Here is a 72,089-nt window from a genome sequence, read left to right as displayed (position 1 = left end):
TTTACCCCATTCCGCGACCTTCTCGAGAGAGGACTCGATAGAAGACACCAGTTTCTCCCGGAACTGGTCGACGTTTTCCCGAGAGAGACTTGCATGGCCCGTGCATACGGCATCACCAGTGCTGTCGTCTGCATAGCAATGTATGTTGGAGGTGTCCAACATATCATTGATATGCAGAAGAAACAGCGTGGGAGATAGCACACAGCCTTGGGGCACTCCAGCGTTCACGGGCTTGGGATTCGATCAAAAACCGTCGACAACGACTTGTATGCTGCGCCCAGTGAGAAAGCTGGAGGTCCACATGCATAAGCTCTCGGGAAGCCCAATTGATGGAAGTTTTGCCTTCGCTATATCCAGGCTAACTGCCAGGCCTTCCCTCTTGCTTTCAATAGCCGCCGCCCATCTATGTGTTAGGTATACCAGAAGATCACCCGCCGACCGACCATGGCGAAAGCCGTATTGTCGGTCATTGATCAACTGGTGACCCTCTAGGTATACCAAAAGTTGGCGGTTGGTCTCCTTTTTTTGGATCGGATGGACAATCTGACTTGGATGGGCTGACCATGAGTCAGGGACTACGCCTTTGGAATAAGAGTGCCGGAATAAACGCGTTAGCACTGGCGTCAACTCAGGGGCACACGTTCTAAGCACGATTGGAGAAATGCCATCCGGCCCGCTCGACTTCCTGACGTCAAACGAAAACAGAGCTTAAAAGTTAAAAGAGCCTAACAGTTTTCTGTCTGAACTGTACTTCAGGCATAGAGCTCTGACACCACGGGATAGTCGGCGGTGTTTTTCCGTTGTCGTCAAGAGTCGAGTTGGAGGCGAAAAGAGCGCACAGGAGATCGGCTTTCTCTTTTGCCGTATGGGCCAGGCTGTCATTCCTCATGTGCAACGGCGGTATGGACGGCTGGTTGAAGTTACCAAGAGCAGCTTTCGATAACGACCAGAACTTGCGGGTTCCGGTCGGGTAACTGGAAAGCTGCTCGCCGATTTTGACGATGTGCTTTGACTTCGCACGGGCGATTTGCCGCTTAAAAAATCTGGAGGCACGGTTATATTCCCTCTAAAGAACTTTGCAGTTCGGATCCTTTGTGCCCAGCGCCGCAACCCAGGTTCGATACGCCTGTTTTTTGCAATCAAATGCTGCTTTAACTTACGCATCGAACCAGAGCTGTGATCTGCCACCGATTGGTACTACAGAGATTGGTATAAAAATATCCATGGCCTGCTGTATCACATCGGCTTCTGCAACGGCGCAGGCACTAGGATCATCCGAAGGGAAACAAACCTTGCCCCAAGGGTAGGATGCAAAAAAGGAACGCATCCTATCCCAATCTGCTGACTTGTATTGTCAAACGCGGCGGGTCGCTGGTGGTCTGCGACGTTGGCGTCGGATGGGCACTACACTCCTGACCAGGCAATGGTCAGATGTTCCGAGAGCCCGCTTCTGCTCCGCTGTCAGTTCATGAGAGTTCCAACGACAACAAAGTTTCCGAACTTTCAATTCTTCGTGTAATTTTTTTTGAATTTGGCTCGTACCAATCCCCAATAGTCCTCGAATTGTCTCATAGGTAATCTGCGGGTTTTCTTAAATTAGCCGCTTAACAGTAGCCACATTATTCTCGTTGATGGCAGTTGAATGCCGCCGTTCACGAAATTCGTTATGTTAAGAAACCCGACCTGTCTCAAATATAGCAAATCATCGCCTCACGGTGCTCAAGCAAGGTGCTTCTCTCCCCTTTTCTTGTGGTGTCGTCGATGACACCTTCTGTTGTAGGTAAAAGGTAAATAAAATAAATAAATAAATAATAATAAGTAAATAAAATAATAATAGTAAATACACCTGATCTATAAAGAGACCACATTCATTTATGCTATTTTCTTGAGATGCTAGCTGCTGCAACACAAATTTTTCATTTTTTATTCCGTGCGGCACTGACGCAACTGAAGATATGTTTTTTTTTGTATAATATCGTATTTATCAATGCTCCAAATCTCTTCTTGCGTTTTATGATGGCGCCGAAATTAGAGGCTGTTATAAGCAGCCTCCTAATTTGGAGCCACTCATGGCTTTTGCGTTGCTTAATGGTCCTCTCCTGTACCCCTTCGCGATCGCTCACTAAGCTTTTCAGGTTGGACATGAAATTAGCAAAAGCTGCCTTGTACATATGGTCAGACATATCCGGTGCTGCAACTTTTGGGCCTTAATCAAATTGCTAACCTAATTATGGAACCCTATTTTTTTTCGTTTTACAGTCTTTGACCTTATTCTCTTTAGCTGTCTCCTTTCCTCAAAGGTTTTCAAACTGCCTCTAGGGCCTTTTCCAAATAATTTCTTGTGTAAAGTATATAACGGTCTGTTAGTGTTATGCTGAGCATCTGTATTAATATGACCTCTGCGTAAAATTCTCTTTTCTCCTACAAATTTGGCAATTATACTGTTGAATCTTTCAATTGAATTTGTATCGTATATATAACGTCTTCTAACATGCTGCGTGATTTGGGTATCACCGAATTTAAAATTACTTTGAGACGAAATCAAAAAGGGGTGTGCTCAAGTTGGGTAGCGGTAGAAGTTCAATACAATTCTTCTTTATTGGAATATAAATTTTAGCACCGCCTGTGATTTTACCTACACCTTTGTATTTAGATGTTTTCATGACAATTCGTGAGTCACTTGTAATATAGATAACCGCGTTACCAAAAGGCATTCTCAACGCTTATCAAGTAAACATATTAGCCCAAACACATGTCCGGATTTGATACGGCCGAACCATCGGACACGATCCGGTATTAGACCGTATTCTTTAGTATGTCGCATAGGCTATCGCATAAAATTATTATTATTACCGTCCAGACCGTACCGAGTACGACGCCGGACCAATTGGTGTGAGGCGCCCACCAGACTGTACGATGGTCCAGCCGTACCAAATCCGACCATGTGTTTATGCTATAAGGCAATTTTAGTAAAAAGTATCAATATTTTATAATGTTAGCTAACCCGATAAAACTAGACCCTGCAGTTTGAATTTCAGAATTACCAGGCTCGCTTGTTCTGTAAAAAACATTAAAGGAAATAAATAATAGTACCTACGTACCTATTCCTACAGGTACCTACTATCCATATGTATAGTACTGTTGCGTAGCAACGCTTCGAAGTATATGACGAGATTTGTCAAACTTCAAGACATTGTTAATTTCAACAGCTCCGTCAGTAATATTCGTAGCTCAGCGGAAAAGTGTTTACTTTAGACGCTGTAGACACGGGTTCGATACACCTACCAGTGTATGGATTTTTTTGGGTTTTGTAAAGTTAAAGGAAATTTCTAGTAAGTTCAGGATCAAATCGAACAGAAAAAAAAGGGATGGTAAATGCTTAAGCAGGATAAAAATAGTTAAATGAATTTTCTAGTACAATTTAAATTTAAAGATGGAATGGGGGAATCATTTTGAAAATGGAACAGATCCGGGGGTATATAAGCCGTATTAAACGTCTGCTCACGGAAGTTCTAGTTCTGACTCGAAAGTGTAAAGAAGAAGAAGAAAAAAAGAAGAAGTAGTGAAAAGTGGAAGTGTTCCAAGAAGAAGAAGATAGAAGAGACCTAGTGTTCGGTGCAGTGTGACGCGTTGAAGGTACTGCCGCCCACAAAAAGAACAGCGGCAGACCGGCAAGTACAAGTTCAGAAAAAGTGAACGCAAATAAAGACTCGTTCCTATAAGCGGAGAATTATTTCCAATCCCTGACCCACTCCCGTGTCAATTGGTGTCAGAAGTGGGATTGGAAAGATCCCATTAGTGCCCAGGAACGAGAAGGGAGTGACCACGCGAGCGGGAGCAGCTGCAGCGGCAGAGGATGAGTCACAAGAAGCATCCAGCTCTGGACTCAGTGCGACCGTGTCAGCACCGCAGACACCTGCCGTAGACATCAGCGCGCTCATGCAGCAGATGACCGCCATAATGCAAGAGCAAGCGCGCCGACAGGAGGAGCAAGCGCGCCGACAGGAGGAGCAAGCGCGCCGACAGGAGGAGCAAGCACGCCGACAGGAGGAGCAGCTGCGGGGCTTGCATGAGGAACAAGCGCGCCCACAGGAGGAGCAAGTGCGCCGACAGGAAGAGCAAGCACGTCGACAGGAGGAGCAGCTGCAAGGTCTGCATGAAGGCCTCTCGAAGGAAAATTTATCCGTGGTGCAGAAAAACTCCGCCCGGATTGACGCTGTGGAAAAGGAGATCGCCCGTATTGACACTGTAGAAAAGGAGATCGTCCGGATTGACACTGTGGAAAGGAAGATGGGGAGATGGAAGCAACCATTCATCAGCTCAATAGGAAGGTCGTGTGTGGGGGTCCTTCAGCCTGCGGAATCACATCGACCAGAAGTTGAAAGTACCCCCTTACGACGGCAAGTCTTCCTGGGCCGCCTTCAGGCTAGAATTAGAGACGGTCAGAAGTGCAAGTGGTTGGAGTGACCAAGAAGCACATTCTGCCCTCATACTAGCACTCCGTGACGAAGCACTTTCCGTATTGGAAGCACTCGGCACTGGGAAGGAGGAAGTAACCTACACGGACCTTCTTGACGCGTTGGAGGCACGTTATGGCGATAAACACCTTGAGCATGTGTATCGGGCGCAGCTTAAGGACCGCAGTCAAAGGGCCAACGAAGGCCAACTCTGCAGCAGTGGTACGTGGAAGCTGAGAAGCTAGTGCGTAAAGCATATCAGTCGTCGCCAGCTGCAATAGAAGAAATGTTGCTCCAAGTGTTCATCGATGGAATACGGGACGCCGAAGTAAGAGCAGCCGTACAACTGAGTCATCATACTAGCTTGAAGGAAGCGGTGGCACATGCGTTGGAAGTGGAAGCGGTTCGCCACGATTCTCGGGCGTTGAGACTCCGCAAAATTGTACCAGCAGATTCCAGCCGAAGGCAAGCATATAACCCAGTATGCTATGGGTGTGGGGAGCGAGGACACATTCGGAGCACTTGCCCCAGGCGTAAGAGCATAACGCAAGGATGCGGCGTTCTCAACGTCACCGCTGGAGCAGCAGGAAAACTAGAAAAGGCCAGGGCAGTGGGGTGGGCGCTGGCTGGTAGAAGCAAAGCCCCGAGGATCTTTGCCCTCACCGATATAGGGCGAAAGTATAAAAACATTCGCGATGCCTAATTACGTAAGCGGACGGGTTAAACCACATACGCTCCGTATAGCGTATTTTAACGCCCAAGGCATTAAGCCTCAACTAGACTTGGTGAAGGAGTTCGCTCAGGAACATCAATCAGACCTATTCTTAGTGCAAGAGACATTTCTAAAGCCACGTATACGCGATCCGCGTATCGCTAATTATAACTTAGTCAGGAATGATCGCACCGTATGGGCGGCACCCTCATTTATTTTAAAAGGTCTCTACACTGTATACCTATAGATCCTCCGGTCCTCACTAACATCGAGGCCTCTGCCATCCGGGTCAGTATGGAGAATCACCAGCCGATCACTGTTATTTCAGCTTATCTTCCGCCCAACAAAAAAGTATTATACACAGATATAGAAGCATTACTCGGCCACGGGGCTGCAGTCATAGTGGGCGGCGATCTTAACGCCAAACACTCCAGCTGGAACAGTAGAGCCACAAATAGAAACGGAATCTTATTAGATTCGCTGACAGACACGCTGAACTTTTCAGTAATAGCACCCGACGAACCAACACATTATCCGGATAACGTCGCGCACCGACCCGACATTCTAGACGTTGCGTTACTTAAGAACGTGACGCTCAATGTAAATTCAATCGAGGTTTTTCACAAATTAGAGTCAGACCACCGGCCCGTCGTCCTAAATCTAGGCCCACCGGTTAACTTTCAACCACCGACGAAAACAGTGATCGACTGGCAACGGCTGGAAAAGGATCTCGAGTCTATCAAGTCCGACGACCTTGACCTTATACCGGACGTCATCGACTCGGTCGACACGGCTCACAGTGCTATCTCTCATGTGACGTCACATATACAGAATAGGATCAAGGCCTGCTCCAGGCAGGTTCCGACGATGCAACCGCATCGCCTAAACCTGCCTCCAGAGGTCAGGAACTTACTCACACAGAAGCACAGAGCCACTAGACTTTACGACAGGTATCCGTCGGTCGAGAATAGGCGCCACCTCCGCTACCTACAGCGGGTGGTACGGGAACGTATCGCGGAACTCCGCGGCGAACGTTGGGACCGCTTGCTCGGCAACCTTAAGCCATCACATGTGGCTTTCTGGAAGCTGCCTCGCGCGTTCAAACAGGAGCCGCCCACTGTCATGCCTCCTTTGGACAGACCGGGACTGCAGCCGGCGCTCGATGACGATGAGAAGGCTGAATGCCTCTCCGATAGTCTCGAGAGTCAGTGCTCTCCAAATGCAGCAGCCGACCCGACACACGTTGACGAAGTTGATCGTGAAGTTGAACGTCGCTCCGCTCTGAGCCCTTCAGGCGATGTAATAAAACCCACCTCTTACGAAGAGGTGAAGCTAATCATTAAGGAGCTTCACTCCAAGAAGGCCCCGGGGCCTGACACTATAAACAATAGGGTTCTTTAAATCCTACCCTCGACTCTTATTACTTTATTTGTAACCATTTTTAATATTATATTGTCTAACAGCGCGTTCCCCGAACAATGTAAGGATTCCATTGTTATCGGTATCCCAAAACCCAATAAACCTAAAGCTAATCCGAGTAGCTATAGGCCTATTAGCTTAATTAACTCGATCGGGAAACTTTACGAAAGATTAATTCTCGCGCGTCTTAATCATTACATCGCGGAGCTCAACCTGATACCCGACATACAGTTCGGATTCAGAACCGCTCACTCGTGTCCCCAGCAGGCTCACCGACTCACCGATTACATTCTCGTACGGCGTCAACTTCACGCTACCACGGCAGCCGTGTTTTTCGATGTCGCGAAGGCATTCGACAAGGTATGGCACAACGGCTTAGTATTCAAGCTGTATCAACTGGGAGTGCCAGACAGGCTCGTGCGCATCATACGAGCCTACTTTACTGATCGCTCCTTCCGATATCGAGTAGAGGGCACCCTATCCTCACCCAGACCCATCAGGTCTGGCGTGCCACAGGATTCAGTCCTCTCTCCCACTCTTTTCTCGCTCTTCACGAGCGATATTCCAAAGTTTCCGAGTGTCCGCTGACGATACGGCACTCTACTTTGGCTTCGCTCTATTGAACCGATCAACCTTGAGCAGGAACATTAAAGTACTTCAAGCCGCCGTCGATGAACTAGGCAACTGGTTCAGAAAATGGCGGATTGAAGTGAACCCCACCAAGAGTGCAGCGGTACTCTTCAGTAACGCGAATAGCATCCGCGCTAAAAAACGACCGACCGACGTCATTAAATTGTATGAAACACCCATACCGTGGGTGAAGGATTACAAATACTTAGGAGTCACGTTCAACAGCAATATGAACTTCAAGAAACATATTGATACGGTATGCAATAGAGCCCGATTTGTCCTCAGTCGCCTTTATCCACTTGTGTGTGGGCGAAGCAAACTTCCGCTCAAACACAAAGTGACGCTGTACAAAACCATCGTACGGCCCATACAGTCATACGCAAGCGTCGTTTTCGCGCACACCCGACCGAGCTACTTACGTCGTTTGCAAGTAGTTCAAAATAAATCCACGCGCATGGCAACCGGAGCCCCGTGGTTCATCCGAAACGTTGACCTTCACCGCGACCTAGAGCTTCCGACGATAGCTCAACACTTTAAAGAGATCTCGCGACGCTTCTTTGACAAGGCGCCTAACCATCCCAACATCTTGGTTAGGAAGGCATGCGGGTACACCCCCCTTCACCATAGTCTCAACCCAATAAGACGTCCCAGACACGTAACGGTAGACCCGGATGACGACATCACCATCGCGAACGCGACACCCACACAAACACCGACACAGACACGCACACACCGCCTTCGCAAGCGTAGGCGCGGTCAACCACCGCAAACCACTGGCACTCGTCACTCTGACGATGGCCAGCGGCCCGCACCTTAGATACACCACACATTGTTTTGATACCCGACGAGACGTTAGTCCTCGTCCTGTTATCGTTTCACTACACTCACTCACACACGGACTGACTGACGGACTGACATACACCACTTACACAACCCCAAACACACTCCACAAACAGACACAAACACAAACATACATGCACACTAACATTTACACAACTTACACACATACAAACATACATACATACAATCATAAATATATACACACACACTTACATACATTACACTAAACATCACCACACTCGCCGGCGAGTGTGTTCTTCTCATATTTTCATCTTCATTTTCATTTTCATTCTCTCTCCTTCCCACAAGCACACAGCCGGTCTGAGGTTCGAGTCTCCTTAGGAGACGCCTCGCGACTGTTGTTGCGTAGTCTTTGCGGCCTCACCGGCCCATGTCCTACTTCGCTGTGAAAGCCAGGGCTGCTAACAGCACAGAGGAGGTTTTAGTCGGTATGGGGTGTCCGCTTACGCGGACACTCGGGTCCGACATATTACGCCCCGTTCCGGGGTGTTACGTAATATGAGTAACAGTATTTCCTCCTCTCAAAACAAAAAACAAAAAAAAACCTGAGGATCTTCGTTAAGCAGACATGTGACGGAAACACTTTAGTTATAGATGGAATGATAAATGGAAAATCTTGCCGTTTCACTTTGGATACAGGAGCCTCCCGTACAGTCGTTAGCCAAAGAAGACTAGAGAGCATCGGAAGACGACATATGCGAGAAAATGTAAACTTAACACTCACAACAGCTACCGGCCAGAGCATACCAGTCCAGGGAGAGAAGATCGTGGCCATGAATACGTTGTACTGGCAAAAAGTGGTAATCGCGGATATCACAGATGACTGCATCATTGGGTTGGATTTTCTTCGAAATCATCAGTGTACGATTAACATGCAACATGGTGTATTGAAGCATGGAGGTGAAGAAATTCCAATAAAAGGCGGAACTTTTGGAAAAGTGTTGTGCTTAAGAGACACTACTTTAAATCCGAGATCGCAGACCCTTGTCTCGGTAGTCCTGCCAAGGGATGACAGAGGAAGACCTTGTAAATGCGCTATAATAGAAAGAGAGACATCGGAGACGACATGGATCCCAGCCCAGGACTGTTGTGGGAAACTCCCAAATTGCGATGGTTCCCGTGTTTAATCCTCATGAGGACAAGCAAATCATTAGGAATGGAACAGTGATAGGAGCTTGTGAGGAGATAGCTTGGTTAAGAAAGTGTGAAGAAGGGAGGAAAACCGTAGCTGCAAGCCAGGATGTGAACATACAGAAACTTCTGGATGGCTGTAAGGATAATTTTACCAAGCTACAGTTAATAAAAGCGAGAAATTTCCTGCTACGCTACGCCGGGATGTTCTTGAAGAACGACGGGGGACATCGGAAGAACTGGTTTGGTTAAACACAAGATCGACACAGGAGACACTGTTCCGATACGGCAAAGACCAAGACGTATTCCGTTTGCACGTGAGCAAGAAGTGGAAGACATGATTCGGGATATGAAAGAAAATGGTGTGATAGAACCGTCATCGAGTCCATGGTGTTCTCCAGTGGTTCTGGTGAAGAAGAAGGATGGATCAACTAGATTTTGTGTAGACTATCGGCGTTTGAACGATGCAACTAAGAAAGACAGTTATCCATTGCCAAGAATCGATGACACATAAGATTCACTTTGTGGCATGACGTGGTTCTCTACTCTTGATTTGAAAAGTGGCTACTGGCAAGTCGATCTGGACCCTAAAGACAAGGAGAAGACGGCTTTTTCAACCGGAAAAGGGTTATGGCAGTTCAAAACAATGCCCTTCGGATTATGCAACGCCCCAGCTACTTTCGAAAGGTTGATGGAGCATGTGCTGGCAGGTATGATGGGAGAAACCTGCCTTGTCTACTTGGATAACATAATCATTATGGGACGAAGTTTTGAAGATCATTTTAAGAAGCTCGAAAACGTCTTCGCAAAACTGCAGGGTGCTAACTTGAAGTTAAGTCCAAAGAAATGTTCTTTCTTTCAACGTCAGGTGAATTACTTGGGGCTCGTTATCTCGGAGCAAGGCATTGCGAAGGATCCTGCCAAGATAAGTGCTGTCAAGGACTGGCCGACGCCGACAGAAAAGACACATGTGAGAGCATTTCTAGGACTATGCTCTTATTATCGACGCTTTGTGAAATGGTTTTCCGATGTTGCTAAGCCCTTACATCGCCTAACGGAGGAGAAAAGAGCCTTTTTCTGGGATGAAGAATGCGAACAAGCTTTCTTAGAGTTGAAGAAAAGACTATGTGAATCACCTATCCTCGGATATCCTGACACAGAGGGAAGATGCATAGTGGATGCTGATGCTAGCAACACCGGAATTGGTGGAGTACTATCTCAGAAGAGAGGAGATCAAGAAGTTGTAATTGCATACTTTAGCAAATCTTTATCGAAGCCGGAGAGAAACTACTGTGTAACTCGTAGGGAGTTACTGGCCGTGGTGAAGACATTACAACATTTCAAAAAGTAGTTGTTGGGTCGCAAATTCCTCGTAAGGACTGATCATGCCGCCTTGAAGTGGTTACTAGAATTCAAGAATCCGGAAGGACAAGTGGCCAGATGGATTGAGCAACTTCAAGAATATGACTTTGAAATCGAGCATCGAGGAGGAAAAAGTCATGGAAATGCAGATGCGTTATCTAGAAGACCTTGTCCGATGGAATGCAAACATTGCATTCGTCAGGAGGAAAAATAGAATTTAATGATCCGGCTGATCAGAACAGATTCGATCGTCGAGAACTGGAGCAACGATGCAATGAGGAGAGCTCAGGAAAATAATAAGGATCTTCAACCACTTTTACATTGGCTAGCAAGTGGATCACTTAAACCAAATGGATGCATGACGGGTTGCTCTGCCGAAAATGGGAAACCCCGCAAGGAAAGGATTGCCATCTGCAACTGGTCGTTCCCAGGGAGAAGGTGAACGAGATCCTGAGAGCTTATCACGATGGTTCTACTGGTGGACATTTGGGAATAAGAAGAACTCTCACAAAAATTAAAGAACGATTTTACTGGTTGCATTGCCGTGATGATGTGGAAGACTGGTGCCGTAAATGCAAGAGTTGTCCAGCTGTCAAAGGACCTCAGACCCGGAGCAGAGGAGCTATGAAATTGTATAATGTTGGGGCTCCGTGGGAGAGAGTAGCTCTGGACATAGCCGGACCGTTTCCAGTCACCAAAGCTGGAAACCGTTACATAATGGTGGTGATGGATTATTTCACGAAGTGGCCGGAAGCATTTGCTCTACCGAATCAAAAAGCAGTTACCGTTGTGACGAAGCTGGTGAATGAAGTTTTCTGCAGATTCGGTGTGCCTTTGGAGATGCACAGTGACCAAGGGCGGAACTTCGAGTCACAAGTATTTCAAGAAGTTTGCAAGATCTTGGGAATCCATAAGACCAGAACTACGCAATATCATCCACAATCGGACGGGATGGTGGAGAGGTTTAACCAAACATTGGAGCGACATCTGGCAAAAGTAGTGGACAGTCATCAGGATAACTGGGATGAGTACATTCCACTGTTTCTTATGTCGTATAGAAGCGCAATACACGAGACGACAACGGTGACTCCTGCGTACGCCAATTTTGGAAGGGAATTGAAATTGCCAGCTGATTTACTCTCAGGCTGTCCACCGGATATTCCGTAAAGTATAACAGAATATGTGGATGAGTTACGGAAAAAGATGGTTGACATCTATGGGGAAATTAGAACAACTGGGCTTAAGGCAAGTGAACGGATGAAGACCCGCTACGATCGAAGAGCTAATATTCCTAGTTTTGAAGAGGGAACCCTGATTTGGTTACACAATCCTGTAAGGCGAAAGGGGAAGTCTCCGAAGCTCCAACCAAGTTGGGAGGGACCATACAAAGTAATCACAAGGATAAATGATGTGACTCTCAGGATCCAGCGTACCCCTCGAAGTCCCCCGAAAATCGTACATGTCGATCGGGTGGCTAAGTACTACGGAAGCAACGATGATCGGGACGATCATGTCTTGGGAGGGGGCAGTGTTGCGTAGCAACGCTTCGAAGTATATGACGAGAGCTGTCAAACTTCAAGACATTGATAATTTCAACAGCTCCGTCAGTAATATTCGTAGCTCAGCGGAAAAGTGTTTACTTCAGACGCTGTAGACCCGGGTTCGATACACCTACCAGTGTATGGATTTTTTTGGGTTTTGTAAAGTTAAAGGAAATTTCTAGTAAGTTCAGGATCAAATCGAACAGAAAAAAAAGGGATGGAAAATGTGTAAGCAGGATAAAAATAGTTAAAAGAATTTTCTAGTACAATTTAAATTTAAAGATGGAATGGGGGAATCATTTTGAAAATGGAACAGATCCGGGGGTATGTAAGCCGTATTAAGCGTCTGCTCACGGTGGTCATTCTTGTCTCGGCCCCCGCGCCGAGCAGACTACTACACGCGCCTGTGCTCACGCCCCGCTACGCCGCCACGCTACGCCCAGTGCTACGCTACGCAGCTCCGCTACGTGTGGTACGAGGTATACTACGCCAAGTTCGACTGGTTACGTCGAATTCGTTCCGGCCCGCAGCTTGTTTACAGCAATTTTTATTATAGTAAGTGAGTTGCGTGTCATCGCAGTTGAGCTGAAGGATACCTAACGGTGACAACTAACTCGGCTAGCGTTGACCCGGTGCGTTTCTCAGGCCTCCTGACCTGAGAGAAACCGGACGACCCGATCCCATTGCACTTGGGCTTTCCCAAGGGTGACGGTTCGCGGCTATAACCATTAGGGATAGCCGCGCCACTTCCAACCCCCGTTGCTCCCTGCCCTCGGCGGGGAGGCTTCATCAGTATGGCTCCATCAGCGGACCCTCGCAACGCCCTTATAGTCCAGATTGCGGCTTTGCTTAAAGCCGCAAATATCCAATTCGACCAGTCTCTAGTCGATAGCGTCTCCTCCGTGGTCAACACTCCAAGTCGGCCCCTTGCTGACTCTCCCGCGTCCCCCGATGAGCCCTCCGCTCACAAATCTACTTCCGAGGACATGGAGTTCTCCGACTCCGTCTCCTGCGGCCGAAAGCGGCAAGTCCAGTCCTCCTCTGAGGACTCTGACAACGGAACTGTCACTGGCTCCGTTGTCAACACCTCCCGATGTCCCTCTGGAGAACCTTTCCAACTGGTTCAATCCAGGAAGAAGCGCCAGTCCAAGCGCTCAGCCACCACCTCGGATAACGTACTCTCCGCTGCAAATAAGCCCCCACCGCCTATCTTCATCCGAGACAAGGCAAAGTGGACTTATATTGCACAGCTCTGCGCCGACAAAAAGGTGCAATACACCCGTGCTACCAACACGGGTGAAGCCATCCGCGTAGTCGTCCCGACTACGGAGGACTTCCGAGTCCTCACTCGCCTCCTCACTCATAAGAGTGTTGCTTACCACACTTATGCGCTCCCGGAAGAGCGTAAAGTGAAAGCCATTCTACGTGGCGTCCCTTATGAGCTCCCCAGTGAGGTCATCCTGGAGGACCTGACCAAGCAAGGGTTCAAGGCCGAGGCTGTACACAAAATGTACAGCCGATCCGGCAGGAAATACCCACTGGCTCTGGTTATCCTCACCAATGTCCCCGAGTCGAGGGAAATCTTCAAGAGAGAGCTCATCGTATGTGGGCTCTCAAACATCCGAGTAGAAGCTCCACACAGACGGGGCTTCCCAGGGCAGTGCCATCGCTGCCAGCTTTATGGCCACGCAGCTGCAAACTGCTCAGCCCCGCCTAGGTGCGTCAAGTGCCTAGAGCCTCACACAACCAAGGAGTGCAAACGCACCCGCGATGCGGAGACTCCTCCCGCTTGCGTTCTTTGTGGGCAGGAAGGAAATCCCGCGAACTACCGCGGATGTCCCCGCGCCCCTCAACAACGAAGTCTGCTAAGAAGCAGTCTTCAAAACCAGGGCCACCTCACGGCCACTGGCGCGAACTTCCGTCAACTGAGGAACAGGACAACCGGGCCTTTACTCTCCACTTCCTGGAGACAAGCAGCCCCGGTCTCCCAGACATCTAATGTCAATGCCCCGTGAAAGTCACCCCGAGTGGCCGCAGATGGGCAACACCTACTCAACCAGACTCAGGAGTGCATAACCCCCTGAGTTTCTTGAAGAATGGAGAATTCGACATAAAAGAATTCAACATTCTCGCCAACAAATTCAAATCAGCTAGGTCTCCACATGAGCGCCTTATGGCGATGATAGAGCACCAGGACCTGGTGAATTCTATGTACTAATGTCCCAATCGCGTAACGCTTCATCACAGAACATGGGGCGAGTGAAGCCTCAGGGCGTATCACTTGTCTCATTCAATACGCGCGGCCTGCGCACCAACCTCCCAGAGATTAAGGAATTTGTTCGCAATAAGGACATCGACCTATTGCTTATCCAAGAAACATTCCTTAAACCCGACGCTACAAAGGGATTATCGATCCCTTCCTACTCTCTTGTACACAATGGCAGAGCCGACGACCGTCGTGGCGGAGGCACAGCCATATACTACAAGAGATCCCTTCATTGCTCGCAAATCGCTACTCCAGTGCTTACCAACATGGAAGCAACCGTCTGTCAGTTGGGCATGTCAGGTCATCCGTCTCTGATCATAGCCTCAATCTACCTACTTGAGAGTAGCTCAAGATCCCTCTCCAGAGCGACCTTGAGACTCTTCTCTCACTAGGTGACTCAGTCATCTTGTTTGGAGATTTCAACTCCAAACACACTGACTGGAAGTGCCTATCCACAAACGGGAATGGCATCAAGCTCCGCCGTCTAATTAGGTCTATGGACTTAGACGTCCTAAGTCCCACCTCTCCAACACACTACCCGGATAACGTAGCACACTCTCCCGATATTTTAGACATCGCCTTGGTCACGGGTGTCGCTCTTAATTTAAGGGCGATTGAACCACTCGATGACCTGGGCTCCGACCATCGTCCAGTCTCCCTCAAGCTCGGGCCCCATGCCCCCCACCCCTACCACCACTCACCCTAAAACCCTCACCAACTGGGAGGGTTATAGGGAGTCTCTTGCATCAACTTTTGATGCCTGCAATTCACCATATGCAATCTCGTCCAACTATTTCGATAGTACGGATAAGATTGACATCACGGTAAAAGCACTTACTCAAACAGTGCAGTCCGCTCTCCATGATAACGAGCGGGTGGTTAAGGTTAACAACCATAAGCTCCCACTCGATGTTATGAACCTCATTAGAGCCAAGAATGCAGCTCTCAGAAGAGCCGCCAAGTACCCAACGCCCAACTATAGGTCACGCGCTAACTTCCTCCAGAGCCAAGTTAGGTTACGTCTCTCCGAATTGAGGAATTCCAACTGGGATTCACTCATGGAGAACATTTCCCCTTCACACCAGGCGTATTACAAAGTGGCGAAAGCCCTTCGTACTGACGCAATATTCCACACTCCGCCTTTGATACGCCCCGACGGCAGTACAGCTTTCGAGGACAGGGATAAAGCGGAGTGTTTTGCTGAAAGCATTGCTTCACAATGCTCACCGAGCGCTTCTTCTTTTGAACCCCTCCACGTAGCGTCGGTGGAGAATGAGGTCAGCCGCCTGAACTCAATGCCTCTCACCGACGATCCCGTTCCAGCTACTGTAGAAGAGGTTAAATCCATCATCCGTGGATTAAAACCTCGCAAAGCTCCAGGAGCCGACGGTATTTCCAACCTGGCGCTCAAACATTTCCCCGAGCAGGTGATCTTTTTTCTTGTCCTCCTCTTCAACGCCTGCCTCGACCACTGCTTCTTTCCAACCGCTTGGAAAGAGGCCATAGTTAAAGGGATTCCTAAACCAGGGAAACCCCTCAATATCCCCTCCAACCATCGCCCCATCAGCCTCCTCAAGGCTATGGGGAAAGTCTTTGAACGGGTTATTCTGTTCCGTATGAGCAAGCATCTCTTTCCATCGGACGGCCCTCCCTTAATAATACATCAAAAATTCGGCTTTCGTGCTAAACACTCTTGTCCTCAGCAAGTCCACCGCATTGTAGAGTACATCTACAGCGGGTTCTATCCCAAACGTAAGAAGACAATCGCTGTCTTCTTCGACGTCGCCAAGGCTTTTGACAAAGTCTGGCACGAAGGCCTAATATATAAACTCCACGCTCTAGGCCTCCCATCCCGATTAGTCCGCATAGTGGCTTCTTATCTTCACAAACGTACCTTTCGTTTCAGACACGAAGGTGTTCTCTCCTCCCCTCGCCTGCTCACGGCTGGGGTACCACAGGGCTCAGTGCTCTCACCACTTCTATACATATCGTATACCAACGATATTCCCATCCCTAGAAATGGAGTCCAACTCTCTCTCTTCGCTGACGATACCGCTCTCTACGTCCAGTCCCAACAGATATCTTCAGTCCTCTCCAGGCTCCAACGCTCAGTTAATGAGCTAGGTGACTGGTTTAGGAAATGGCGTATTGAGGTCAACCCGGAATAAAGCTCTGCAGTCCGTTTTGATTTTAAGCGCAGACGCTTCTGCCTGGACCGACCCATTCATCTATTAGGCTCCCCTATCCCCTTCAGGTCCACAGCCAAGTACTTGGGTGTGACCCTCGACTCCCAACTCACCTTCAGGCCCCACGTCAAGAAGGTGACCGGAACCGCCCGCTTCTATCTGTACCGCCTAAACAGTATGTTAGGTAGGCACAGTAAAATGTCTTTTAGGAACAAGCGAACACTCTTCAAGGTTTGCATTGGACCGGTTATGACCTACGCCGCTCCAGTTTTCGCTCATGCGAAACCCAATATTATAGATAAACTCCAAACAGTCCAATCCATTTTCTGCCGTAAGGCTGTCAATGCCCGCTGGTGCGTTAGAAACGCAGACCTTCACCGGGACTTAGAGCTCCCCACCATCCAACAACACCTAAAGTGCTTGTCCGAAACTTTCTTTAAGTCCTCAGACAATCACCCAAATCCCCTGATTAAGGAGGCAGCGGATTATACCGCCCCCCCTCCTTCACGTTATCAAGTCAGGAGGCCCAGACACGCCCTCTCCGATCCCCCTAACAAACTCTCGTCTGACCTGGAACGCCTCTTGGCATCCGGGGACAATCAGACGCATTTAGATTCACCTCTATTTTCTGATCATCCTTCTGATGTCACTAGTCCCAATTAGATAGCACCTTCTGTGCAATATCCCAGCGGAAACTCCATAGGGAGTGCCGTTTGCGCCTCTCTCTCCCCAAGACAAGGTCACCTTCGATGTAGGCTTAGAGGGCACCTGCCCAAAGCCAACTGCAGGTGGTGTTTAGTGGGTAGGCACCTAGGTTTTCACGTGAGTCCCACATAACCAACGCAGATTTAGGCTGCGTTGGTATGCATGAGCATTCACCACCTCCCTCCCGTCGTTATCCCGGAGGGTAGCCCATTCCCTTGCTTGGGCGCAAAAAAAAAAAATCTGCTCACGGCAGTTCTAGTTCTGACTCGAAAGTGTAAAGAAGAAGAAGAAGAAAAAAAAAGAAGTAGTGAAAAGTGGAAGTGTTCCAAAAAGAAGAAGATAGAAGAGACCTAGTGTTCGGTGTAGTGTGACGCGTTGAAGGTACTGCCGCCCACAAAAGGAACAGCGGCAGACCGGCAAGTGCAAGTTCAGAAAAAGTGAACGCAAAAATGTGAAAAATAAAGACTCGTTCCTATAAGCGGAGTATTATTTCCAATCCCGACCCACTCCCGTGTCAGTACCAATTTATTTTTTATTTATCGACAATAAGTAACGAGACGAGCAGGACGTTCAGCTGATGGTCATTGTTACGCCCTGGCCAATACAATGCAGTGCTTCTTAGAATTCTTGAATATCCCAATAATTCTGAGCGGCATCACTTACTTATTTAATATATATGTGATGTTGCATCCATATATTATTATTCCATATATCGAGGGTATTCTGGCAGAACCGAATAAGTGCAAAATTTTATAAAAATTAGTTATATACATAGGCATACTTCTTTTTCTCTGCTTTTTTTATCTAGCAAAACCGTATAACCGCAGAAGCTTGTATCACGGTTTTTTTTTTCTGTGCAAAGCTATTATCTACGATATTTTCTTTTAAACCTAAATGCAAACCACTTATTACACAACATGAATATTTAAATACAGTGATAATAAAATAAAAGAATTTATTCTCTTTACTCACAAAAACGACTATGAAACATTTACTTTTTAACTACCGACCAATCAGTATATCGGGTTTTATATGTATGTTCTCACTGTATGTAATAACTAAATCACTCCTTGGTTATATCAACAGGTAGAACGGAATAAGTGAGTTTGCTGTGTTTTTCGTGTTACGAGTAATGAAATTTGTTGCTTTACTTTAATATCAAAAGCATATAAGTCTCATTTAAACGATTTTGCTTGCTAAGGTTTTTAGTCTCATTTCAACATCGTCGCGTGCGCACGTGCTTCATTTAATAGAAAATTTTATTAAATATCCTATTATAGACTTTGTGCGTGTGTACCTACAACAAGATCGTATACTTATGTGATAATTTCGTCCAGGACAAACAATATTTTGGCTATGCTAGCAATAAAACTGCGCAACACAAGGTATTTATATTCTTTACTACAGAGTTTTGAGTTTATAATTTTGCTTAATTCATAACAAAAGTCATAAGTATAGTTGAGTAGTATATTTCACTTTAGCTTCCAGGACATCACTATTCTACTGAAAGTGATACTGAACCCATTCAGCATCGTACTGTCATCGTTGCAGACGTGCACGAAACTAAGAAAACTTCTCTAAGCGTCGAACAACTGGTCGTGTTCCGCCCTTTGCCAAATATAGGTCTCTCCAAGCAACCGTCATATAAAATCCTCTACTCTGTGATATTATACCTATATAATCAAGAAAAATCTAGGCATTGTGGGTGATATTTGTTACAGATCGACTACCAGTGCCAAGAGCCTCGCTATATGAATGTGTTAGTGGTGAAATCGAGACAGATGGAGAGCTTGTTTGGCGACATATCCGATTAGGAAGATCCCCTACTCTACAAGATTTACATGAAGAAGATACATCTTCTTTGATAATTCTTCTTTAGAGGCTTGAAAATAAACGGTCATATTATTTTCAAGCCTCTGTATAAGAGGAAATTTATAAGAAAATGTAGAATAAAGTCAAGCCGATGAAGAGGTGGAGAAAATCAAATGCATATCCGTATTTAACCTAACTATTTACGAAGCAGAATTAACCAATAATGCATACTGTTTTCTATGGTCTGAATATAAATGGATAAAGGGTACTATCTAAGGTCAAAATAGAAACCAATGTGTGGCTGTTATGCTTCTTTGGGCTATTCACAATATTGAAAATCTGCAGATAATTGAACAAAAGATTCTATGCACAGTGCTATAGAATTACAAAAGAAAGAAACTTCAGTGTATTCTGCAAAGCGTAGAAAAGTATCTGTTATTCAAAAAAAGAAGATAGTTGAGGAGCCATATAAATTACAGGAATTGAAATATCATGAATATTGCGACTAAGATCTGGCTTCTAAAATAATTCATAACAAAGATAAGGACAATGTAGGAAATAGAGTGCAGTGGCTTAAAATTAATGGATTTTATTTTACGACATGAGTGAGAATTTTAGTTCCATACATATACTATATAATTACCGGCAAATATAGAAATACTAGAGCTACACGAACAAAAAAGAAGGAAAGTGAAGCGTTTCCAAATTAATTGAAAAATATGTATGATGAATTACCTATATCTGAGGCCAAAAAAGGATTTACTTATTGTATTTGATTAAAAAGATATAGTACCGGATGAATTGAACTCTTGGTATAAAAATTTAAAGATATTCCTTAATATATTGAAGAGGAAAACAGGTTGCCTGGCGAGATTTTATATATTTTTCTGTGTTCTTGATTTCTTTTGATATTTTTTCTTTTTATTACCATTATATACATGCGATAAAGCTGTTCTTACTAATCAAAGCTGTTCTTAAAATCAAATTCCTTGTTACTATGACAGGTTTTAATATTTGATGTTCTTAAAGATTTATAGCCAAATAACGAATTTCAGGTAAAACAATATAACTACACCACCTTTACGCAGATTTTACCTCTTTTCTTCACTTTTAATGATATTTTTCATAAAATTAATGTATAACATACTTGGATAACATTTCTAACTAATACGATATTTATATTATGCTTCTACGTTTGACTATGATCACTCAAAACTTTAAGTGCGTTTTTCTCATTATTGCATAATGTGCACTTATACCGTTCTGCCAGAATACCCTCGATATATATAAATTATCTAATAATATAGAGGTGTATGCAATACGAGTTAGTAAGCAGATACACATAAATTATGACAAAAATGTATACTGTACTATGTATGATACACCCATGTGGTGTCAGTAGTAAGATGATCAATAAAAAAACGATCTCTTCAGGTTCATCAATTTTATTCTCTTTACCTTCAATCGCGAATAATTTTTTTTTGTTGCACTTATTCACCATTTTTGTAGCAAATCAAAGAATATGTAATAGTACAAGTCAAAATTATATCTCTTATGATTAAAATAGAATTTATTCGATAAGTGGTATGATTTATAAAGTCATTGATGCTATATCTCTTATTAAATATAGTTTTCGTTGGCGGCAGCGCAACAAAGTTGCACACGGTTGCTCTAGACGAGGCGCTGCGGCCGACTGAGGGAAGGCGAGAGCCGTGTAATGGCCGGCCCGCGCGCAATTCACGTTTTTCATAAATGTAATTTTTGTTACAAAATAAATACTCTTACGCAAAAAAAAAACATTATCATTTGGAGTATTTATTAATGAACATATAGACGAAATTTCATTGAAAAATGTTAAATATCAAGGGAATGAAATTGTTTTTTCCATAGAAATATTACTTCAACGATATGTTTGTCAAACCTTAGGCTTTCATCGAACCCAATGCAAAGATTCCGAGCATCATTCACGCGTTCCAGCGATGTTCCCTTAATCTGTATCAATGGATTAGCTCTTTCAAGTATTTTATAAGTGAAGGTGTACCAAGAATCATATATCTGCATCATCTGATCTGCATTTAAAGGCAAAAGCACTTCGTACCGAGCACTCAGCACTACGTTTTAGTCAGCGTTCAACTGATGTGAGTCTGCGCTGTAGGAAACGAAATGTAGAGCTGTAGGTCATCCGCAATGTGATACTTGCAATGTTGTATGTTATTTATGATATCAGCAGTGTAAAGGATATGTGATTCTTTACTGTTCTGAATAAAAATACTTGAATTTGTTGTCAAGCAACTTTTGTAACACTCAATTGTCTTCGTAGTTCCATAGAAAAAGAAAAATATACAAATAGGTACTGTAACAATGAGTTGTTATCTGTATATAAGAAGTCATCCTTATAAGGCTGGCCGTAAACATTAACAATAATAAATATAAGACAAGATATACAATGTAGTAATGAAGATCGGTCACCCAATATTTAATACAAAGTGAGAGAGTGTATAAATAACAATATATATTTAAAACAAGAATATTGTTTTATTGTGCAACGATCCCGCGTGTGAGACAGGACTCTAAATAAAAAACATTTTAGAGGATTAAGAAGCTTCTAATTTAAGCTGTGCTTTTACATTAGAATTACGAATTATCTATATGTCCCCCTGAGAACGTTAGCCTGCAAAGGTCACGATATGTTGGGTTAAATATATAATAATAATAATGTAATTTTTATGCAGAAATCTAATGTAAAAATACAGTTACAATAACACGGGTTTAAAATCTTTACAAAGTATTTTATTCATATACGTTGTAGAATAGTAAAACAATTAATTTTTTGATTCATTCATTTAATTTTACATTTAAACAATATTTTGTCAATCATCATTGTTTTTTCATAGTATAATTATTAAAAAAATATTCTAATTTTAAGACAATTTTACGTAGCAGTATTAATCTCGTTATATAATCCAACTTTAACACAAATTACAAAATTAAATAAAATACTCTAATTTTTTAATCTTGGTAAAGATCCCGTTTTGTTGCTTCAAAATCTAAAACTCACATATGTCTTCGTGTTCACCATATATGTTCGGGATAAACTCCGAAAATACTGAACCAATTTAAATGAAAATTTATACACTGAGTACAGCTGTTGAGAGATAAGATTACTTATTATTTATCACACAAGCTGACTTTTTATGACTGCACTTCTACAATTTTAATAAACAAATAAAGATTCAAAAAAGTATTTTGCTTTAAGAAAATTATTACATATCATTATTTCAAATTATTAAAACATATATAATATAATTTATTTTCTTTTTTAAATTAATATGAAAATCTGTATTGGACCTGATACTAACTTTTGTATCGTTGTAAAGTGTAAGTGTAGGTACTTATTTTTTTTTTATGACAGGAGAACAAACGAGCGGGTCACCTGGTGTTTTGTGATCACCGCCGCCCACATTCTCTTGCAACACCAGAGGAATCAAAAGAGCGTTGCCGGCCTGTAAGGAAGGTGTAAGCGCTTTTTTTGAAGGTACCCATGTCGTATTGTCCCGGAAACACCGCACAAGGAATCTCATTCCACAGCTTTGTAGTACGAGGGAGAAAGCTCCTTGAAAACCGCACTGTGGAGGACCGCCACACATCCAGATGGTGGGGATGAAATCCTAACTTGTGGCGTGTCGTGCGAAGGTGGAATTCGGCGGCAGGAATCAGGTTAAACAGCTCTTCGGAACACTCCCCGTGATAAATGCGGTAGAAGACACACAATGAAGCGACGTCTCTACGCAACGCCAAGAGATCCAGCCGTTCACAGAGCACTGAGTCCCCGACTTAATTATTCTTATTATTAAAAAGTTTTTTTTCACCTATAAGCATGAAACTGGAAAGTGGCGCACAAGATAAGCCATTTTTAACAAGGATTAAGACATATCACTAATTTCTTATAACAGAAAATAATACACATCAGAATTATCTCTTATCCGTGACATGTATTATTATTGCTAAACCTGAACACAAAATAGACACTCATGGTCCGAAGTATTACCCAACCTCAATTTGACGACCAAGCAAACACCCATTTCCCCCTTTTTATTTATTAAAACAAGAAAGAAAGAGGCTTTAATTTGGTTGGAGTTATTGAGGTTTGTAACAAACATTTTTCATGTCATTAAAAAGCTTTTATTTTAAATAAAAGAAACAAATTAGTAAAATGTTGTTTCAGACATTTTTCATTTGTTCTTTCAGTCAAAATGAGTAAAGTAAAATAATGCAACGCAAGCCGAAAATAAAAATAACGGGTTGTACTTCGGGAGTGCCGGCAGAAGTGAAAACTTTAATATTAACGATGTACATTTCTGAATATTTTGAGATGGTAAGGAAATAATTTCACACGAATTGCTTTTTTTATAAGTATAAAAGTACTAGCATTTATGTGGTTATATACAACATTCATTTCGTGCGCTATCGTACACTAAAATAGGAATTTATATTACATTAAAAATTTAACACTTCAGAACTATTACTATTAAAAATTATCTCTCAGAAAAATCAACTACCATCCATAATTTCACCGACTGTTTTACGAATTTTCGATCAAGTCACGTATCCTGACGCGAGTTTAACATTTTATACCCATCCCAAGAAAAGTGCTCAACGCCGCTAAAGAAGTTTTCTCTTCAAAAATTGTGTTTTTATGGACCGGACCTAATACAGTGTCCGTAAGAGTAACACAAAGCTGGTTTATGTGTTTTCAATCCGGGAATATGGATGTCAAAGATGTACCTCGATATGATAAACTAGACGGCTTTTTTGTAGAAATGGAGTAAGATGGTCATATCACTAATTACGATATAGCTGAAGAATTGCGAATTGACCTCAAAGTAATTTTAATTTTTTAGAAACATTTGAAAAAGTTAGGTACACAAAAGTCACCGAAATAACTCAGATGGCTGTGAACCTGAAGTAGCAGTGGGCAGGGCACATACCTCGACGGACAGGAGTAGGTTGGATGAGGGCAGCGCGGGACCGGTCGTCAGTTATAAGTGTAAACGAATTTAAGGTATATAAAGAGATATCTTATATTACACGAATTATATTATATTATATGAAACAAGAAGCACAATTGTTAGATTTGCACGGGACATCATCATTCAGATTAACAAGTAACAACCACGTTACAGTTTCCTTAGATCATGGATAAAGTGACAACTCTAACCATAGATTAAATAAAAAGACAAAATATCATAGAGTATATAGTTTAGTCTGTTTTTAGCATACAGATTTAAAACTAATTTAAATTGATAACGAACACCTTAGATCATAAAAAATTAATCTCTATTCTATAAGACACTTGCGAGTTACCTATGTTCATTCATACAATACTTATCTAGATACATCTTTATATCAGTTGGACCCATTCTTTCCACGATCATTTTCAGCGATATGGAGAATACAGCTTTGGCGATTTCCTCATCGCGGGCCAGAGCAGAGTCTTCACAGTAGAAACAGTTGTTGAAGTACAAGCCGGTGACACCTTCTAGTTCTGCTGCGGTGGCGACGTACACAGTGGTGGCCGCTGCTTGTTGCTGTAATGTATGCGAAACACTATTTCACAGGTTCTCTAAGGATACCAAAAGTATATAATTACTGTGAAGATAAACAATTTGTTATGTTTATACAGTGATAACTCTCACTTCTGGGATAAATACACAAATAAAATTTGAAAACAAAATTTTATGAACGATGCGGGACTCGAACCCGCATTCCGTTCGCGTTCCGTGCGAGTTTTCTCCCAACTGAGCTAACCGTTCGAGTGACTTATCGTCATAAAATCTTGTAGTCAATTTCCTAATATGCAAATATTGCGTTTTTTTTATGGAATGGGAGGACAAACGAGCGTACTGTTATATATGCACATATGTATGCTTTAATGCAGACATAAAATTAGCGTCAGCACTTTAAGACCAAGGCGTCACTTAATAAAATATAAAGGCAGTCAGTCTCCTTCCGAATCCTGAGCCACTCATACATTTCAATTATATTTTCTAGTTCTAAATAAATTTCTTTTTTAAAAGTTCGTTTTTAATATTCCGTCTAACAAATGGTGGCAGCGCAAAGGATTTAAAATTTTATAAATCCGCGGTAAACGCCTCAAGTGAAAAGTTATAGTGATACCAAAAAGTGCAAGTGAAAATAATATCTGTGTTGGTTGGTTTTAATAAGTGTTTAACAAAATAGTAGTAATCCAGAGTACTATACAAATCTTAGTGACCGCCTGAATCCAATGGTTGTGAACTGCTAACAAGCTTCGACCTGCTATACCGGAAAGAAATAACTATCTACGTGGTGCTTTCCAACATCGCTGAATCTTCTTCTCTTCGTCAACGCCGAGTCATGGTAAATCGTTAGGTACCAGATACCTAACGATTTACCATAAATTGAGCCATTTATAACTCGATTTGAATTCGCCGTGAATATCGCCGTGGTCCTGTAAGTCTTCAAATTTTAAATATTTCAAGTGTGAAAGTGCAAAACCCATAATAACTGAGATATTAAATAGACATATTTCTAAAACTACAGTGAAAGTGCAAGATGTGAGGTCTAACAATACTTTATCCAAAGTTTATTGCATAAATATTATACTAAAGAGCGTTATTGTCATCTGCATTCTAATTTAATTACATCATCTTAGGTTCCGAGAACATTTTCTCGAGTAGCTTATCGCATCGAATTTATAAACAATCTGGGTGGCCGTCTATCACACCGTAGTACATTTTAAATTTTATAAGTGAATATTTTATTTAATTAAACATGTCGGTTAAAGAATCTCAAATTAAACATGAATTATTCAAATTCATTAGTCCTTTTCATGGGACACACGAAAAATTAAATTCTTTTATTAATAATTGCAATAATGCTATTGGACTAGCACCGGATTCTCAAAAATCGATTTTATTTAAATTCATACTTTCTCAACTTGAGGGAAGCGGAATTAGCTTGCTCTATTAAGGAATTCGACAATTGGGATCAACTTAGCGATTTTCTCAAAACACAATTTGGAGAAAGAAAGCATTATGCACACCTTTTACTTGAATTGCAGGAATGTCAACAAAATAATACAGAATCAGTGTCACAATTTTCTTTACGCGTAGAGACATGTCTTTCAAAACTTTTAACAGAAGTAACTATATCGAATAAGAAGAAATCAGAGTTAACCGGTCGAATGGCAGCCATGGAAGACCTAGCTCTCCATACCTTTTTATTGGGTCTTAAACCCGAAATTTCAAATTTAGTTCGTTGTAAAGATCCACTAAATCTCATTGAAGCAATTAGCCTAGCAGTCTCAGAAGAGAAAATTTTAAATTTATTTCATAAAAGAAGTTCTCACCAATTATCATTACACCGATCAACTCCTAAACCCCAACAGCCATTTAAGGGTCCTACACATAATAATACCCAAAAATTTCAAACCACAAGGCAGTTTGAGAACAGAATCCCATTCTGTCGCTACTGTAAAAAACAAGGTCATTCAATAGAAAATTGTTTTAGACGACAATTTAATAACAACAGACTACAACTAACCAGACCCAGAGCAGATAATGTTAATTTTGTCATAAATGAAAACTTAAATAATGATAACTCAGAGCCACGACAACTATGCTCTAATGATAATAATGACCAACAGCTTACCCATTTAAACGCGTCGTGGGCTCGCGAAGGTGTCACGCGAAGCCCTGCAATAAAAATCTGAAATCAAAAAATTATTTCGACACCATTCCCACTTTCAAGGCTACACGACAGGGTAACCAGCCCCAAATCGGAAGCCTAACTCTCAAGGCTACACAACAGGGTAACCAGCCCCAAAACGGAAGCCTAACTCTCAAGGCTACACAACAGGGTAACCAGCCCCAAAACGGAAGCCTGAAGTCAAATCCTCAGCATCCAATACCTAAAAAAGAAGAAAAAGTATTAAAATCTTACAACGTTAACACAAATCCATTAAAAAATTACTTACCTTATATTGAAATCCAAACATCTCTCTCCTCAAAACCCTTTCGACTCCTTGTCGACAGTGGAGCTACAATCAGTCTTATTAAAATGCATATAATAGAAAATATGCCCAAGGTGAATAAAAACATTATAACATTCAGTGGCTTAGGAAATACCGACAATCCAATCAATTCGTTAGGTTGTATATCTATCGAAATTAATTCAATAGAACATGATTTCCACCTCATACCTAATTTCGATTTTCCATACGACGGTATTATCGGAAATGATTTCCTTTCTTTACATAAAAGTAAAATAGATTATACTTTGAAGGAACTTAGTATTGATGACGTAAAATTCAATTTAAAATTTAATAACCCCATTTATACAATTGCGCCTAGAACCGAAACGGTAATAGAATGCTCAGTACATAATCCCGAAATCAAAGAAGGTCTCTTTCTAGATCAACATATTATGGATTCTCTATTAATCGCTAACTGTATTGTTAAAGTAAAACCTAATTCTAGAATTAATATATCCGTGGTAAATACATCCGAAAATCAAATAGAGATAAATTCAGACATCAAATTAATAATTAATCCTTTAGAGTACAATGAAAATAACTCTATATTTTATTCGAATATTAATGATCAAAATATTTCAGATAGAACTGATAAATTTTTAGATCTTTTGAGAGTATCCCATTTAAATTGCGAAGAAAGAGACGCTCTGTTTTATTTATGTTCCACATTCTCTGATATATTTCATTTGCCTAGTGATAAGTTAACTTTTACAGAAGGTATTCAGCATGAAATTAAAACATCCTCCCCAATCCCTATACATACAAAATCCTATCGATTCCCGGACATTCACAAAGGTGAGGTTCAATCACAAATTAACAAAATGTTAGAAGAAGGAATTATTAAACCTTCAACATCATCTTGGTCATCTCCAATCTGGGTCGTCCCAAAAAAGATGGATGCATCCGCAATAAAGAAGTGGCGGGTAGTAATCGACTACCGCAAACTAAATTATATCACAATCGGTGATTCTTATCCTATCCCAAACATATCTGATATATTAGACCAGTTGGGCAAATGTAAATATTTCAGTACTCTTGATCTCGCGTCGGGCTTCCACTAAATTAAAATGTCGCCCCAGGATGCACCCAAAACAGCCTTCTCAGTTCCACAAGGTCATTTTGAATTCACTAGAATGCCCTTTGGACTAAAAAATGCACCTGCAACATTTCAAAGACTTATGAATTCTGCCCTATCTGGGTTACAAGGTATACAATGCTTTGTCTACTTGGATGACATTGTAATCTACTCCTTCGATCTTGATCAGCACATAAACAACCTCTCTAATGTATTTGACAGGCTCCGCACCTACAGGTTAAAGTTGCAACCTGACAAGTGCGAATTTCTCCGCAAAGAAGTTTCCTACCTTGGACATATCATTACTGATGACGGGGTAAAACCGAAACCAGAGAAAATCAAAGCTGTGGCAGACTTTCCTACACCCCAGTGCCCTAAGGACATAAAGTCCTTCCTTGGATTAGTTTCCTATTATCGCAGGTTCATTCCTGATATGTCAAAACTAGCTAAACCTTTAACCAATCTCCTTAAAAAGGACGTCCCATTTCTGTGGAATAATGAACAGGAATTATCTTTTAAAAAATTAAAAAATTCTCTTATTTCCGCACCTATTCTAGCTTATCCTGATTTCATTAAACCCTTTTTACTTACATGTGACGCTTCAAATTTCGCAATATCTGCTATACTTTCACAAGGATCCATTGGCAAAGATCGCCCCATTGCATTTTCTTCAAGAACAATAAATAAAGCTGAATGCAATTACAGCATTCACTGAAAAAGAATGTCTAGCGATCATTTATGGTACTAAAGTTTTCCGTCCCTACCTTAATGGTAGACGATTCAAAATTATAACAGATCACCGTCCACTCAAGTGGCTCTTTAATTGTAAAGACCCGGGCTCCAAGCTCGTTAGATGGAGGCTCAAACTTGAAGAATTTGACTACGAGATTGAATATAAAAAGGGTAAAATAAACACTAACGCAGATGCATTGTCACGATACCCAATTAATCCATTAATTTCTAAAGATCCAACTGATAATGCTGAAGATAAGTCAGAGATCAAAGACCAAATTCACCCCATCTATCTAGTTTGCCAGATCAAAACCTTGAAGATCTATTATCAACAGATTTTGACCCAGTTAATTTGAGTCCTTTAAATTTATCGCCCTCTGCGATTACATTCTTTACGTCAGACAATTCACCTCATGAAACTTATTCTGATCCACAACCTTCTACTAGTAACCAAAAACCTGAAAACTTACCTTCACATATTCCTAATGACACCACCACCTTCAATCTTTACCTGAAAACTTACCTGTATCCGCTAGTCCATCAACTAGCGTCACTAGCCAGATAGCTGAAAATCAAACAAATATTAGTGAAGATTATTCCAATTATTTAAAATGTATTAAAGATAAAAACAAGATTTTTAATACATATATAAAAGAGCACAACGAGAGCCTTCTTAAGAGTTCAGCAAATGTAATTCTTCTTCCAGTATCAATAGATTTTGATGAGTCGAATCCTTACCTTTCTGACTTAATCTCTGCCTCAGAGAATGTCAATGTTGTAGAAGGAGAACGTGAACTACATTCGTTTAAAACATCTGAATTCAATGGTAAAATTTACTATTTCCTATTTACTAAAGTTTATTTCTTTGATACTTGTACCTACCCTGATATATTTAAAGCATTAAAATCTGTTAGAGACAGTATTCTACTTACCGGCACAATCAATGAGATATCTATTTCCGACTTTAGGAATTCATTTGAACAACATTCATTTGTAAAAATATATAGTATGCTCATGTATTTTTTTGATGGTACAAATATAACAGTCAATATCCATCACAATAGTATAATATATCCCGTGCCTACAGAAATTACAAAAATCTTGAAGGAGAACCACGATATACCAATAGCGGGCCATTTAGGGTCAAACAGAATGTTTAATCGCGTAAAAGAACGTTATTTTTGGAAAAATATGAGATCAGACATAGAAAACTATGTAAAAAATTGCAAGTTTTGCCAAACCAATAAAGCCTTAAGAAAAATTAATAAATCACCTATGCAAATCACAACATCTTCTAGACCTTTCGATAGAATAAGTCTCGATATAGTGGGACCTTTGCCTGAAGCTGGAATTTATAAATTAAAATATATACTTACTTTACAAGATGACTTGACAAAATTTTCTATAGCTTACCCAATATCTAATGCTACGGCTGAAGAATCATGTGAATGTCTCGTTCATTTCATATCTTTATTTGGAATACCTAAGTCAATTTTAACAGATCAAGGAACAAACTTTACAGCCGAACTTTTTAAGAAAACTTGTGAATTTTTAAAAATCAGGCAGATTTGGTCATCTCCCTATCACCCTCAGACGCAAGGTGCTCTGGAGAGAAGTCATTCCACTTTAAAAGAATATTTAAAATCTTATATTAACGAAAACCAAACAAATTGGCATAAATATGTATTTACTGCCATGCTCACATATAATAGCACCGTCCATACAACTTTAAAAAATTACACCTTTTGAACTTATTTTCGGGCACAAGCCCTACATTCCCGATTCCGTTTTTGATTTACGATCTGACGTCACATACCCAGAATATATTAAGATGCTTCACCATCGCCTTAAACTGTCTAGAGAAAAGGCCATACAAAATATGAACTCTTCAAAAGAAAAGTCAAAACATTATTATGATAAACATACTCGTCCAGTACAATATAAAGTCGGTGAATATGTCTATATTAAAAATCATGTAAGACTTCGGAAGGCGCTATCTCCTATATGGAAAGGTCCATATAAGATCGTCAAAATACATGGCAATAACACCTTATCTCTTCTTATAAACCGAAGATATGTAAAACATCATTATGATGAAGTAAAACCTGCATACAACGCGGATACGTAACTAATTCTTCTTTTATTAATTATTAAGTTAAGTTTATTAATACTTATTTCATTTTATACAGCTATATTTTACTATATTATATTTTTATCATATACAAAGTTATAGGTTTATTTACATAAGCATGATAGTTTAGTTTAGTTTTGTCATTACAGAATGGTTAATACATACTGCGCCATAGCCGCTAGCGAGAATGAGTATATTAAATACATCAAGGAAGGTCCTGGCTTGCTCTTCGACCCAGTGGGCACTCTGAAGCTCATAGACGATTATCTTCATATAGTTATTCCGATACATGTTACTTCTTTTGATCAAAATATTAAGTACACCCAGGATGTTTTAAACATTGTTAAACTACAGTGTCAGGAAAGTATAGAAATAGATATTTCCGTCTGTCAAAATATAATGCAACCCTTGGATTCATTCTATAATGATATACTTCGTGACTATAATTCCATATCTCATATCATCTCTAGCGAGAGACCCAAAAGATCTGCATGGTTCTCTGGCGTCGGTGTAGTCTTTAAGCATATATTCGGCACCCTTGATGAAGACGATGCGATAAATTACAATAGAGCAATAGAAACATTGTATGATATTGATAAACGGTTAGAGAATTCGATAAAGAAAACTATTCTAGTTTCGAAATCTGCTATTTCTAATATTAACCAATCGGTCAATGAAATATTGGAGAATCAATTTAAACTCAATGATGCCATTAATAGTTTATCTACAAATGTGAGAAATATATCGAATTTAGTTACTATAGACAATTTCAAAGTAAAACTAATAAACATTTTAAATTGTCTTCAATCACATTTGTTTACTCTTGCGTTTAAAATTGAAGACTTATTGAATTCTATTTTATTCATAAAAAGCAATACTTTACATCCATCTGTCTTAACACCCAAGCAATTATATAACGATTTATTAAATGTCTAAAAAAATATACCTAAGTATAGGGACTTACATATTAATTTAGATTTAAGTAATATTCATGTTTTGATTAATGTAGCAGATTTAATTTCATATTATTATAATGGCAAACTGATTTTTATTGTTAAGATTCCATTAGTTAATGCCTTAGATTATAATGTTTATGATACTGTTCCTTTACCTATTCCGCATGAAGTTAATTCATCTTATTCATATGTTTGCATTATACCTACAGAACGATATCTGGCAATAAATACTGATAAGTCTACATTTACATATTTAAAGGATTTTAATGAGTGTAAAGTTATTTCTCCCAAAGTACACATATGTCAAATAACTAACATATTCTCTGTTCCTGGTAATCCCTCTTGTGAAATAGAAATTATGACAAAAGCTGTATCGAGTATTCCAAACACCTGCCAAACTAAATTTATACATGGTGATATAGATATTTGGCATAAACTAAATGATGCTGATTGGATATTTGAAGAATCGAATTTAAATAAAATAACAATAGAATGTAATCAGGATGTATGATTTGAAACAACCATTTCAGGAACAGGAAAACTTACCATTCCATATAATTGTACAGCCTATTTTAAAAATATTAAATTTAATAAGATATCTAATCCAGAAATTAATATTCCACTCATAAAACCTAGTTATAATATAATATCTGATAAATGTTGTAATCTTAGCCGCTTCAATATTTCCAAAATAAACTTAACTGAAATTAGTAATATTAATCTACATCAATTAAAACATCTTAAATTTAACATTAATGATATCAGTGATGACCTATATATTGCAAATCCTGTTGATACCTTTAGTGATAATTCAAATAATTCTGTTATAAGTATAATTTCACTATTTCTAGTTGTATGTTTTATCGTAGTTTTTATATGTACGAAATTTCTTATTATAATTTAATTTAATATTTTACATAATTATGTATCCTACTTTCAAAATATTTTGTAAAGGCTAAGGATTCTGAAGAAATAGATATTGAGTTTCAATCATCACCACCTCCACCGCAACTTAGAGTTGGTTAAAATATTCTGAAAACTTATCTTTATTATTTCCGATAAGTTTCCTCTTAAAGGCGGGGTTGTTATATATGCACATATGTATGCTTTAATGCAGGCATAACATTAGCGTCAGCACTTTAAGACCAAGGCGTCACTTAATAAAATATAAAGGCAGTCAGTCTCCTTCCGAATCCTGAGCCACTCATACATTTCAATTATATTTTCTAGTTCTAAATAAATTTCTTTTTTAAAAGTTCGTTTTTAATATTCCGTCTAACAGTACGGGTCATCTGTTGTTAAGTGATCACCGCAGCCCACAATCTCTTGCAAGACCAGAGGAATCACAGGAGCGTTGCCGGCCTTTAAGGAAGGTGTACGCGCTTTTTTTGAAGGTACCCATGTCGTATCGTCCCGGAAACACCGCACAAAGAAGTTCGTTCCACGGCTTTGTAGTACGTAGAAGAAAGCTCCTTGAAAACCGCACTGTGGAGGATCGCTTTGTAGAGCGCTAGAATGTGGGCCGGCTTGAAGTATTGCCGTGATCTATTAATGACGCCCAGTTTCTGCGAAGCCAATTTGGCTTTGCCCTCCAGATGGCCACGAAATTGGCAATCGCTCGAGATTTCGAGACCCAGTATTCTGATACTAGGCGAGGCTTTAAGGGAAGTGTTGTCGAAGAGCGTTGATACGACAGATGGGGTTTTATTTGTGGTAAACTCGCAAACTCGAGCCTTCTGGGGGTTAAATTGGACAAGGTTCAATTTACCCCTGGTGGCCCGTGTATACGGCATCACCAGTGCTGTCGTCTGCATAAACTGCCAAACGCGGCGGGTCGATGGTGGTCTGCGACGTTGGCGTCGGATAGGCACTACACTCCTGACCAGGCAATGGCCGGACGTTCCGAGAGGAGCGTCGACAAAGACCTGGTAACCATCGGGATGTGTAGTCAGCAGAAGATCCAATAAGGACGGCATGTGGCTATCCACATCCGGGAGCCACGTTGGCGAATCAACCAATTGGGACTAACCATACGCCAATGCAAAATTATGCACGGATCGCCCTGCGCAGTCTGTGTTACGTGATCCAAGCCATTCGGCATTGTGCCTGTTGAAATCACCCAAGACTACGATTTCAGCGGAGGGGATCTGTGCAAACACATCGTCAATTGCCGTTTGAACGCAGCCCATGAGACGATCGGTTTCTGCGTTACCACTGTGGGACCTGTAGACACACGCATAGATGCGGACGCAACTCTACGTAACTCTACGTAAATCTACGCGGAGCCAGAGAGTAGACAGGTCCCTACCCTCAAAATTGCCGAGACGGCGACAGCAGATATCCTCCTTAACGTGCACACATACCCCGGCATGCAAAATATTGTGCTCAATTTTGTACTCGGGGTACGTTAAGTATGACGTATCGCTAAGTCGAGATATCTGCGTCTCCGTAAGGTAACACAAGGCCGGCTGCGCCGTCTCAAGGTGGTGGTGGACGGCGTTTAAATTGGAGTGAATTCCCCTGATATTGCAAAAGCCCACCAACAGCACCACCCACAGTTACATTATACATTAAAACAATTTAAAATATATAAAACTTATTCAAAGTGTTCTCCATTGGCTACAATACAGTCCTTTAAACGTTGAGGCCAGTAATCAATAGAAGCACGCACACTTTCCATGGGAAAATTCTTCACTCCAGATCGTACAGATTGTTTTAGGGAATCCAAATTATCATGGCGTTTAGACCAAAACCACCAAGACCACACAAACGTTTTTAACAATCTTTTTGAATAACGTAATACTTCTGTTTTGAACATTTTCTGGGATCTTTTTTCAACGACTGTAGAGTCGTTGCATAAGTTTATCTCTCTTACTCGAACCATATGCGCTGTGTTTCGAAACCTAAAATGACATGATTTTAGCGCTTTTTTTGCGTAGAAAATACTAAAACTACATTTTAAAATTGTGCTTTATAGCGTCAAATTATAAAGCATTTAGCCCTTTTTTGTATTCATTAAATAATAGTAATATAAATAAAACTAGTTCTTTGAATTACAAATAAAATTTTTGCTTAGGTATTTTCGTAAAAATAACGAGTTATGAACGCACCTCCATTGATTTTGATTTGACAGGAGCACAGAAAATATATTCTTTAATCCGTTCTTGCGAACAGGCTATAGCCCGGGCCCTTGCTGCCTTGTCTTTAGTATTTATTTACAGTATTTTGTTTTACAAAAAAGTCCAATAAAGTATTCTCATCTCATCTTTCATCAATAAAATTTTCAGTTTCTGTATGTTTTCACTATTTTAAAAAGTTATTAACAACACGAATCACTAACACGAAGTTACAACTTTTTTCGAATCGCTCACTTTGACACATAAGCGATCCAGTTTAGGTTGAAATATTACCTCATGGTACGAATGAATGACCGAACTAAATCAGTTTGCGATTCAATGGACATAATTTTTGACATTCAATTGACATTCAATTGACATCATTGCGATTTAATCAGTTGATTTGACGTCAACTTAAATTAGATAGCTCTAATCACGTCGTGGTACGAAATAGCCAAGCATTTCATTTTAGGTTGTCAATTGAATCGCAATAAGAGTTCATGGTAGGCCCGCAGGGCTAACAAAACTAAAATTGAAAATTTGTTAACTAAATTTGTTCTTCTGGAAGAACGAAGAAGTGACTCAGCAACACTGATGAAGGAGACAAGGTTGTCTGTGATAGAAACTGGAATATCAGAATTTTTTTTCTCAAAAGCAATAGCAACTTCAGACAACAGAAATAAGAAAGCTCAATAAACAATCATTTAAAATGACTCGGCGGCCCCAGTTCACCCGATCGATCCTTTCACCGTTCAGCAAGTGTGTGAACAGTGTGGCAAAAGAAGTTTTCACTTCAAAAAATACACTTGCATTAGGATTATTTTAATATGTACTTACAAGAGATTTAGTAAACGGTCGGACGAGAAAGAACAAAAGCCGATATAACCACCAACTCTTGCTGAGATTAGTGGAAACCATATTGCCTGGATGAAGGGAGTTTACAGCAATTCTTTTATGTTTCCATTCTCCACTTAGAACCTGAAATACATAAAGTCAGAGTCAAATAACTTTATTCAATTAGGCTTAAGATAAGCCCATTTCAATATACATATTTCTTTTAAATTACTTAAATTTACCATAATATATTCGGAAAAAGATGAGAACATACAAGAAACTCAACGGCTACCCTTTTCAATCAAATAGAGTATTTTACAATAGCTGTGATATACATAATGAATTAGTTTGTAAGTGGCTGCATTAACATTACTGAACCGTGTTTAAAATATATAAATTATTTCATAAAAAGTAACACAGAATTAACTATATAAATATAAATTATCGTATATTGGATACATCAACCTTTAGAGATTGAATTCATTCGATTCATTCGCAGAAAAAGAAAAAATCTACGTTTAAAAAAAACGACTTCGAAAACTGAAAAGTATAAAATAAACTTAATAAAGATTTAATTTAATACACCTCTTATGCAAATCTTATACCTTTTATATTAGTAAAACTACTGTATGTGCTACCTATTTACAGGGTTTAAGTCGATGCTAATCAAATTTGTTATAAATGATGCATTATTTATAAAAGTGATTTTTACAAACATTTATAATTATCCAATTTAAATACGTTATTTATCACATGTATTTAATTTAAAACAAAAATTGCCCTTTACATCATACGATTTTAACTAATATCTTAGGAGATACCGCAGTTTTAATATAACATTGCAGCAAAATAATGAGCAAGTACTGCGCGCGGATTTATGATGTGTAAGAAGTAGGGCAAGGAGTGCCATGCCATATGATACATAGGCTGCACTAAAAGTTTCGGGAATGGAATATTTCCACTATGGTTTAACACGTTCGCTGCGATATAAGGCTTAAATACCCGATGCATGTACTCCCACTCTGTGCAGAGGCGAGAAACAGTGATCTTCCCCTGGTGCGGCGGCTTTATTAATGAGAATTTCTGTATGTACGAACGAGACAAGTATAGGTTTGAGTTTAGGACCTAAAGGGCTACTCGATAAAGCATTAAAAGCGTGCTAAGGTCTTGCAGCCTGATAACGCACTGGTTGTTATTTTTTTCGATTCCTTGCGGGTAATGGACCGAAAGGCCCGTCATAGATCACAAGGTCTCTACACCCCTTCCTGCACTGTTTTAGGTAATTGAATTGTTTACTTTCTATTAGTGTTGTGACGCAATTAGCGGGAACGGACGCAAATACGATAGTGCATTTTCTAGTGTTTGTTTACAATTTGAGATTTTGCTATTGGTTTTAAATTCTTAATAATGCCTCAGCGAAATAAGCGATTCAGCAAGATATAAACCGTGAAAGTGAACATTCTGATAAAGATATATCGAAGTAGAGAAAGGTGTGTATGAAAAATGATATTAAAAATAATAACTTGCAGCAAAATTCCTCCGAAATTAATATCATCAACCTTGGACCAAGTGAGGGGGCGAGTGATGCACCAGAGCAACAGCGCAACCACGTGAGTAGGGGAACAGCGAGCACAATTATGATAACCGCTCCTTTAAATTTCGAGCCGTTATTGTAAACTGATTTAGAAAATACTCCCAGAGCCCGGAAAGTACAACTGTTGAATGAAGATGATAGAGACTCAATTTACGTTAGCCATAGTACTGGTTATACTCTTCAAGTTTTAAAGAATGCAAAACCGTTACCTGTTACCCGAATTCAAAACAAAGATGAGTTACCAATATATAACCCACATCATCAATCCGTTTTCCATTCGCCGGCAGTCTCTGTCACTAAAAATACACCGACGTTGATAAGCAGGTGTAGTGCCGTGAGCGACATATCATGTGGAAAATCTTTACTTTGCCCACTAAACAATGATGCAATTGATGAAATATTAGCGGAACCATCCTTTCAAGACCAACAAAACGAATCGTTTTTGGAGATCAGCTCTACTAATATTAGTAATTAATTCATGCATGATAAATGGAATCATGGATAGTGCCCAATTATTACCAGATAATGATATAGTTGACCAATTGAATTGCAGCCTCTTCAGCCCCTTCCACTTATCTTGACGGGACCGCTCGTATTGTAGGAAATCCGGATGACATAGAACCTACCAATGAAGACCACTCAGACACGGATGAAGATTTTGACCCCCATCTTTTTAATCTCCAATCCGATGCTAGCAGCACTTCTTCAGAAAGCGATTACTTGGTTTCGAGTGAGGATGATGATGATACTATCGAAGAAATGCAACCCAACATACTTTCTTCAGAAACAAATGCTAGAGACCAAGACGAGTGGCAAGACATTGATGATTCTTTAATATATAATATGTCGATAACACTTATTTCCAATCACTAATACTTCCTCAAATGAACCTTTAATTCAGTGCGGTTTCGGGTTACAAGACCTTACATATATTCTTCCATATATCTCTCAAGTAAATAGTAGGAACCAGGGGCGAAGCCAGCACCATGACCACTAACTCATCTACAATCGATATTGATAGGTAGGTGCCCACATTTTTACGTTTTGGCGTAATTACAGTCATTTATATCGGTCAATACCTTACTAGGCCAATAAACCCGATATCGCCGCGGCGAAGAGTTTAAATACAAGGCCAATCGACCAGTTAACGCACCATATAAAAAACCGTCAGTTTTGGTCCCGCAGCGAACGTGTTAACACAAAAACAGTGTGTTGACCGGATGAGTTCTGCATTTGGTGATGAAGCCCCATCCATAACCACAATTTAGTTTGCTGAATTTCAACGTGGACGTGTCAAGCTCAGTGATGATCCCCGTCAAGGTCATCCAAAAACTACAGTCACCAAAGAAAGCGTTGCTGCTGTGCGTAAGCTGATTGAGGAAGATCGACATGTGACATACCGCGAAATTCAGGCAACTTTAGACATTGGCATGAGTCAAATACAAATAATCTTGCATGAACAATTAGGTGTAAAAAAGTTGTTTTCCCGATGGATACCGCATTTGCTCTGTAAAGAGCAAAAAGCGGCTCGCGTTATTTGGTGCGTCAGAACTCTCGAAAGATTCCACGCAGGGTCCTCAAATGCTGTATACAACATCGTATGAAGTGACGAATCCTGGATATACGCGTACGAACCCGAAACAAAAAACTAGTCACGAGTTTGGGTGTTCGAAAATGATTTAAAGCCAACAAAAATTGTTCGTTCACGGAGTGTTGCAAAAAAAATGGTGGCCACGTTTGTTTCCAAAACCGGCCATGTTGCGACTATTCCTCTTGAGGGACAAAGAACGGTTAATGAAGAATGGTATGCTAGTATTTGTTTGCCACAGGTCGTTTCTGAACTCCGTAAAGAGAACTGCAACCGCCACATCATCCTCCATCACGACAATGCGAGTTCTTACACCGCGCACAAAACAAAAGAGTTTTAGAGCAAGAAAACATAGAATTATTAGACCATCCGCCGTACAGCCCCGACCTAAGCCCTAATGATTTCTATACTTTCCCTAAAATAAAGAATAAATTGCGTGGTCAGAAATTTTCATCACCTGAAGAAGCTGTGGACGCCTACAAAACGGCCATTTTGAAGACCCCAACTTCCGAATGGAATGGTTGGTTCCATGATTGGTTCCATCGTATGGAAAAATGTGTCAAATTTCGCGGAGAATACTTCGAAAAGCAATAAATACATTTTTAAATAATAATGTTGCGAATATATTGTAAATTTATTGAATTAGGCGTTACTTTGCGGAAATCCATAATTATACAAATGATTTAAGTTTTCTTTAGTGTTAATTCCGCCAATATTTGTTTTTAAAACAATTCGACACGTGTTTCGTTTTCGCACGAGACATTTTTAATGTCTCGTGCCAGTTTTTGGCGAGACAACACGTCCTGAGGATGGCCTCGTGTAGAGGCGAAACACGTGTTGTTTTAAAAACAAATATTGGCGGAATTAACACTAAAGAAAACTTAAATCATTTGTATAGTAATGTTGTGTCACTTCCTTGATTCCCGAAATTTTCAGTGCTGCCCTCGTACCGGATCTGCCTTTTAACTTTAATATAATTTTATTTTCGGAGAAGGTATCGTTTGTGGTAACAATTAATAAGGCCCAGGGCCAAACATCTAAGCTCGTACGAATATATTTACATCAAGGGGGGTTTCACATATGTTGCGCTGTCGAGACCTGCTTGTGGTAGAAATCAATATCTACTTCTGCCGGAAGAAAACAAAACTAAAAATATAGTGTAGGTACGCCGAAGTACTTTAAAACAACATTAGTAATGCGAGACGTAGTGTACGTAACATAGCTCCTTAACGAACGTATTATTTATTAAAAAATATTTTCAACTTTTACTTAAACGAAGTCGCGAGTTAAAAGTTAGCGTTAACCAAAAGTCACTTTTCCACGCGGACGAATTCGCGGGCAGAAGCTAGTAAAATATATAGTAGGAGGAAGTAGGTTAATGTGTATTATTTTCTAGAATCTCCGTGTATGGTGTTAATATTACAATACTTACTTTAGCCGTAACTACATTGTACAGTTTTGAGTTATTATAAGCAGTCATAGAGCTGTACCAATCCTTTGGACATGCTAAGTCTTGATTAACAAATACATTTTTTAAGTTCGCCATCCTGAAAACATTATGCTGTATATAACATCTATACTAGCCGGTTACATTGTCTGTGGACCTAATGTCGATGACGTCGCATCGTCGCTTTGTTACGGTGTGCAAAACAAGCATCACCTGGATATTATTATTAATAAATAAACTACGATTTATTTTTTCAGTATTATTGATTAATAAAGGGGGGGGGGGGATAATGTGGCCGTGTAGTACATACTTATCTACTACACGGCCATTATATCAACTTTTTGATAAATGCATAATATGAATGTTTACACCAGTGTTTTTATCTTATTTATTTTGCAACCCCATTACTGCTTTAAAAATTCTAGCGACCCCCTTTTAAGTCAGTCTTTAAAAAAAATATATAATTAATTTTTAAAGACTGCCACAATGATTCTATGCATAAAGGGTCGACGTGTTTTGGATGTTATGAAAAATCAATGGTTCACATTAAAAAAAGAAATGGACTTCGATTATAAAAAAACTTTTGAAATATAGGCCACCGCTCTCATTAAACTTGTGTTTTATTGTAGTACATTTAGAGCTTTTCCTTCTGCCTGCGACACCCGTAGTGGTCCCGACTCCCGAGCGACAGATTAACAAACACTGGTTTATACGAATCAAACATAGCGTTATGTTGCAGACAGGAAATATTTTAATATTTTAACATTCCCTCTAATATTATTTTGAAAATGTTGACTTGAGTGATAGTTTAACAGCCCACGTGTTAACTGCTAAGGAGTGACAGGGTCATACTTTTGTAAGTACCTACATGTAAACATTGGCACAGATGTAACAAGATACAATCGGTGATACTTGATAAGGTGGTTATGCGAGGTGCGGTATGTTAAGGTACTTGTGGCACAGCAAATGGAAATCATTTTGAATTAAACTTCGTATTCATTTTTCGGACTATGCCTAGTTTGGGGCAATATCAGTGTAGTGTGTCTCAATGTTAAATTAAATAGTTATTCTGATATACGGGGGCTCAGCGTCGGTCTCATTCAATGACTTACAAACAATTACCTGTGTGATTCTGATGATACGAAAATAACTCTGGAGCCACTTTTGAGCAATGGTTCCAATAAAAGCGTCAAATACAAATGACTTAAATGATTCACTTGGAGGGTCCTGTCAATCCTATCTTCAGTTTCTTCAAATCCATAACCAAATATAGCAGCATTTAAGATTAGCATGTCTAAATTACTGAAAGTAAAACATAGAAGCATTATAACCGTGCATCCACTCCGCAAATAACTATTGTGGAGCAGCACTGCGCAGCACTGAGCAGCACTGAGCAGCACTGAGCAGCACTGAGCAGCACTGCACAGCACTGCGCAGTCCGGTAACACGAGGTACCTATCTGTAACTGTAGCGGCTACTTGTTACTATTTGTTGATTGTTTCTCATCACCACGTTGACAGCTGCTGTAATATATTGCCGTGTTGAGGCAACACTCTCTAACAATGTTATCGGTGGTAACCATATGACATTCTATACATATCATTCGCAGTCTGATAAAAGAACGGCAAAAGTGTGCTTAAAGACAATGTTAGCACACTTTTCTCCTTAGTCGTGTGTCAATTGTGTGTCAATCAACAAGCCTAAGTGTGCTATAAAAAGTGCTTAAATAATACATTAGAGACTCAAAATAAAGATGGTGTGACTTATCATCATAAGATAATTTTATTTATAAAAGTTTGATATGCAAAAAGCGTAAGTAATTTAATAAAACGAATAATTATTCATTAAATATGGTACAATTATTGACAAGTCCCCAGACAAGATCCGCTTGTCAGAATGGGACACAGTCAGAAATTAAATCAATAGTCGCTCTTTTAACCGACTTAAAAAAGGAGGTGGTTCACAATTCGTCGGTATGTTTTTTTATGTTTATTACCTCAGAACTTTCGACTGGGTGAACCAATTTTGATAATATTTTTTTTATTTGAAAGCTGGTGCTTCCCGTGTGGTTCCATTGGTCCAATTCGGTCCAGATCTGACAATGGCAACTATGAGAAAACCATAAAAGTCTTAAGTTTGCTATGAGTACGGGCGCAACAAATTTACGAATAACTAAATATCGCGCAAATCGATTTCGATAACTCTTTTTTATTGGAAAGGATATACTTTGAAGGTGGTAAAATATGATGATCAAAGGAACTCTAACAACTTACAGTAAGGGTGCGATCTATGGCATTTCTAACAGTCTGTAATAATATTGCAATACGCTTACGTTCATTGCTGCATTGCAAAATTTAGTAGATCTACACAAATTTAGACAAATTATTAGTTAGTGTAGTTCAAATTTACTAAAAATCTAAAAAGGCCTAGTGATCAATGATTAGCAATTTTGTATTTTGTGTAATGTGAACGGCTTACAAGAACGTGAACAATTACATACTAGTGCTATTTATACATTATCACGGAAGTATCGTTACCTAGTGATAATTGATAATTATTTACATCGCAAATGTAAAAATTATATTTTTCAGTTTTCCCATGTACGAGATAATGAAAGAGAATTGGCGCCAATTGGTAGCAAGAGAGAGATGTAAAGAAATTTACAAACCAAAAAATAAGCATATTTATATTTCACCAATAAAGTATTTAAGTTATTTGGATTTAACCACTTTTAAAATTTGACAAAACCTGTCATACAAATATAATATGTTGATGTCCGCTTACACTACATATCTCAAAAAGATACGCTGAAAAAGATATCTAAGTCTAAAAGACAAATTTTAAAATTTAATTCAGGGAATTTAACATTTAAATAACCAGTATAACTAATTATTTTATGTGAATAATAATATTATGTTTGACCATTAGTTTCTCTCATACCTTAACTTATGAAATCCAATTCCCTTTAGAACGTAATGAAGTAAAAAATATAAACATACAAACTTTCTCCTGTATAATATGAAAGTATGATTTATTGAAAAAAGATTTTTGATTTAAAACGTAAAAAGCCTCCGACTGAACAGATCTTGACCGGAAAATAGGGACAGACTGACGAACGTAAAACTTAAAGCAAAAGAGGGTCTTTTTCGTCGGTTTAAAAAAAATACTTAATTACTACTCCACTGATGTGGCTGTCTAAATCATGTTCTAAATTCAAAATATGCAGCTGAAACTGAAAAAGTGTTTACATTTCTGTCTATTGACCAATAATATTTTTAACAACTGGAGTAAACGCAGATAGCAGTCGAAGGTATTTATGGTGTCATTTGTGGCGTGTGGCAAGCCATATTTCGGCTTTAATTTTGTATGACGTGCATTATCTATATGTATAGAACGTTATTGGTTGTAAAAGAATGTTGACTGTTTTGCACAACGTCGCTTTATATATTCTAGCTAGCACGGCAACATACTTACAATAACCTTTTGCTGTCGGATGTTGCAGAGTAACAATTGTGAACGTTGATCTACTAAAAGTAACTGCGGTCTGGATGCACGGTAAAACAGAAATTTCATTTTCTAGGAACAGCACATTAAACATTTCATTGATGCTAAAAAGTTATATTATACCTAGTACCCGCGACTTTGACCACATCAACGAGCGTAACCATATTAACCATTGGTGTTCCAATACTATAACATACATATATTATACATTACAATGATATATCTCTCATCGTTAAGTCAGAGTTCGTAAAAAAAGCTTCCTTCGACCGTTTTTTCTCTGACTTACTTTGCAAAGTCTGACTACCATGAAAATTCTTTTCATTTTTCTGGTTAATATATAGCATCAATAATTATACAAATTTAATTTGTAGCCAAAATTTATGAACGATGCGTGACTCGAACCCGAGTTTGTAGCCCAAATGCTCTTTATACAGAGCCAACCGTTCGAATGACGCATGGATTGTAAGTTATTATTTTGTTTCCTACCTTGCAAATATTGCTTTGACAGCTGCGGCACATTGTTTGACACTTTGCAAAGAAGACAAGTCCAAATGAACAGCTTTCAAATTATCTTCACAAGCATTTGTTTCTTTCACAATTTGTTTGATTGCTGCCTCGGTAGCTTCCATGTTTCTGTTTGCAAGCACAACACTGCACCCATGTCTAGTTAATGATTTAGCTGTTTCATATCCAATTCCTGCATTGCAACCAGTTATCAATGCAAATTTTCCAGATAAGTCCACTCCATGTAAAACCTGTAAAGACAGAAAGAAAAGACATTTTTATTCAATTTGGTCAACCTGACACTTATGCATGGCAACAATTTTATCACCACTTCTGAAAAGTTGAACTTCAATGAGAAATAGTGGCAAGAAACTCATTGCTCCCTAATCTATACTAGTAAGTAAAACAGTAGTTTCAGAATTTACCATTACTTATCCTTTATTTTAGATTATATTTGACTAACTTGTGTAAGTTGGAAAAAAAGAAAAAGAAGGGATTAATCATAAAAAATCTAAAATACTTACTAATGCAGTAGATGTATACACTCTAAATAAGTAAAGGTATTATGCGAATAATTATATTATATTTAAACAAAAAACTTCAAATGGTATATTATCAATATAAAAATCCTCAAAGACAGGACCGACCAGGCACCATAAGCAGTGCCCTTTCAGGAGCATGATGCATGGACCCTCGCAAATATCTTTGCCCTGTGCTTCCCTGAGTCATTAAAAGAATAGGGGAGTCCCAGGCCCAAGGGTGTCGTAAGAGGCGACTAAGGGCTTTATAGAAATTGGGAGAATCACGCTGCCGTCTTATGACATCAGCACAATCGAGCCAGTCTCGTTCGGGTTAATTACCACACTCACACAGAATACCAGCGTGAAGTAGGCCTAGTGCCGGTATGTTTCGCATAGGTTAGTGTCGAGGACCGGATATTTTTATATCAAGCACTGTAGTACTGATTGGTGGCAGATCACAGACCTGGTTCGATGCGTCAGTTAAAGCAGCATATGACAGCAAAAAAAAGGCGTATCGAACTTGGGTTGCGGCGCTGGGCTCAAAGAATCCGAACTGCAAAGTTACAGGCCTATAGCTATTACCTCCCTGCTCTCCAAAATCATGGAGACACAAATTAGGATATCATCCGCTTCATCTGGATGTCCTCCACAGTGCGGTTTTCAAGGAGCTTTCTTCCACGTACTACAAAGCTGTGGAATGAGCTTCCTCGTGAGGTGTTTCCGGGACGATACGCCATGGGAAGCTTCAAAATAAGTGCGTAAACCTTCCTTAAAGGCCAGCAACGCTCCTGTGATTCCTCTGGTGTTTCAAGAGAATATGGGCGGCGGTGATCACTTAACACCAGGTGTAGCGCACAGTAATGAGCAGTGCCACTTAAGCAACCAGCTATTGTTGTGTTAGATTTATTTACAATTATTTTCCAATATTAACAAACTTGTTTGTAAAGTAAGTATACAACAAACAAAACACAGTCATAAGCTACAATGGTAAAACTAATTTGTGATTTAGATAGTCAAAGTCAAAAAAATCTTTATTCACTGTAAAACTTTATAAGTTATTTAGTGCAAGTCAGGATGAAGTACAAAAGTTACAATAGCATTCAAATGAGTATAACAATATTCATTAACAAAATTTAGAACATTAATTCCAACTATCTTTATCATTCAAGTAATCTTTCACATTATAATAGGCCTTAGATGTTAATTTATTTTTTACGATACATTTAAATTTTTTAATAGGTAATATTTTAATTTCATTTGGCAGCTTATTATAAAATATAACACAAGCCACTTTAAAAGATTTAGCAATTTTACGGAGCCTAGTAGATGGGATTGCGAGTTTATGTTTGTTTCGAGTATTGACACTATGTACATCACTATTCTTTTTAAATTGGCTAATATTTTATGAGCGTATAGGAGGTTCTCGTATATGTACTGGCAGTGTACTGTCATAATATTTATTTCACTAAACTTTTCTCTCAATGAATCCCTTAAACGCATTTTATAGACTGCTCGAATTGCTCTTTTCTGCAGCACAAATATGTTTTCAATATCTGCAGCCCTACCCCACAATATAATTCCGTAAGACATGACACTATGAAAGTAGCTGAAATATACAAGTCTAGCCGTTTCAACATCTGTCAGCTGCCTAATTTTTTTATCGCAAATACTGCAGAGCTAAGTCGATAACATAATTTTTTTATGTGAACACCCCATTGTAGCTTAAAGTCTAATGTAATGCCTAGGAATGTTGTCGTTTCTACTACATCAAGTTTGTCATCATTAATTTTTATAGGTGTTGGTTGGTGCTTTATATTTGGAAGTGTAAACCTTACACATTTTGTTTTCCTTTCGTTTAAAAGTAAGTTATTAACATTAAACCAATTTACTACTTCAGCAATGTCGTCGTCAACCTGACAGAAATTTTTTGCCGGCGTTTTATTTTAAATAACAAAGATGTATCGAAAGCATTTAGTGAACATAGTGTCTCAACATATTTGATAAGGTCATGTCTCTTCTATTTCCAAACCATATTATTAAGTTTTTTACATGTGTTAAATTTGAACTTAATATTCTTGGAATAACATCATGAAAACTGGTGTTTGGGAAGCAATTATTTATTACTGTGTGTTCTATTTTACTGTGCAGTAGTTTGCCTAAATTTTTCCCTATTTCATCGCAAAATATAACAGTTTTATAATTGATTTTTTTACGCATAGTTGTAGTGTTGGATCCGATGTTAATTTCAGCGGTTAAGGGGACAGCTGGTCTATCTGGATTTAAATTCGCAGAATTTTGGCAGTCACACAAATAATTGGTCATCAAGGATTCGAACCATTCCTGGTTAGTTTAAGAAAATTTTAGTAGCTCATCCATATTCGCAGAGTACTCCCGAATCGTCTCTTGAGATTTGTCATAAAGACTAGTAATTGACCTCAAACTACCTTCAACACGGGCTAGTTCAGACTCGAGATGTTGTATGTCATTTTCATATTTTATTCTGTTATTTTTTAATTCTTCTGTACAAATTTTTAGTTTGTCTAAGTAATCTTATTTATTCTTATTATTATTACTCTTGTTGAGAATTTTCTTATTTTTTAATATCTTTGATGTTGTGGGAGTTTCTGTGCTTTTTTATTTTACCATTTCCTTTTGATGTCTTTTTGTTGCATACAGAATTAATTCCCACCACTGTGTTATCATGAGTCAAGTCAATCACTGAGCCGGCTACATCATTGCTTGCAACGGAAACTTGGTTAACTACGCTATTCGCTGATAGTAATTCGTTAAATAAGCTTTGGGTTTCTTGTGCGGCTGAAAAACGAGACTCCTCTTCCATTTGAGATATTTGTTTGTGGGCATCACACAGTTCTTGTTCCAGGATAGAGTTTCGCTTTAAGGTATTCTCATACTCTGCACCACACTGATCAAAACCATCTATAATCATTTGTAGCTTATTTCGTTCTCCGATGATATAGTCATATTGTAAGTGTAAAGCAGACAACTCACTTTTTAACTAAGTATTATTTTCTAGGGCTTCTAACAATATTTTCTCATTCTCTTCACGTTCACTAGTCAATTGGTTACACAATTCTCTAGATAGCTTTAACTCTTGTAAAGCCACTTTTAGCTGTTGGGAATCTGCTTGGCGAGACATTTTGCGTGTCACAATCACATTATTGTCCATTTTGAGAGACCTTACATAAAAAATTAAAAACTTTCCGAAAAAAAGATTATATTAAAATTTTTGTACGCATGTGAAATATCTCAATCAATTATATGTAAAAGAACAATCAATTATTTACAAATAGCCTTAATAAAAATTTAAATACAAAATAAATTATGTACCTATAACGATTCAAATAAAATGTCAATGAAATAAACAACAATAAAATTAAAATTGGCCAAAACATATAAATTAAAAACACGTTATATCTATAATAAAAAAAATAAAACAATTTACTCATAAGATTCTAACCATTATCACCAACACGTTAGTCCAATGTCAAACGACAAAGCTATTCAGTAATTAACGAGCGAGTTAAAATATGTGAATCTATGTTAACAAGCCCACGTCAAATATAGGCTCAGATGTCATAAGCATTAAGCACGAATTTTGAAGTACCGTCGCAAGTTATTTTACACTAACACAAAATTTACTTAGTGTCTTTGAGCGCAAAATCAAAATGGTTGAATTTAGTTAAATAATACCGTTACTGTTGGTTCCACCTTGTAATGAATAGCCCTTGTGTTTGTTTAATTATTATGATAGTTATCATTAGATCACCCTGTTTTAACAGTAATCTAATGAAACGTCGGAGAGTGCACTCGGAATTCAAAGGTATTTAGTGCAGGATGAACGGTTAATTTCTGTTGAGTAACACCTGTATTTGAAGCATCGATACTAAACTTCCTTATAAAACTAATGTAAAACAGACTTATAATTTCTACTTATCTTTTGACTTCAACTTTTATGGAGGCAACCGCTTACTGACACCATGACACTCGAAACACAATATTGAAATATTAATACTAATATTACTCGATGAAATAAGGATTCTATAAACTGGATTGTCACACACTTTAAATTTATCTTCAAAATTTAGTATTTTACACCGTAAACATCCTAGCACTACTCAAAATAATTAAATGCAATTAAAATGTTAGGGAGCACTCAAGAAACACGTCATGACATCGTCATGTACATTACGGTCGTTTGATATCTTAAATATGGCTATTATTTCCGATTTGTATAACTTTTATGTATGTTATTAATAGGATTTGCTGGTATTATATGAGACCCAGTACACTGTGAAGGGCTGAAGTGCCCAATATCCTCGTAAGCTCTGCGGTTCTTTAAGAAGAATCAAATAATCATAGTCATTAAGGCCAAGACATTTGAATTTCTTTAGTTTCAATTAACGCTGATAGTACTGTCTAAGGGACCAAAACTTTAATGATGGCCTATTATAAAAGTAAGCATTTTGGCAATGACTTTAGTGATTGTAGTTTGTGAATAGAAGGCATAAATAAAAGAAAAAAAGTATCAGGTGTCAATGTTTGCCATTTGCCATCCACACAACATTGAGGTAAAAAATCTCAAATAATATTAGTAATCTTTAGGTTTATCTCTTTAATTATGCATGGTAATTAAACTTAAATTATCAATGCAGACTCATACACAATTTATTATTATTTACTGGATTCTGCATGAATTCCAATTAGGATTTCAAAGCAAACATTTAAAGTCCCTTGAAAAGGATTTTCAGTGGTGTAGTCGAAGTATTCTTTCGAGTTCAGTCTTTTTTGTACTAATTATGTATCAAATATTGTTATTATAAAATATATCCTAGTTGTTAATAATTAAATTTGAAAAAAGATCATAGTCCTATGCAAAGTACTATCGGCTTTAGTAACTAATAAGAACATTTTATTAACTTAGGTTTAATTAGGTTTTTTTACCTTTTTAGTTTTAACGGAAAAAGAATTAGAAGAGAACCTTTTAACAATTCTCAACAACTCTAATTATTATTTAATTCCAAATATTTACTAAGCAACTACAGTCAAAATCTGTTATAACGACGTCGAAGGGACTACTCATATTGAGTAGTAAAAACCGATAGTTGTAACAACCGGTGACAGGTATTAATAGGAAAGATAATATGTATATTCATGTAGGAAATTAAACTGCATTTTGTTTACTTTAATACAAACGTATAATATAAAAGAACAATATCATTTTTCCATCATTTTTGTATGCATAAAATCTGTAATTTTAGTTTGTTTGAAACACTTCTGTCGTGCATACACATTTTGTAATTCACGTTGGATTTTAATCAGCGTATCGTCACAATTTCCCTGCATGTGGAACTCTTCATTAAAAAGAACAATCTTTCGTAATATACTAACAGCATTGAGACCGTCAATCAAAGTTGGCACTGTAAATTGTTCTTCCGAGTCTTCCTGTTCATTTTCATTTTCCTCTTGAACTTCACGTACAATATCATCCTCCGTAGCTGGTGCACAAATTGCAATAGACTGATCTACATCAATGAACTCGTCTGTTTCAGTAGTAGATAGAGCAGGTCGTAAATTTTGGGCTAATTAAGCCAAAGAAATATTGTCCTCTTCATCGTCGTCAATCACATCATCTGAGGTTCTTGTTATAAGATTTGTAAGATCTTTAAAACCTGCATGCCCAAAGCAGTTAGCTATAGTTTTTTGTGAAACTTTTTCCCATTCTTCGGATATCATCAAGATGGCATCAAGAACCGTAAAGCTGTTCTGATTATTACTGTCAATGCTTTGTATTAACTTTAACACTTGCAGTCTTCTATAATGAGATTTTAAACATCTTATTACACCTTGGTCCATAGGTTGCAGTACAGATGTAACATTTGGTGGTAAGAACACGAGTTTAATACACTTCAGATTAGTAACAGCCGGATGAGCAGGACAATTAGCAACTAAAAGAAGAACTTTCTTATTGTTTGCTTTTAATTCAGCGTCCCAGTTTCGTAACCATTTTTCAAAAATTTCCGATGTCATCCATGACTTCACATTGTTTTGATACGTTACCGGCAGTGAGCGTATGTTTTTAAAGCATCTTGGTTTCTTAGATTTCCCAATAACTAAAAGCTTCCTTTTACAGGATCCTGTCATATTTGCTGCAACCATGATCGTTAGTCTCGTCTTGGACATTTTTCCTCCCGAACAATTCTCTCCTTTGAATTTTAAAGTCCTGTCTGGTGTCATATTGTAAAAAAGTCCGGTTTCGTCTGCGTTATAAATGTCTTCTGGACTGTAGCCTTCGCATAATGTAGGCCACTTTTGCGTAATCCATTCGTCTACAGCATCTTTATCCACACTGGCAGCTTCATTTTCCCGCCGACAATGCCATGTCGAGCCCGGAAACGTTGAATCCAACTAGACGAGCAAACAAAATCTTCACCAAAACGTTGAGCAAAATCGTTTGCTTTTTGTTGAAGAATTGGTCTATTTATTGGCACATTATTTGTCCTTTGATATTTAAACCACTTTAACAAAGCTTCCTCAATCTTCGTATGCCGCGTTGTTCTGGCTCGTTTCATTTTCAAAAAATTCTTGTCGTAAAGGATTTGAATTTTCTCCCTTTCTTTCCAAATGGTTGAAATTGTCGAGTGAGATACACCATATTCTTTTGCCAGGTCTTTGTTTGGAATTCCTTTCTCTAGCTTTGAAATAATATGCGATTTTTCTTTGATACTGATTTGTTTTCTTTTTTTTTGACATGTTACAATTTTCACAGTTAACTCACCAATAATGTTTTGGTGCGTCTTGTGTAAAGATAAGTAACAAACTGACTTAAGAGATATGACGAAGCGGGCCTTGAGGCTATGGCATGCATGTGCTTTGTTTCTAAGAATTACAAAAGACCCTAAACTTTGTTTACTTTTACGATAATAGCCATTGACTATTATACTGTGCCAGATGTGGATACAGTTACCTATTCAAATTGTTTACAATACAGCTGAGCCGGTCGTTCTACAGATATAATTCTCCGAAAACATTAACCAAATGTGGTCGCTTAATGCGGTATGTCGTAGTAAACAATGTCGTAAAAACCAATGTTTTAGATAAGGCGGTCATATAACATTCAGCCAGGACCTTTGATTTTGGTAAATTTAAGCGGTATGTGGTTCTAAATGATGTCGCCATAAACGGTTTTGACTGTATTTTCATACTAAAATTAGAACTTAATAGGTAATTTTAATATCCATCAAAACTTACAGTACTTCCAAAGGTACTAATTATGAATGTTGCCATATATTAATACAATTGTTTTACAAATGTTTTTTGAAATGCGTTAAAATAACCATATTTATAATGTACAGGTACTTTAAAGTTTTATACTTTGCTTAAAAGAGTGGTTAAAACATCTTAAAATAAGCCTCCATTTAATTCAAGTCAATTGGATACCTATAATGCTTAAAAAGCCTTAGTTGAAGTGCTAGGCCTTTATGACTATAAAAATTTGGACTCTTATAGCGTACCTGCAGTCATTATTACAACCTGCTCTCAAATTACCTTCGTTCTTGGTCTCTGGTGCTACAAGCAAATATGGGTATATATTACACTCAACTACATTTGTCCTGATTTTGTAATTGACATTTTAAAATACATTAACAATATTAATACCGTTACAATGTTGATAAAAACCTGAAAGCAAGAATTTACCTGGAAAGCTGTCGATGAACTATCAAATCTTTGACGAAAATCATGAATGTGTTTTTTTTCCTCCCTAGCAAATGCTAGTCTTGGATCAATATAAGTTTTATTTCCAGTCTCATGTTGCAAATAAACAGTTTTCCCATCCTCATCAACCATCTTAGTCCAACCAAATGGTAACTCTTTAGGTATCACTTTTTTACAGCCTGTTCGTGGATGAGTCCACTGAATTTTATTGTTGCAGGTGCTGAAAAATCCAGATCAATTATCTAAGTCCCTTGGGCAAATGATATTTGCTTGTCAAGCTTGCAATGTTTTTTTCTTATTGATAGATTTGACAACAGCCATCGGATACTCGGTTGTTGAACACCACTTACCAAATTGTGCAAAAATTCATATTACATTAAGTGTTGTAAGCAAAGGTAAATTAATATTTTATCTATCAAATCGTGGCAATGTAAATTTTGGTAGAAGACTCAAGCTGCTTAAATACATTTCTGATTTAGGTAATTAAACATATGATGACAGTAAACTGATTTAATTATAATAGTTATTAATTTGTTACAGATTATTCACTATTTTATTAAAACCCCAACAGAACTCATAAGATCAAAAAGGATAAAATTCTAAATAGTATTTATAAAAAACTTATTAAACATCAAAAATTACCACACATTTAAAAATTTATGTGTCCACCTGAGAAGAATGTGAGCAAAAACTCAGCAGGCTCCTCTTTTTTAAATAAAATTTTGTCACAATATAATATTTTGTATGATAAAATTTATTCTCAATCGTACAATTAGAAGCGTCATTTATGTTAATAAGAAGCACCAATAAATTAGGAAATCTTAAGAACCTTACTTTACAAAGTATACATTTCCATCTTCTGTTGATTTCTCTTCCCAGCCTGGCGGTAATTCATCTTCACTATCTGAGTCTATAACATGCATTGTTATTTATTTGTGCAAAATGTCTTGAATTAGGTATGTATTAAAAAATAAAAATATTTAACAAGTACACAATACAATAATATTGGTATGATTCCACAAAAAATGTAAGGATTCGAGTAAACTAAGATCTACAACAATATATTCCAAAAATCCTAAGTAGGTGAAACTAAAAGTTAATAAATAACAAGCACACAATATTTATTACTTATCATCAATTAAATTTTTGTGATATTTTCGTGTGACTGCACCAGGCGGGCGCAAATTATTTCGCGACTTGGATTTAGTTAATTTTGCTGCAAAGAACGTAACAACTCTCGAACTAGAGTTTTGAAAACTTTTACAATTTACTGTGATCACAGACTGTGATAAAATCACAGAACATTTTACTCTAAGTTCTAACGAGCATTCAGGATGGATAAAAATTAAAATACGGAACAAATACAAAAACATTTTTTTTTTGGTTCTATTCGTCCATCTGGACAGGCAAAGGGGTCAAAAGCCCATACAGCCAAGTCTTCATTTTTATTTTTCTATTCTTCACGTTACACAGCTTGTTCAAAGTCAAGCTAAGTCTTTATATCAATTTCAAATCAATTATACAAATTTCCTGAGTACCATAATATATTTTTGCATCTCTTATTCTTATAGAATGCTTTGAAAATATTACTAGATTCCTTTTGTCAATACTGACCTCAAGACTAAGATATTGAAAATAAAGCTCCAATTTTTTGAGTGCTACATTAAGATCTAACACATTATTTGATAAATTATGTCCTGAACTATACACTACTAGATCATCAGCAAATTGGAGGTTAGAAACTCTATTACCCAAGACAATATTTATTTGATTTATGTAGATTATAAAGAGCAATGGACTCAAAATTCCGCCCTGCGATACGCCTCTATATGAATATCGAGGACCTATTAATTGGTTATTGACTCTAACATAAAGTTTACGACCATGCAAGAAATATCCAACTAACTATTTTTTCAGGGACATTTAAAGATGGATGATAATTGTTCTAAATCAACATAATTAAATTCTCCTACAACATCCAAAAAACACCAGCCAATATCTTATTGTCAATCTGGGCACTATGGATGTCAAGACATAAATGCCGTAGACTCTCACAAGCAGAACGACCGCATCGAAATCCAAATTGATTATTAGGTAAGAGGTTGTTACTTTCAATATAAAATATTAATCTCTGTTTTATTAATTGTTCAAAAATTTTAACAACACACGAGCTTGGTGTGATAGGACGATATGAATCAGCTGAACTAGAATCTTTCCCATGCTTTAAAATTGGAATTAGACAGTCTGTTTTCCATTCTTCTGGAATAGTGGAGTTCCATAGGAGATTTAATATTTTTAGAAACTTATTTAAGCTAGAAGAGTTTAGGAGTTTAAACAATTTATAGGAGAGCCAATCCAAACTGCATGCAAAGTCCTTTCTTGATGATAGACCAGCTTTTACTTCTTCAATAGTAAAAGGGGCAATCATAAAAGAGTTGGTGCTATTTAAAGGATGATTATTATGAATACTTGTCAAATTTGGTACTGTATCTGGAGTATATTTGTGTAAAAAGTTGGATATCCAATTATTGCTATAGAAACAATTATTATTAGAATATAAGTTCTTAAATTTCCTCATTTTTGTCCAAATCTGTTTCATTGGCGTTAACCTATTTATGGTGGAGCAAAAATCTGTCCAGGATTTACGACGTTGAAGTCTTAATATACGTTTTTTCTTTGCTTGAGCTTGCTTAAAATGAATGTAGTTTTGGATATTGCAATTTGATTTGAATAACAGATAAGCCTGATTGCAATCTTCTGCCACTTAAGTACATTGCCCATTCCACCAGGGAAGTCGTCGCTTTCTTTTAGGTAGATGAGTAATATTGTTACAGTGGTAGTTGGTTTTTCTACCGCTCTAAGAATTATGGAACAGAAGTTATTGTAAGACTTCTGTAGATTACAATGATTCTTGGTTCGGAGTTATCTAATGCTCTACAGTCTCTCAAGAATAGGAAGGCACCAGGAAGCGACCAAATAACAGCAGAAGTGCTTAAAGCTATGGGTGACCTGGGTGAAGAGATACTTTACAATATTTGCTCACACGTCTGGCAAAACGGTGATTGGCCGCGAGACTGGTCGGAATCCGTAATTCTTCCGCTGCATAAGAAAGGGTCAACCAAGAGCTGCGGCAATTATCCAACCTTATCCTTCATCTCGCATGCCAGCAAAATTTTGCTTCATATTCTCAATAATCGCATCCACTACTATCGGAATTGGCAAATTCCGCAGGAGCAAGCTGGTTTTGTGAAGGGCAAGGGCACTCGGGAGCAGATTCTCAATGTCAGGCAGCTCATTGAGAAGGCATACGAGTTTGATACGCCAGTGCTAATGTGCTTCGTCGACTACAGTAAGGCTTTCGACTGTGTCAATTGGAGTTGCTTATGGAGGGTTCTGCAAGAGCTTGGTGTACCAAATCATCTCATCGCTTTGCTTCGCTCCCTGTATGGCTCAAGCCAGGGAGTTGTAAGAGTCGATAAAACAACCTCGAAACCCTTTAAGTTTCATCAAGGAGTGCGCCAGGGATGCATTTTGTCGCCCATTCATTTCAACGCCTATGGAGAGCACATTATGAGACGTACCTGCGAGAACTGGGAGGGAGGCATCACAATTGGTGGCGTGAAAATCACCAACTTGCACTACGCCGATGACACTACTCTTCTTGCAGCAAGTGAGTCAGAAATGGCTGCACTTCTTGAACGTATGGAGCGGATTAGTGGAGAGATGGGACTTCCCATAAACAGGTCCAAGACCAAAGTCATGTAGGTGGATAGATCTGGGAAGTTGGAACTAACTGGTGTGCTGGGCCTAGAAATGGTGGACAACTTTATCTACCTGGGTTCCAACATAATTAACGATGGTTCGTGCGAGAGGGAAGTACGCAGGAGAATTGGCATGGCTAAGATCGCCATGTCTCAGCTTGGAAGAATCTGGAGAGATCGCAACATTTCCGTAAAAACTAAGACCAAACTGTTACGGACCCTAGTCTTGTCGATATTTTCGTACGGCGCTGAGACTTGGACACTGAAAGCTGCAGACCGTAAACGCATTGACGACTTTGAGATGTGGTGCTGGAGAAAGATGCTCCGTATCCCCTGGACAGCATTTCGATCTAATCTCTCCATACTGCGTGAACTCAGGATCTCCTCGCGATTGTCTTCCGAATGTCTGCGCAGAGTTTTAGAATACATCGGTCACATCGCAAGGAAGGACGATGGAAACCTTGAGAGGCTCATTGTGGTCGGCAAAATAGTTATATATATCTGTATATTTGGTTTAAGCCAAGTTTCTGATATAAGTGCTATGTGTATGTCCTGCTCATAAAGTAGGTTTTGAAGCTCAATTAGTCTGTTACTCAACAGACTTTGAGCATTCCACTGTACTATGTTAAGTTTGTGACAGTTGAATGTGACGTTTTATTTTTAATTTGTATGGTATCTTTAATAGCTGAAGTAATTGCGTGTGAGCTAATGCTTTGATTCTGAGTTTTATTTAGTGTTATGACTTTGATTATTGATTCTGTGATTAGGTTCATTGCTGCTGGATTGGATAAAATTAAATTAATGATGTCTTGTGTGTTCTCTGTCTTATTGAGTGATGGAAAGTTTGTTGGATGTTTAAATAAATCTGATAATGGTGTTTTACTTTTATTTTTACTATCCAATATCTTTTTTTGTTTTATAGGGCATTGACCTGATACTGTACCTTTACAGTGTACACATACTGCTTTGTCAATAGGTATAGTACATTCTTTATATGAATGATTTTCAGTGCAGATTGAGCAACGCTGAGCATTCTTACAGAATTAAGCCAAGTGGTCAAACCTAAGGCATCGGAAACACTGCTTAACTGGCGGCACATAAGGTCGCACTGGTAGACGCCACATCTTTAAGTTAACGTAATCTGGGAGTGAAGTAGATGACGCAAAGGTAATAATGACTGCCTGTGTAGGTTGTAATATAAAACCACTATCGGATTTGTTTTTTTTCATTATACGCCGAACAGAAATATTTTTTTTGTACATGACAAAGATTTGAAAATTTTTTTGTTGGACATATCAATAGGTATGGAGGAAATTACTCCAGACAATTCAGTGGCACCAGCTGGGATGGACGCCTTAATATTTTGTTCCCTTAAAAATGTCGTGTTGTCTAGGAATGTATTAGCCAAATTGGGTCGTTCAAACACTACTCCTATCTTATATTTATTAAGTTTCTTAAGATATTTAATGCCTTTAATGAAGCGCGATAAGCAGCTACTAAGAGTTAGCATGTCACGACTACCAAGTGGCTGTTCAGTGGCACTCTCTATGAAGACTATAAATTCATAACCGGCACCTGCGTCTTCCGGATATCGGCGACAATAGTCGGCCACCCTATATGGCAAATAAAAGTCCTCGTGGTCTTCCAAAACTGTACGCGAATCTGAGTATTCGCTACTTTCAGAGGTGGAATCTAGAATAGACTCACCTTTATCTCGTTCCGGCTTGGTTTTTTTCCGCCATTTCGACATCTCTTACCACAAACCTAAATCACTAAATATATAGACTTTTACTTATACTAAACAAATTAAATGATAAACATATACAAATACTTAGATACTTTTCAAAAATATGAGGATTATATACAATATAATAGAAATATTTAATTTTATAGTTAAAAAGACCGCCCTAAGCATTCAAGAGTCCCCGCGCTTTTCTCTGTCAACGACAAAAATCAATGTCAATTGTCAGAACTCAGAACTAATTAAAAAAACTGTTGTTGGAGTACTGTCAAATTAAAATTATTTTTATTTATATTAATTGAAAATTGAATTTATAATATAATAAAAGTTAGTGGTTTTTCTATTAAAAAGAATATGTTTTTCATAACTTAACTTATATTAACTTTGTGTATAAGTTCATGTACAGTGGTTATGTAGGGTAAAATTTAGGAGTTTTAAAAAAAAATTTTGATTACAATAAACGAAAAAAAATTACAGGTAATCTAGTAGTAATTTTTAATACAGTCTAATAAGGTTAATTTTTGCAATTCTTCCATTTTTTTTATTTATTAATCAAACTACTTACAGAACTTTATCACTTTGAGATTAAAATGTAGGTATTGTTTATAAAACTTTTTTTTTATAATCGGCACTCGAGTGGTTTTGACTGAACACGTGATCAAAGTATTGCGAGGACCTTACCTCGAAAACGCCAGTGCTCACAGTAGAATATGGCGGCGATTGATGACGTCAAATATTTCCTTAGCGTACTGCGGCAGTATAGTGGCTGTCCATAACAGAACAAATTTTTCTACAGTGATAGCACTGTGCAGTGCTCGCAGTGCATATCGGAACACACCCTAAGTTTATTGATTGATATTTCCTATTCCCATGTAAAATATGTGTACTATTATGTATTATATTATAACTTGTATTATCAATAATCACTAAGTTATTCCGTATCCAATTTGAATGAAATAGTGCTTAAATAATTTTATGAAGAAAATAGGAATAATTTATTACTTTTCTTATTCGGAAAATTATATTTCATTGCTAAATTACTTATCAGTATATTATTACAAAAAGTTAAACGTGCCACTAGATAGATCACCTGAAAGGTCTAGCTCGGTGCCGGAATTGAATCAAGCTTCCGCAGCTAGCGTTATCACCTCACTCTCATACGTCAGTGCCAGGGGTAACTGGAGTAAGAGAGAGCGAGAAAACTATCAAAATGAAGAGATAAATGTCAAGCTATTAGATCTGTGGAAGGACATTAAAATGACATGAAAGAAATAAAAGAGCTGTTTCTCGTCATACAAAAAAATAATAATGAACAAATAAAATCCATTATATCAAAATCGGCGGGCAGCTTTCCAGTTACCCGACTGGAACACGCAAGTTCTGGTCGTTGTAGAAAGCTGCTCTTGGTAACTTGAACCAGCCGTCCATGCCGCCGTTGCACATGAGGAATGACACCCTGGACCATACGGCAAAAGAGAAAGCCGATCTCCTGTGCGCTCTTCTCGCCTCCAACTCGACTCTTGACGACAACGGAAAAACACCGCCGACCATCCCGCGGTGTCAGAGCTCTATGCCTGAAGTACAGTTCAGACAGAAAACTGTTAGGCGAGCTCTGTTTTCGTTGGACGTCAGAAAGTCGAGCGGGCCGGATGGCATTTCTCCAATCGTGCTTAGAACGTGTGCCCCTGAGTTGACGCCGGTGCTAACGCGTTTATTCCGGCACTTTTATTCCAAAGGCGTAGTCCCTGACACATGGAAGTCAGACCTTGTCCATCCGATCCAAAAAAAAGGAGACAGTTCGGATCCGGCAAACTACAGGCCTATTGCTATAACCCTGCTCTCCAAAATCATGGAGAGCATAATTAGCTGCCAACTTTTGGTATACCTAGAGGGTCACCAGTATGGTATACCAAAAGTTGGTATACCTAGAGGGTCACCGTATGGTCGGTCGCTGATCAACTGATCGACCGACAATACGGCTTTTGCCATGGTTGGTCGGCAGGAGATCTTCTGGTATACCTAACACATAGATGGGCGGCGGCTATTGAAATCAAGGGGGAAAGTGTGGCAATTAGCCTGGATATAGCGAAGGCCTTTGATCGTGTATGGCACAAGGCGCTCCTCTCAAAACTTCCATCATTTGGGCTTCTATTATATTGTTATGGGGCACTGCAGCCGATATAAATACTATCTTTGTGCTGCAGAAGAGGGCTATTTGCGCGATTTATAACCTAGGTCCTAAAGAATCATTAAGAGAAAAATTTAAAGAAATAAACATTTTGACTGTTGCTTCTCAATACATTTTCGATAATGTTTTGTATGTTCATAAGCACATTGAGGAATTTTCTAGAAACTGTGACATTCATAATGTTAACACGAGGAACAAACATAAACTTGTTATGCCTACTACTCGGTTGGGTCGAGTTAGTAAGTCTTTTGTTGGGCGATATATATGCTTCTACAATATGATCCCAGAAAATGTACAAAACAAATGTGTTACGAAATTTAAAAGAATTGTTAAAAAACGTTTGTGTGGGAAAGGTTATTATAGCATAAACGATTTTCTTAATGACACCATGGACTGGGAATAAAGCGAACACCCTCAGGCTCTTTAATTATAAATGTTTATTGTACGATATTACATTGTAATCCATATTTTATATTAAAAAAAAGCCCGCTGAGTTTCTTGCGCCCATTATTCTCAGGTCTGAGGCAGTCTCTTTTGAATGGGTGGTAGATTTTGACGTTTAATAAGTGATTTAAAATCATATGTTGAATAAAAATTTTTAAATTTGAATTTTGAATTTGAATTCCAGAGAGCTTATGCAAGTGGACCTCCAGCTTCCTCACTGGGCGCAGCATACAGGTCGTTATCGATGGATATTGCTCGAAGCCGAAGCCCATGAATGCTGGAGTGCCCCAAGGCTGTGTGCTATCTCCCACTCTGTTTCTTCTGCATTTCAATGATATGTTGGACACCTCCAACATACATTGCTATGCAGACGACAGCACTGGTGATGCCGTATACACGGGCCATGCAGGTCTCTCAGAAATCGTCGACCAGTGCCGGGAGAAATTTGTGTCTTCTATCGAGTCCTCTCTTGAGAAGGTCCCAGAAGGCTCGAGTTTGCGAGTTTACCACTAAAAAAACCCAATTTGTCGTATCACCGCTCTTCGATAACACTTCCCTTAAAGCCTCGCCTTGTATCGGAATATTGGATCTCGAAATCTCGAGCGATTACCAATTCCGTGGCCATCTGGAGGGCAAAGCCAAATTGGCTTCGAAGAAGCTGGGCGTCATCATTAGAGCACGGCAATACTTCAAGCCGGCCCACATTCTAGCGCTCTACAAAGCGCAGGTCCGGCGGACCCATAGAGTATTGCTGTCATCTCTGATGTGGCGCACCCCAGTATCAGCTCGATCCATTTGACCCCGTGCAACGCAGAGCAGCTTGAATGGACCCAGTGCTCTGTGAACGGCTGGATCACTTGGCGTTGCATAGAGACGTCGCTTCATTGTGTGTCTTCTACAGGCCGGCAACGCTCTTGTGATTCCTCTGGTGTGGCAAGAGAATGTGGGCGGCGGTAATCACTTAACACCAGGTGACCCGTACGCTCGTTTGTCCTCCTATTCCATAAAAAAAAAACATTATAACAGCATTGAAGGATATACAACAAGTAAACGAAGGTTTTCAAAAAAGTATTACATTTGTAGCTGTACCTACAACCAATAATATCAATTAATACAAATGTCTAATATCTAACCTGTAACCTGTAACGTAACACCTTCGTAGCATTATAGATCGTAGAAATATTAATCGTGCATATTAACTGTAATAAGCGTTTGCCGAAAGATTCGTTCTTAAAAGAACATTTTAATTTATATACCGTAATATTAGCTCTTATAAGAACCATTTCATAGAATCAATCAAGTCATAGAAACATACAGATCACCCGTAGTCGTCAGTCATATGCTCCGCGTTACACAACCTCACAGCAAGGCCGAGCGTACTCGACTGAAGCGTCGCGGCGTCGATCACTATTCATTCAATTTTAATCAATGAGCGACAGAGTGGGTGCTCAATACTCATTGACATCGGATGATCGAGGTTCGACGCGAGTTTACACAAGCGCGCACTCGCTGGCCGGTTTACTGCGATAGCATTAGTTTTAGAGCGTGATAGAACACATAATATTATTCTCAATTCTTATTGAATGAAACGTTAAACTATTGGTCAAAATGTAAGCTTTAGTATTGGTGTGTATTTTCTAAACTTGTAAATATTTTTAAGTAACAATTGTAATTGGTTAACTAGTTTTAAGGATTTTGTATATATATCGTGTAACTGAAGTAAAATATATCTTCCACATATTCCTCATAGTCTTCATACTACTCAAGCAGTTGTTTTATTTAATCTCCAAACGCTCAGTCTCTAAACATTCCTAAGTGAGCAAAATTCAATTCCTGACAGACCCAAATTCAGACTTCCAAAAAAAGATAGCGTCTCTCGAAATTCAAGTCAAAAACGACATGGAATACATCACTCTTCTAGAAAACAAGCTTGAAGATAGTCATAGAACTGAAAGGAAGAATAATATTGAAATAAAAAACGTGCCTCTGAAAGGGCCTGAAAATAAACTCTCACAAAAATGGTACAAAATTTGGCTAATAATTTAGATATGAGTATTACACAAGCCGAAATAACGATATTATGAATATTAATAATAAATAGCCAGATGACAGTACTATGATTGTTTAATTTACTAATACTTTCACAAAAACTGAACTCATTAAATCGGCTAAATTATATAACAACAGAAACAAAAGCAATAAACTATGTGCAAAACATCTAGGTTTTCAAACAAACACAGACATACCTATTTTCATATCGGAAAACCTCACACCGAAAGGACCATATATATATATGTCACATAAATATAAATATTGCTGGACAAACTTCGGAAAAGTATTCCTTCGCCGGGATGATAATTTGCAGATTATTACAGTGAACAGTGAGTCTCAAGTACAACAATAACGTAATACATGACTAAATCTAGAGTTTACTAAAATATTTTCAAAGCTACCTAGTTCGACTTTACTTAAATTATAATCCGTGACTTTTGTTAATTTCTATCCACATTACATACACACTCTCAATATTTACACACAACTTCACTAACACTCAATATTATATTATACTAAACACTGAATGTCTTTACACACGGGCTTTTTATTTAGTATATTAATATGCCTTATTACTTTTACTTCCTCCTACTTTAATGGTTATATAATATACAAATACAACTTTAAATTTATATATGTAAATATTTATAAGATCTGTTCTATTCTGTATTTATTTGTTCTGTTTTAATGTAAATCGTCACTGTCTGGAGGCACTTACACAGCTTTCTCGCACTGCTGCAACCTTGCTATTGAATGTATGGCAGGTTCGAAAACGAATATTATTTTTCTATATACATATACATTTTATATACATATAACCCTTTAAAATAGACACGCGCTTCTCGGACGGATTATAGATATGACCTTTTTTAATGGTTGAGTCCTTAAAAACTATAAAAGAAATAGACACTTTAGAACTAGCGCGGTCTGTTGAGTGTGATCCCATTAAACTTAGTAACTACACAAATGTGAAGCAGAGTGATCTGACTATTGTTTCTCAAAATATAAGAAGTATCTACTCTAACTTCGACGACTTCTTATTAACTGTGTCTCACTTCAATTTTGATCCAGATATACTTGTTTTAACAGAATGCAGAGTTAGTAGTAACAAGCCTATACCTCAACTTCCTAATTACGACGCTTACTTTACTACTCAACAACTGAATCAAAATGATGGGGCTACCGTCTTTATAAAGTCATCCATAAAAGCTAAAGTAAGGGAGATTAGATTGACACATGCGTCTTGTATGCAAATTGATACTTTAAATAACTCATTACTATGTATTTATCGTTCTCCATCAATATCAAACATTGAACCGTTTTTAAATTCCTTATGCTGTCAGCTTAATACAATCAAAACACAAAACAACATAGTTATTACCGGTAACTTCTATATAAATCTTAGACCAAAAAACGATCACTCTCAAGAATACAGGAATAGAGTAAATTATCTCAATACACTCTCAGATTATGGAATACTTCCAGGTCACACGTTGCGAACTAGTGAAAATTCGTGTTTGGATCATACAATGTTATTATTAATGTTAATGTTAATATTACATACAACTACAACAGACCACTACACTACATTTTTATGCCTGTCTAAAATTAAACATTTTGTGAGAGCGCATAAGATAAAAACTACAATAGACTATGAAAAGGCTCGAAATTATTTACAAGACTTAGGATTACTTGAATTATTTAACTGCACTGATCCGAATGTGTTGAGTGAGCAGCTATTGCAAAAATTATCAGATTCTATAAAAAATAATATTGTAACGGTAAAAATACCAAAGAGCAAACGTATTATTAAGCCGTGGATTACTCCCGGTATTCTAAGATGTATAAATAACAGAAATAAATTACAATGTAATGTCTAGAAACTATGTAAATAACTTAATAAAAAAACTAAAAAGGCAATACGAAAGAGGTCTCATTGCAAAATCAGTCGCTAACAATAAATTACTCTGGAGAAATATAAAAAACATCACATACTCAAGTCAACTCAGTGAACTCAGGATCTCCTCGCGATTGTCTTCCGAATGTCTGCGCAGAGTTTTAGAATACTTCGGTCACATCGCAAGGAAGGACGATGGAAACCTTGAGAGGCTCATTGTGGTCGGCAAAATAGATGGGAAGAGGCCTCGTGGACGCAGTCCAACACGATGGTCCGATCAGATCCGCTCCGCCCTCGACTCTACGGTCCACAATGCCTTTCACACCGCCAGAGACAGGAATAGATGGAGAGCGATCATACGTGAGAAAGTGATACAGAGGGGTGGTCACGGCCCTCAGTACTGAGGATTACGACGCAGGGAGGAGGACTCAAGTCAAACTAAATCTAAGAACACAGAGTTACAAAGCACCAAATCTTCACCTTATGAATCAGCAAATTTCGTTAACAAGTTCTTTGCAGAGAGATAGATCCTTCGCTATTGCACACTTTCAATAATCTAATTAATAATACAGTCACTCGGCTAAACTCTTTCATACTTCTCGAAACAGACCTTAACGAAGTAGTTATTGTGTTAAAGAGTCTTAAAACGAACAGTGCTCCTGGGTGGGATGGCATCCCAACTAAGTATCTAAAGTTTGTAAAGAATGATATTGTACCAATTATAACCCATCTTGCAAATCTTTGCTTTAGTAAGAGAATCTTCCCTGCCTCATTAAAACAGTCAATTATTACCCCAGTATACAAGAATGGGGACAGAAATGACGTTAATAATTACAGACCTATATATATCTTGCCTTGCATTTCTAAAATTTTAGAAAAGCTAATAAATTCTCGCCTTCTTTACTTTCTGAGCAGATTTAATATCTCCTTCGCAATTTGGATTCAGAAAAGGTATATCCACAGAAAACGCTGTAACTGCGCTATCTTCACTAGTAACTGAACATCTATATCAAAATTCAAAATGTATAATTATATTTCTATACTTAAAAAAAGCCTTTGACACGGTTTCTGTCCCTATTCTTGTGAACAAGCTGGAAATGCCATTAACTCTTTTTAAAGTTTATCTTTCTCAAAGAAAGCAAAAAGTCAAATTAGTCAATATTGCAGCGAATCTACAGAGGTAACAGATGGTGTACCTCAGGGTAGCATATTAGGCCCTACTTTATTCCTAATATATATAAACGAATTGTGTAATCTTAAAATCGATAAGGCTAAAATTTTCTCGTATGCTGATGATACACACGTTGTCTTTTCTGGAAGTCCAGGTACTTCTACAGATTTAAAAAATAGCGCTGAAAAAGGCATCGCTCAAATATCTGCTTGGTTGAAGTCTAATTTACTCTCATTAAATACTTCTAAAACAAATTATATATGCTTCAGTATTTATAATAACAATCAGCCCGATGGCAACAATACTCTGAAAGTTCATGACTGTAAACTTAGCAATCATAATAACTGTAACTGTCCCCAAATCAATAAAGTCGACAATTTCAAATCATTAGGAGTTATACTGGATCAGATGCTCTTCTGGTACCCTCACCTTGAGCAACTGGCTGGAAGAGTCAGAAAATTAATATTGGTTTTTCGCTCGCTGGGGTACGTGGTCCCAACGAATGACAAATCTGAGAACGATAGTGATTCCTCTAATACTCTCCTGAACAGGATATATACTGCACTAGTTGAATCCATCCTAACCTACTGCATTCCAGTGTGAGGAGGTGCTAAATAGAAATTAAAAAAAAAATCTTTATCGTTATTAGAGTTCTGACTAGTATCCACACAATATGGCATAATCAGGCAATAATCTTGGTTTTTGTAATAATAACCTTTTGTTATGTTATGGTGCTATTACAAATAAATATAAATTCCATTATTGTGTTTAATTTATTTATATTCCCAATCATCTGTTGAGTATGTGTGTGTAAGAGGTAATTTTAGTCATAATATGATAACAATTAATTCTACTATAACACTATTGCTAGGTATCTGAAAGGGCACGCGGAGAGTACTTTTATAGAGTTAATATTCTAAGACTTGAAACAAGTACTTAAACGTGCTGATAAAAAATTCTTTAGTTCTTTTAACTGTCAGAAGTGACATAATACTTCACGTTCACTGTCAGTCGTGTCAGCTGTCAATGTGACTCACAAAGTCATTCTAATTTTTATCTAATTGTGGATAATAATATTAAAAAGAATATAGATGATTTTAATTCGTTTAAATTTTCTTTTAATTTTTCAAAGCAGTAATTACTTTGATATTCCAAGTGAGCAATATCAAATAAAATTAAAATTTGTTATCATGTTTTAAATCTCGAAACAATAATATTATGTTACTTCGGTCGCTCCATAGGAAGCCACAAACAATTTGTTTATTAAACCAGAGTTTGAACTTTTTAACATGTACGGATAAACTGAATATTTACTTTATATGTTTTTGTTAATATCGAGTGATTGTAATGGGTGACAAAAACAACAGGGAGTACTTCAGTCCGGGCGCTACAACCTTCAATTTTAATGATGTGGTAAGTCTAATCTACTAACTTTTGTATCGTATCTACTTCAAAAGTTTGCATTACTAGCCTTTGTTTCATAAATTTGATGAAATACTCAGGTTATTGTACTACTGTTGATGAAATGGGCGACTTGACAGGCTGACAACATTAATATCTAGATAATTTTTAATATTATTATTAGTATATACCTAACCATTCAGCTTTTATATTAATAAGTTTGAGTGTAGTAAAGGTTTGCTCTTACAAAAAAGTATCAATATTAAGAAAGAAAATCAGAGCCAACCACATAAAATTTAGTAGACCTTAGATTGAGTTACATCAACTACTAGTAATAATCAAACACATACCTAAGTGTGAGAGCAATCCATTTAATCACTAATACATTCACATTGATGTAGGTATGTACATAGGTTACAGGTACAGATAATAGTTTCATTGTTTTGCACCATTTTTATTGATTTTAATTCAAATACCTAACAAAAAGTTTTTAATTTAATAAAATAAAAAAATGTATTTTTGTAAGTCAGGAGATGCTATCTATTTTATTGAAACATCTATTGTCATACTGATCTAAATGATAATTTTGTCTTAAGTTTTTAATTAATTATATGTTATCTACATCAACACTGTTTACCAAAGACTTAACACCAGGTGACCCATATGCTCGTTTGTCCTCCTATTCCATAAAAAAAAAGTAAACATTGAAACATGAACTGAAGCAATCTAACCAAAATATTTGAAATATTAACACTCACAAGAATCCAGCAGAATAATGTGTAGAAGTAGTGTGAAGAACAACATATTGAAAAGAAAAAGGTCTGGTTGTCAGAGCTGTGTTTGAATTAGTACTATGAACTGTTTTATATGAGAATCTTAGGTATAACTATACCCAAAAGAAGATTCTAAGCACAACTGTGCTTTACTACAAATATAGCATCTAAATAAATATAAGGAAAGCAAACTATAACACAGTAATATAAAAATACAGCTACTATATGCCTGTGTCCATGTGTGTGTCTGTGTGTTAAGTACCTACATGATTTCTACTAGCTTACTTACTATAACAATAGCCTAATATTATGATGACAGGGATAGTATTGTACTTTAAGTACCACAAGCACAGCTTTATATTGGGTGAATGCGGATGGGCTTAGGGTAGGGCGCAACCTATCGATAAAAAGCTTCTTTTAAAGGAAATAATACCCAATTCAAAAAGCTATTTAACTTTAAATACTTAGTGCACAGTGTTTCTAGAAATATCCTAAAAACCTTAAAACACTACACTTACTAAATTACATAAACTTAAATACTCAGTGTATTTAACGAAATGAAATGAAAATGAATTTATTTAAATTATTATTTTTTTGTTTAAGTAGTAAACAGATAATAATTATAAACAAAGGACATGTTATGTATTACAAAGCAATCTAATTTTTAAAAACAGTATCAACCATATCATTGATCACCACCACCCTCATTCTCTTACAACATGAAAGGAATCACAGGAGCATTGCCGGGCTTTTCGCAAGGTGTACAGGCTGATTTTAAAAATATCTATGTCAAGGAAGAAAGTTCTTTGGAAAAGGCACTGTAAGGGAACACCTGACATCCTGATGGTGGAGATGATATCGTAATTTCGTTTCGTATCTGGTGTTCCTACGCTTTTGGAGTGCGCTAGAATCTAGGTCAGCTTGAAGTATTACCGTGATCTATTAATGACCCCTAGCTTCAAGGAAGCCAAATTGGCTTCCTTGACACCTTCCAGATGACCTGTAGACATGACCGGACGTGGTCTTCATAATCCACTCGCAGCCCGAGAGTACACCCTACCCTTGAAAATGCCGAAACGTTGACAGCAGATATCCTCCCCAATAAACACACCTACCCATATTATTATTCTTTCATTATTCTGTGCGAGTGAGAAACTTAATCCGAACGAGTCTGGTCTGATCATACTGTAGTCATAGGACGACAGCATGACTCTGTCACATCAAAAAACCCTTTTAGTCACCCACAACTCACAAAACAGTAGTTTCGTAAGTTAAATCGTAAAAAAATACTTGCTAGAAGTTCATAAAATTTATAATTTGTTAAAATTATAATAACGTTCGAATAACACAAAAATAGTTGTATCCTATCCCTGGGGTAGGTATTTCGTAATGGATGCTAAATAATGGTAAAAAAGTATATTAAAGACTTATTTTTTTCGTTATTTGAATGTTTACCACTTCTTCTTCTGGGCAAATAGTTTATGTGTTTGCCTTTCGAAGGAATCAAGCTGAAATGGACACTTTCTACTACTGTATGTGTATGTGTGTACATGTGTAAATTGTGTTTTTAAGTTTGTTAATTGTTATTGCTTTTACGGTAAATTTGACATTTACTTTTTCTTTGACGTTTGCGAATACGGGTGAGTTATTTTGAATATAAAACAAGATGCTCAATATTGAATTTACCGTTCAGTTCAGTTATACCGAAATAAAAAAGTGTTCGTAAGAATGAACATAGAGAATTTTTATTTCGTCGCAAACAATCAAACAAATCAAAGGTGAAGCCGGCGATCCAGAGGTCAATGTACGTCGTCTGTACAGTACTGCTTATTCTTAGTATATTTAGATATTTGAATATTTATTTTGTTTGAAAATTTCACTTTTTCAATTTAAAGTTTTTAATTAAATAATTAATTTTGCTATAGTTTTGTGGACTAGTATTACTTATATTTTTATTTATTTCATAGGTATGCAGACCATACTGTATATTCTTTGCCAGCGGTGGTGAAAAAATATTTAGGAAGTAGCAGTCGGCGACTGCTCACAATACAATACTAAACATTGTATCATAGCCAAAAATAGACTTACAATATACTATCGTATAGATAACAGAGCGTGCTAGAGAGAAGAACATCTCTGACAGTAAGATAGAAAAGGCAAGAGAATCTATTGTTACTGTACTGAACTGATTTTGATTGACAAGTCGTAAACAGCCACACAGAATTGAGGTCCTTACTATTTTGAATGTGAAATAACATTCATGTATGTATGTTAGTCGTCTAGATAGACTGTGACAACTGTGAAACGTCAAAAAAATTGAGGTTGACTATTGACCTCTATTTTGATCAATGCACGCACACTAACACAAAGAGACATACAAATCGTGAATGTAAGACATAAGAGTTTCAACGACGAGAAAATAAAAAATATCAAGCATTGTACAAGATTTTCTATTTGATGAACAACAAGTATCTCACTCCCACCGCCGGGCCCCGGGCCCGCGTGAACAATGCTTCGTGGCCCACCGATCTGACACCATTTAATTTGTGCGGAATAATCATTCACGGAGCTGCTATTAAATGTTATTTATTAATGCTACACGTTCGTTCTTATCTCGGGAATGCTACGTGAAGCGTTATAAAAATATAGATATGACTAGATTGTGTTATCCGTTAAGACGAAGCAATAGAACCGGCCACTACCTCCCTATTCTGGGAATCTACTCTCATTCTTCAAAACGATACTTCGTAAACGAACGAAATTAAAACGAGGTTTCCGAAGTGACCCTACTCTATTTTGTTTTCGGTTACAGATGAAGTTCGGAACTATAGAGAATATTCGTGAACGAATGGTGAACGATTGAAATGAACATTATTTTAATACGACTAATTTGAAGAGTTCTATTTCATGCCAACGTTCGGTAGTGACTACTCGTAAAGACAACCAAAAATATCTGTATTACAAACGCAATGTAAACATGTCAACTTCAGATATTTTGTTTGAATTCTTTAAAAAGTTTCGTCAAAAGACTTCTCAATTATGGTGCTAATAAATGATCTTTTAAAGTGCTTTTCAACACACCGTCGCATTCGTGATACCTGCTCGTTCTATCAGAAAGATTCAAGTAAATATCAGTTATGTAATTATTAATTTTTTCACTAAAAATATTACCATACTTTTATAGGTACATCTTATCAAATTGCTGCACATACGATGATGAAGCTATTTATACATTAATTTACATGTTTGAGTAACTACTCTTTGTTACATGTACGTTAAAGTTCCTGTTATTTTAAAATAAAATAGAGAATAAATTTTATTCACATTTGTCACTAAAAATAGTTTTAGATAATGTTGCACCATATTATTTACAAGAAAGAAGACAGTGTCAACGCAAAATTATTATTTATTGGGTAATATACTCCGCAGAGTTGACGAGGTGAGAGACCTTGGTATAATGTTGGACAAACAACTGTATTTTGAATCACACATTAATAAAATTAAAAATAAAGCCTACAAGATGCTTGGATTTGACCTTCGCCAAACAACTGATTTTAAAAACCCAAAATCCCGTATTTTACTTTACAACTCCCTGGTGATATCCCAGTTGGAACACCGTTCCACCGCTTGCAACCCACAGTATGCCTGTCACGTAGATATAATTGAGGGCATCTAGCGCATGTTTCTTAAGTGCATCTATAAAAGATTTGGTTTCTCGGCTAATAGTTTAACTTCCTCAGAATTAAGACGAGAACATAAGGATCATTTT

General features: G+C 38.1%; 1 protein-coding gene and 1 pseudogene across 3 annotated transcripts; both read right to left on the bottom strand.

Annotated features, from left to right (window-relative positions):
- Window positions 1-20,511: 20,511 nt before the first annotated feature.
- LOC126968007 (WW domain-containing oxidoreductase) lies at window positions 20,512-54,550 on the bottom strand. 3 transcript variants are annotated; one of them, XM_050812786.1, is made up of 8 exons: window positions 54,507-54,550; window positions 53,727-53,802; window positions 52,875-53,112; window positions 44,620-44,888; window positions 41,752-41,931; window positions 40,615-40,729; window positions 36,004-36,144; window positions 20,512-24,670 (listed from the first exon to the last, which is right to left on the bottom strand). In XM_050812786.1, exons 3-8 carry the CDS (start codon window positions 53,022-53,024, stop codon window positions 24,443-24,445), a joined length of 1,083 nt encoding a protein of 360 aa, XP_050668743.1. In that variant the 5' UTR covers window positions 53,025-53,112; window positions 53,727-53,802; window positions 54,507-54,550; the 3' UTR covers window positions 20,512-24,442. The 3 variants fall into 3 exon arrangements, with proteins under 3 accessions (XP_050668743.1, XP_050668742.1, XP_050668741.1); XM_050812785.1 differs by lacking the exon at window positions 54,507-54,550 and adding an exon at window positions 54,021-54,214; XM_050812784.1 differs by lacking the exon at window positions 54,507-54,550 and having other exon boundaries at window positions 53,727-54,213.
- LOC126968021 (tigger transposable element-derived protein 4-like) lies at window positions 50,073-52,845 on the bottom strand (annotated as a pseudogene).
- Window positions 54,551-72,089: the final 17,539 nt, after the last annotated feature.

The sequence above is a fragment of the Leptidea sinapis genome, chromosome 14, assembly GCF_905404315.1.
Source record: "Leptidea sinapis chromosome 14, ilLepSina1.1, whole genome shotgun sequence".
In the NCBI taxonomy this organism is placed as follows: domain Eukaryota; kingdom Metazoa; phylum Arthropoda; class Insecta; order Lepidoptera; family Pieridae; genus Leptidea; species Leptidea sinapis.
This window is presented reverse-complemented; position numbering and strand designations above follow the sequence as displayed.

Excerpts from the sequence above, each read along its gene's own strand:
- LOC126968007 (XM_050812784.1), bottom strand. The coding sequence starts at position 53,815 with ATGCATGTTATAGACTCAGATAGTGAAGATGAATTACCGCCAGGCTGG. Across the intron at positions 44,889-52,874 it reads GTTCATCGACAGCTTTCCAG|GTTTTACATGGAGTGGACTT; the intron begins GTAAATTCTTGC and ends CTGTCTTTACAG. Across the intron at positions 24,671-36,003 it reads GACCGTTTACTAAATCTCTT|CAACAAGCAGCGGCCACCAC; the intron begins GTAAGTACATAT and ends CATACATTACAG.